The 72089-nt window shown below is 39.5% G+C and overlaps 1 protein-coding gene across 1 annotated transcript; it reads left to right on the forward strand.

Moving 5' to 3' along the window:
* The first annotated feature begins 24701 nt into the window (after positions 1-24701).
* Itm2b (integral membrane protein 2B) lies at positions 24702-53450 on the forward strand. Its single transcript, XM_048341372.1, has 6 exons — positions 24702-24957; positions 44764-44892; positions 47386-47592; positions 49261-49371; positions 50296-50446; positions 52725-53450. Exons 1-6 carry the CDS (start codon positions 24841-24843, stop codon positions 52808-52810), a joined length of 801 nt encoding a protein of 266 aa, XP_048197329.1. The 5' UTR covers positions 24702-24840; the 3' UTR covers positions 52811-53450.
* The last annotated feature ends 18639 nt before the right edge of the window (positions 53451-72089 follow it).

The following is a 72089-nucleotide window of genomic DNA, read 5'->3' on the forward strand; positions in this document are numbered from 1 at the left end:
GGTCTTAGCTAGGATTATGGTATGCACCACAATGCCCAGCATAAGCATTTTTTTCAGTTAAATAATATATGCTGTGCTCATTGACTGTCCAGTCTACTCCCCAAACATCCATTCTCCATCCTTCTCCCGCTGCTCTGAGTCCCAGAAGGTTGACTATATATACATTGTCTCATCTTACCTGGGAATATGGCCTAGTGGTAAAGTGCTTGCCTCGTATACATGATGCCCTGGGTTCGATTCCTCAGCACCACATATATAGAAAACAGCCAGAAGTGGCGCTGTGGCTCAAGTGTCAGAGTGCTAGCCTTGAGCAAAAAAAAAAAAAAAAAAAAGAAGAAGAAGCCAGGGACAGTGCTCAGGCCCTGAGTCCAAGGCCCAGGACTGGCAAACAGACTATATATATATATATATATATATATATATAGTCTCATCTTGCAGCTTGTCCATGGGTTTCTGGTTGATTACTAATAGGAGAGCAAGACTGTTGCTTAAGCAAAAGATGTTCCTCATTCTTCTTCCTTAGAACCACTTTGCCCTAGACTTCCTTATCACCAATTTCCCTCATCCATGCCCCCCTGGCCCTTTGGGCCTTAATGTAGAAGAACTTCCTTCTCTTGTGATCTATGTATGCTTCAGCATTGCCTTTATTGTTCCCTTAATCTTTCCCACACCTCAGTAAGTAGTCTCCTCATCAATGTCTCTTTATTAAACCCCTTTGAGTATGCCATTTGTTCATAAGGCTCCTGCTAAGACTTTGAGTCATACATTCATACAACTAACAAAAAATAAACAAAAATTAGATGGCATAAGGCTAAGAATTGGAAAATAAGAAAATTTATGCCTGCTCCTATAGCCCTTTCTCCATTTCATCCCATTGCATATAGAATTGCTATGTCCTTTGATGAACCTCAATTTCTAAGTACATTCTGATTTGTCTCAATTGTGTCCAGACCTTTTCCCTTGCCAAAAAGTGGCTCAACAGGCCTACGCCATCTGTGCAAGGTATTTTTATGTCCTGAGGACTGGGTTGACAACATGCCTATGAGTCAACCTAGTGGACCTGGTTCAGAGCGATGAGATGCACAGGAAAACGTGCTGGAAGTTTCCACCCAAGCAAACTTAGCCTGTAATTGAGCCTCTACTTCTGGAACAATTGGAGGAGTTTCAGAGGAAACAGGAAAGTCACAGAAACCAAGTTGGGCCACTAGATTAAGCCCCTCACCCAAACTGTTGGATTTCCCAGGCTAGTCTTGAAACCCTAGGTCCAAAGAATCCTCCTGCCTCAGTCTGGACTACAGGCACACATCACCATGTCCGGTGACTAAGCACATTTACCTTTGCTTCATTATTTAAATACTGGATAGATTGGGCACTGGTGATTCATGTATTGCTAGCTACATGAAAAGTTGGCAATAGAAGGTTTACAGTGCCAGGCCAGCCCCAGCAGAAAAGTCCACAAGACACTGTTTCCAAGGAAGCACAACTGCACACAGTGCCATGCACCTTTGATCCCAGCAAGGCAAGGATGGGAAACTTAAGAGTAGGCTAGGACAGGCACCTAAGCAGGAAGCAAGATTCTATTCTAAAAATAATCCGTGTAAAACAAGGCTGGGTAGAAAGTTGGTTAGAGCCTCACAAGGATGAGGCTCTAAGTTCAAATTTCAGTAGTGTCAGAAAAAATATACAAACAAACAAATACTGGATCGTACTCTGTGGAAGGGAAACTTCATAGTTTATCCCTTCTCTTGCTGAAGAATATTTAGGGTGTTTTCCCCTATTCCATTCTAATGGTTTAATTAGCTGATGTGTCTTTATTAGTGTATACATAAAATGAATTCTTAATGTAAATTGCTTGGCCAAAAATCCAGAAAGGGGCTGGGAATGTAGCTTAGTGGTAGAGTGCTTGCCTAGCACACATGAAGCCCTGGGTTCAATTCCTTAGCACCACATAAACAGAAAAAGCCAGAAGTGGCACTGTGGCTCAATTAGTAGAATACTAGCTAGCCTTGAGAAAAAGAAGCCAAGGACAGTGCTCAGGCCCTGAGTTCAAGCCCCAGGATTGGAAAAAAAAATCCAGAGAATTTAATCCTGGTGCTGGTGATTCACACCTATAACTAGCTACTCAGAAGACCGATATCTGTGGATCATGTTTCAAAACCAGCCCAACCAGGAAACTCTGTGAGACTCTTATCTCCAATTAACCAGCAAAAAGCCCTAAATGAAGCTGTATCTCAAATGGTAGCATGCCAGCCCTGAACATAAGAGCTAAGAGACAATACCCAAGCCCTAGTACTGGCACAAAGACACACACACACACTCCTGAGAATTTAAAATGTTCATAAATACTGCTATACTGCCTTCCAAATGGTTCTAGAAATTCATACTTTTGATGAATGAGGATGTGTAAGTACACCTAATGTCTTCACATCCTTACCAACATGGTGTAGTACAAAAACATTACATCTTTCATCATTAAATGAAGATTAATCGCATTACTGTGCTATTTTTGTTTATGAGTGAAAAATATTTTATGTACCCTCTTGTAAATTATTTATTTATGTCCTAACTGGGAGAGAGTAAGAGATGGAAAGACCCTGTACAAAAGGAAATGTATTCATTACCTGACTCATGTAATTGTAATCCCTCTGTACATTACCTTTATAATAACAATAAAGTAAAAATGTATGTATTTTGGCAAATTACTACAAAGTTATAATTTGCTCTTGATTTAAAATTGCTTCATATGGTAACGGAACTATTTATTATAGGTGTTATAGATTTCATCCTTCCATTTTTGTGAATATTTTCTTTTGCCCCCCCCCCCCCCGCCCTTGGACTCCGATTGGCCTGGCCTGCAGGAAAGTTTTACCTCGTCGTGCTTCGTGCCCCACATTGGGCGCCAATTGTGGGACCCTTTCACCCTTGCGCGTGTTTTGCCCCGTCCCACGGGTGGAACAGCTGGGGTGCGGCCCCACGTGAAAGCCTCGGACTGTGTGTAGATGCAAAGACGCCCCTCCCCCCTCTTATGCTTAAATGAGGACACAGGACACGCTGGCATTCTTGGGGAAAGCTTCTAGGAATTCCACCGATTTAATCAGGGGAGGGGTTTATATGACAGTAATGGCGGCAGGAAGGGGAGGGATCTGGAGTGGCTAGCTCGACGCTAGTGACAGGCTGACCTAGGCTGTTCATCACAGTGATATCATGGAACTTCCCCCAGAGGTGGAGATCACAGCCCACAGGACTGCCTCCTGGGTTCTGCCCGGTGCCATTTTGACATATATGTGCTCCGAGACAGGAGGTGGGGCTGGTTAGAGCCGCCTTTCAGGTTCCAGACTGGGTGGAAAAAGTAGGCGTGTCTAACAGCCACGCAGCCCCAGGGTGGGAGAAGAGACGGCCTCTCGGGACCGCCCCCTCAATGCCAAGCCGATGCCCAACAATTTTCCATTTTATAATCCATTTTTATGAAAAAAGTTATGCAACTTAATCTATAGCAATTTTCTTTATCTTTACAGATATTTTATGCCTAAAATCCTTCTCTCAGTCAAGATTATTCTTTAAATTCTTTAAATGTTCTCTTCCAGTAATTTTATGGATTTATATTCTTTAAAAAATTTGATCCAAACAAGACATCATTGATCTACACAAACAGACCTTCTTCTATTTCTGTTACATTAAGCATATACTATTACTATTACTTAGAAAAATGTGGTCATTACCTAGCTTAGTCTTTCTATGAAAGACATCTTGACAAAAGCAAAACCAGTAACAGATGTAATTTGAAAACTATCAAATGGTAAGAGAATGAAACTAGGATTCACATATTTTACTTTGAAATTTCAAAGTTCACCATCTGCCTGCCTCTCCAAGATACCTCTTAGCTCCTTTTCCATGTGTAAACACTGCTCAGCACAAAAGGCCTGCAGGTTGGTATGGGTAAAAGAAGAAAAGAAGTCAAGAGGAAAGGTAACAAAGTCAGGTATAAATGAACCATTGGCAACAGGGTCAGCATTTCCCTGTAGGCAGCAACAACTCTTTGGTTTTTTTTTTTTTTCTTTGTGCCAGGCCTGAGGCTTGAACTTAAGGCCTGGGTGCTATCTATGAGGTTTTTGCCCAAGGCTAGCACTCTACCATTTGAGCCACAGCTCCAATTCCAGCTTTCTTTCCTTCTTTTCTTTTTTTTTTTCTCAAGGCTAGCACTCTACCACTTGAGCCACAGAGCCACTTTTGGCCTTTTCTGTTTATGTAACACTGAGGAATCGAGCCCAGGGCTTCATGCGTGCTAGACAAATACTCTACCACTAAGCCACATTCCCAGCTCTCCTTCTTTTCTTTTCTTTTGGTGTGTGTGTGTGTGTGTGTGTGTGTGTGTGTGTGTGTGTATGTGTGTTTCACTGGCGTTGAGAGAGTCTCATGGACTTTCAAACTACCATCTTCAGATCTTAGCTTCTTGAGTGTATCTGGGATTACAAACTGTGAGCCGCTGGTGCCCAGCAGCAACATTCTTTTTGAACTCCTGTATTGCCCAGTTTATTTCTTGATTCCATTTATGGTAATTCTTCAAAGCCATCAACCAACCAGTCCATAACTTCAAAGCATCTACACTGCAAAGTTCAGACTGTACACTCTGGAGCCACTCTGGTCTACACTGGACTCCGCCATTTATGGGTGTGGGACTTCAGCTCCTTGCTTGATTTTTAAAAAACAAACAAAAAACATCAGGGCCTCTGCTTACAAAGCAGATGTTCTACTGCTGAGCCACTCCTCTAGCCCATCCTTACTTGCCCTTCTCTGGACCTCAGCTTTTTTCCACCTGTCAAATAGGATACTAACAATTACTTCAACGTATGTCCTGTGGATGTCATGTATAGACCTGAGTCAATACACAAAAAGCATGTCACATAATTCCTGGAATAGAATAATGTTCAACATTGCAATGTCCAAAAGTACCTATTATCTTTATCTGAGACTAATCAAGTCTACCTAAGCCAAAAGTTCATAGTACAAGTCCAAGGAAGTATCAGAAAGTTGGGAATTCTGGGGTATTCTAATTTTGCTGGGTTTTTTTTTGTTGTTGTTGTTTTGGCCAGTCCTGGGGACTGAACTCAGGGCTTGAGCACTCTCCCTGGCTTCTTTTTGCTCAAGGCTAGCACTCTGCCACTTGAGCCACAGCGCCACTTCTGGCCTTTTTGTATATATATGGTGCTGAGAAATCAAACCCAGGGCTTCATGTATAAGAGGCAAATACTCTTGCCACTAGGCCATATTCCCAGCCCCTGATTTTGCTGTTTTATGACAGCTTTGGAAAAGCCACACAACTTTTGCATTTTTGTTTTCCTAAACTATGTAGATGATTAGTTTCTATAATAGGTAACTACTAATTGTAAAGTAAATATGTAGTTTAAGGGCCTCTGTTATTAAAGTGGTACTTACTCATCTGACTTAAACATACTGTTTTCTTTTCCCCAACTGATTCCGTGCCCCACACACTGAATTGTGTAATAGGTAAGAGAAAGTTGTTGAATCACTTCAAATCTGCTTATTGATGCTAGGATTCCACTGTGCAATAGCAAAAAAAAAAAATCTGAGTCACACAGTAAAGCCATTGGAAATAATTGTGGTTGAAGGAAAGGATAATGTCTTGCCTCAGCTCTGGAGGTACATTTATTACAATTTGCACTTGATTTTTTTTTTTTTTTTTTTTGCCAGTCCTGGGCCTTGGAATCAGGGCCTGAGCACTGTCCCTGGCTTCTTTTTGCTCAAGGCTAGCACTCTGCCATTTGAGCCACAGTGCCACTTCTGGTCTTTTCTATATATATGGTGCTGGGGAATTGAACCCAGGGCTTCATGTATGCGAGGCAAGCACTCTTGTCACTAGGCCATATTCCCAACCCATAGATTTTTTTTGTTTTGTTCTGGTACTAAGGCTTGAACCCAAAGCCTTAAGATCTCACTTGGCTTTTTTGATTAAAGCTGGCCCTCTACCACTTGAGACACATCTCTTATTTCCCTTTTTGCTGGTCATTTGAAGATATAGTCTCATAGACTTTCCTGATTCTCAGATCTCAGCCTCCTGCATAGCTAGGATTACAGGTGTGAGCCATGGGTACCAGGGTGCATGCATTAGTTTAAACTAGTTTAAACTGAAGTTTCTTCTGTTAATCTTATAATATGTGTCTCTAATATCTCTTTTCTTTTAAAAAATTGTGAATCTGCTGATATCCTACTTAATTTTTTGCAAGCAATAAACTAAATTCTCCTCTTTGTAGCTTAATAGTTCTAAATTCTAAAAAAAAAAAAAAAAAAAAGCTTCTGCTTGGGTTCTTCTCATATTCTTTGAAAACTGACCATCATACTGTGAAGAAGCTGAGGAATCTGTGAAGAGGCCACATGGAGTAAAACTGAAAGTACAGTTCATAGCCCTAGCTAAACCCAGTAGAACAGCACGAACTTGCTAGTTACTGGAGTGAGCAATCTTGAAAGCAGATCTTCCACTACCCAAACTAGCTATGGCTGCCTTGCTGTTAGGGCAGAGATAAGACACTCCTGCTGAGTCCTGCTCAGATTAATAATTCATGGGTAAAATAAATAATTGGTTTTGTTTTTTAAGTCACAAAATTTGGGGACGTTTTGTTACCCAACAATAGACAAATTGTATCTGTTAGCCATGTAGAGTTCATTTTGGAATGCTGACATATATGTGTTTGATTCCTTATTTGGAATAACCAGTTTGTATTAAACATAGAAAACACAGAAAAATGAATTTCAACAATCTAGTATTAATGTATAAACATATTCTGGAATTAGGCTGCCTGGCTATTGGAGTTTTCTGCTCAGGCTGGCCTCAACTGATTTTAGCCTTCTGCCTACCTAGGATTACAGGTGTGAACCAGAAGCACTAGTTCTCTCTTTCTCTCTCCCCTTCCCTGCCTCCCCTCCTTCTCAGTGTCTCCTTAAACTCTTCAGTCCTCTTACCTTGGCCTTAGGAATGCTGGGATTACAGGTATATGCTTCCATCAACCATTTTGTTGTACTTTTTTTTTTTAATTTGATTTTTTTTCCTTTTTTTTCTTATTTATTGTCATAGTGATGTACAGAGAGGTTACAGTTTTATATGTTAGGCATTGGATACATTTCTTGTACTGTTTGTTACCTCCTCCCTCATTCCCCCCTCCCCCTTTCCCTCTACCCCCATGAGTTGTTCAGTTGATTTACACCAAACAGTTTTGCAAGCATTGCTTTTGTAGTCGTTTGTCTTTTTATCCTGATTTATTTATCTCGATTTTGGTATTCCCTTTCACTTTCCTAATTCTAATACCAGTATATACAGTTTCCAATGTACTCAGATAAAATACAGTGATAGTGCAGGTACAACCACAGGAAGGGGATACAAGAGGATTATCAACCATAGAAGCTATGGTTTCACATGGCATGTTGAAAGTAATTACAACAGTGATATATCACTTGTTTCCATAACATGGAGTTCATTTCACTTAGCATTATCTTATGAATTCATAGGGGCATAGCTATTAGGCTCTTGTGATCCTCTGCTGTGACTAGCCTAAACTTGTGCTAATTATTTTCTATGAGGGAGACCATAGAGTCCATGTTTCTTTGGGTCTGGCTCACTTCACTTAGTATAATTTTTTCCAAGTCCTTCCATTTCCTTAGGAATGGGGCAATGTCATTCTTTCTGATAGAGGCATAAAATTCCATTGTGTATATGTACCACATTTTCTTGATCCATTTGTCTACTGAGGAGCATCTGGATTGGTTCCATATTTTAGTTATGACAAATTGTGCTGCAATGAACATTGTTGTGCTGGTGGCTTTAGTGTGTTCTTGTTTGTGGTCTTTTGGGTAGATGCCCAAAAGTGGGGCTGCTGGGTCATAGAGGAACTCTATGTTTAGCCTTCTGAGGAATCTCCATACTGCTTGCCAGAGTGGCTGAACCAGTTTACATTCCCACCAACAATGAAGTAGGGTTCCCTTCTGGCCACATCCCCTCCAACATTTATTATTGTGAGTTTTCTTGATATAGGACATTCTTACTGGGGTGAGATGGAATCTCAATGTTGTTTTGATTTGCATTTCTTTTATGGTCAGTGATGTAGAGCACTTTTTCATATGTCTCTTGGCCATTCTCATTTCCTCATCAGAGAAGTCTCTTTGTAAGTCTTTAGCCCACTTGTTGAGGGTTCTTTTTGGTTTGATTGGTTCTTTTTGGGTTTGTTTTGGAGGAATGTAATTTTTTTAGTTCTGCATATATTTTAGATATGAGGCCTTTGTCTGTTACATGACTGGTAAAGATCTTTTCCCAATCTGTGTGCTTTCTGTTTATCTTGCGAGCTATGTCCTTGGGCCTGCAGAATCTCTACAGTTTGATGTAGTCCCATTTGTCCATCCTTTATTTGATTTGTAGCATTTCTGGGTCTTTGTTAAGGAAGTTCTGTCCTGTGCCAAGGAGCCCAAGTGTTTCTCCTACTCCTTCTTTTAGTGTTTTCAGGGTATCTGTTTTAATTTCAAGGTCTTTAATCCATTTGGAATTGATTTTGGTGCAATATAAGGATCTAATTTTATTTTGCTGCAGGTGTTGAACCAGTTTTGTCAGCACCATTTGTTAAAGAGGCTATCTTTCTTCCATCCTATTTTTTTAGCTCCTTTATCAAAGATTAAGTAGGCATAGTTCTGTGGGTTCATTTCTGGGTCTTCAATTCTGTTCCATTGGTCTTCAGGCCTGTTCCAGTGCCAATACCAAGCTGTTTTTTTTATTACTATAGCTTTATTATACAGCTTGAAGTTTGGTATTGTAATTCCTCCATTTAAAATTTTTTTTTTTTGTTGGTCGTACATAGGTCTTGAGCTCAGGGCCTGAGTGCGTTGCAAGCTTTTGTGCTCAAGGCTAGTGCTCTATCACTTTGAGCCACAACACCAGTTCCAGTTTTCTAGTGGTTAATTAGAGATAAGGGTCTCTTGGACTTTCCTGCCCAGGGTTGGCTTTGAATGGCATCCTCAGATCTCAGCCTCCTGAGTAGCTAGGCCTACAGGTGTGAGCCAACAGTGCCCAGCTAACCAGTTTGTTTCCATTCATATTGTTTTCTAGGTATTATAAGCAACACTTATAGAATTTTCCAATAATGAGAAATAATAGATTGTCTCTACAAGTTTATATATTATGTATATTTTCTGTTTTTTAAGATGTCTTTTCTTTTTTCTTTTTTCTTTTTTTTTTTTTTTTTGCCAGTCCTGGGCCTTGGACTCAGGGCCTGAGCACCGTCCCTGGCTTCTTTTTGCTCAAGGCTAGCACTCTGCCACTTGAGCCACAGCGCCACTTCTGGCAGTTTTCTGTATATGTGGTGCTGGGGAATCGAACCCAGGGCTTCATGTATTAGGGGCAAGCACTCTTGCCACTAGGCCATATCCCCAGCCCCAAGATGTCTTTTCTTATAACATTAAAAAAATATCCTATTAGATTCTGCCATCTTGCAAATTATCTATTTGTGTCACTTGAGTCTTATCTTCCCACTGTATTTGTCTTTTACTTCTAGGTAGAGATTATGTTTTATACTTCTTTTGCTACTGAAGCTAACAGTGCTCAACATAGACAGGATGCTCAGTAAGTACTTATTAGAGTTCTTCTAGTGGCCAGGCAGTAATTCTCAGAATCACAAGATCAGGGGGTGTTACTATGCATGCACAGATAACAGAGTATATGCCTATAGTAGGCTGAATAATAATCCCAGATACCAGTAATCCCTACAACCTATAAAAGTTACCTTAAAGGAAAGAAGAGTCTTTGCAGAAGTGATTAAGGGCCTCAAGATAGGGAGATTATCCTGGATTATCTGATGAGCCCTAAATGACATGGGTGGGGGGGGGTCATACATGGAAGGGGGAGGGAGAAAGGAAGAGAGAGAGATAGAGAGACAGGGACAGAGACAAGACAGACAGAAAAAAGTGATAAAAAGCCAAAGCTAAAGACCCTCAGTGTTGGGACCCCTTTCACCCTCGCACATATCCTGCCCTGTCCCACCGGGCGGAAAGCTGGAGTGCGGCCCAATGTGCAAACCTTGGCGGTGTGTAGTCGCAAGATGCCCCTCCTCCCCTCGCACACTTAAAGAACGCCACGGGAGTCACGTGGGTGTTTTGGGGTAAGCTTCTGGAACTTCCACCGGTTTTACTCAGGGGAGGGGTTTATATAACAGTAATGGCGGCAGGAAGGGGAGGGACTAACTGCATACTAGCGATAGGCTGATTAGCTGCCCATCATAGTGATGTCACAGAACTTCCTCTATGGGCGGTCATCACATCCCTTGGGCCTAGCCCGGCACCATTTGACACATACCGTGGCGGAGGCAGAAGGCGGAAGGCGGAAGGCGGGGCTGGTTTGCTACCTCTTCCGGTTCTGAACCTGGAAGGGGGTAGGAGTGGCTAACAGCCATGCAGCCCCAGGGCGGGAGAAGAGGCAGGCCTCTCTGGACTGCCCCTTAAAGGTATAGCCAGAACCCAACACCCCAGCAGCCATCAAAATTCAGAGTCAAGGAATAGATTCTTCTTCCCTAGAGGGTTCTTTGTCTTTTGTTTGCTTGTTTTGTGGGTTATAGGTCTGGAACTCAGGGCTGTGGTGCTGTCTCTAGCTTTTCCCCACTTAAGGCTAGTGCTCTATCACTTTGAGCGACAGCACTAATTCTGGTTTCCTGGTGGTTAATTGGAGATAATACTCTCACCGATTTTCCAGCTGGGGCAGGATGCAACCTGACCAATATCTTTATTTCACCTTGGGGACACTGTTTTAGGATTTCTGACCCTAGAACTGTGAAGGTTCACATTTCTGTTGTTTTCAGTCCCACAGTTTGTGATCCTTTATCAAAGCAGCCATAGGAAAATAAACCAATCAACAATACACCTTATTCTAGGGGAGATTTAAGAACTTAGTATTTCTGTCCCACTAGAGGTCTTTTGTCTTTCAGTTCTGTGCCTAATGGCACAATTACACGTCATTCTCGTTGTAGACTGTGTAAAGAAGCACTCTTGCAAGTCCTTTCGGTTACCCTGAGTAATTTTTCAAGGAGATTAATTAACATGTAGATCAGATGGCATTTCTCTCAACTCTTCTCCACTTCTCAAATTCTCTGATCTATCAATAAACTGTAGCCTTTATCGGTGTCCTGTGAGGCAAGATATAGTAAAAGCCACCTTTGCTATCTAATGTGAAACCAAAGTTGTCTATGGAAGTCATCCAGTGGGATTGGGATTACCTTCAAACCCACAAGGAAATGCCTAGCTTCCTGCTCTGGTTTACATGCGATTCTCCCAAATTTTATATGTTAGCAATTTAATCCTCAAATTCATATGCTTATAGTATTTTCAGGCAAGGCCTTATGGCAATAATTAGGATTGATGAGGTCATGAGCTTGAAGTAATCCAATATGGTAACAATCCCATTATAAGAAGAGGAATAAACCCAAATTTACACATACATGCTCTATTTCCAGGTGACCCCTCCACTATGATGTAACATGGCACTAAGACCTCACCAATTGCCGCCCCTGAATCTTGGACTGCCCTGTGTCCAGAACCATGAGCCTATATATTTTTTTATTTTGTAAATTACCTGTGATATAACAAGATAAAATTGACTAACACACTTTACAAGTGAATTTTTTATTCATTTCCTAATTAAGAAGTTCATGAAAATAGTCTAATAGAAAAAAAAACCTCAAGATGAACAAAGCTTCCTGTCTATAAAATACCAGTAGAAGAAAACGTCAATGCATAATGTGGCTATGCTTGAGGCATGCCATTTCTCTGTACACAGAGCTTCCTATGACAGTGTCTTTTGTTTATGTCCCTCTGGATAAGCTGGGGCCTGAGGCTATGGGATTTGGATGTAGATGCAGTGACTCCACTGTTCCTCATTCCCTTCTTTTTTGTTTTATTTTTTTCATTTTAAGGTTTCTTTGCTTTTTATTTTGTTTTTAAAATAGGGAAAAGAGCCTGCATTTCCAAGGTCATTAACTTCTGTCTAAAGTCTTTTCTTTTCATGGTCATATTGCTTTGTTTTCTTTAACCTGGAAAAGAGCTCAACCACAAAAGTAATGTTTATCTTTCAGAATAGCAGCTGGGGAAAAAAAGCACAGGATGTATGAGCCTAAAAACACTCTTTGGCGGGGGCTCTCTCTCTCTCTTTCTCTCTTGTTCCTCAAGTTCCTTCCAGAGAGAGCTTGTTATAAGGAACATTGTTCAGTTTGGCTGACAAAGGGAGAGTTCCCTAAAGTATAGCAGCTTCACAAAGAACACAATCTTGTTTGCTTTGACCCCATTGGCATGGTTAACTACAGTTTGGCAACTATTGTTCACTGTCTTGGTTTTACACCTTATTACATGGCTTCTATTAGTATTATCTTTTCAACTGTTTGAAAATACCATTTGACCATGGAAATCAGAGCTTCAAAAAGTTGGTTTTTTGTTTTTTAAAATTTAAGTAGTTGTCAAAGGAATTACCATTTAACATGTCTGTTTTGTAAGTACAGAGCATCTTGATCAACATGTCATTAAAGATTTACAAGAAAATTTTCTCAGAAATCAGTCTTTAACCAACTGAGCTGCTTATATTCTTTTTGGGTACATTCTACTAGACCACAGGATTTACATGTTCAAATGCTTGCCTGGCAGAACTACTTGTTCCTAATGATACGTGTCCTTTCTCCCATTTCATACACCCCATGTCCTCTCTGCTCAGTTTCTTTCTTCCTTTATTTTTGTATCTTTGCATAGTCTTCTGCAACCACCCACTTGTCATTAACAAGGAACCTTTCTGAGCCCATTATAATAAATGGGACTTTTATAAAGTGTACAGACAATGCTAAGAAAAGGTTTTCAAAACATTGGATTGAACTGCTTTGATTAAATGTTATTAGGATCTCTTGCCTGCAGTATACGTATGTGTTTGTTTCTTTTATATGCCCCCTAATTCTTCATGCACCTCTGTCTCAGAAAAATGATCATGTGATTTCTTTTTGACGATGACTGGAATGCAAGATTTTATTATGCTTCCAAAGTAACATCTGTCTCCTTGTAAAATGTAAAAAGCTCATTTTCAAAATGAGTACCAAAACTTAAAATGTGGCTAAGACAATAAAATGAAAAACTAGTTAAGGCATGGCAGAAGGGGTATGCTTGAGCACTTGTTTGACCCATACTGCTGAAAGAGATGGTATTGAAAGAGTCAAGCAGAACAAATAGTCCTCTTCCTAATATCAGTTCAGAGTTACCCTGGACTATTCCCCCTCATTTAGTAACCTTTGTGGCTTTAACTGATACTAGACTAGGTTGGGAAATTTCCTGAGTGAATGGGTGTTTCTTTTTAATTTTTTTTATTTTATTAATTGAACATAAATTTTTTTACAAGGTGTTGTGCAAAGAGGGTGCAGTTACATAGTAGGGCAGTGTGTACATTTCTTGTGATATCTTACGACCTGTTTTTCTATCCCTTGTCTAGGTCAGGTAGACATATATGCAATATACAATGTATCAAGAATATATACAGTATTCACAGACTTGGTCTCTACTGTCTCTCCGTCTCCCTTTGTTAACAGTCATATATCAGGGAGATCATGCCCCTTTGTTTTCTGTGTTCTAGGCTTGTCTCACTCAACATTATTTGTTCGAGTTCTGACCATTTCCCTGTGAATAACAATATTTCACCATTCCTAATCGCTATGTAGTATTCCATTGTGTAATAAGTACCATATTTTTTGGATCCATTCGTCTGTGGAGGGGCATCTGGGTTGTTTCCATATTTTGGCTATTGTGAATTGTGCTGCGATAAACATGGAAGTACAAATGTCTTTTTGATATCTTGGGTTTTGCTGTTTAGGATAGATGCCTAGGAGTGGTATGGCTGGGTCATAGGGTAGGTCTATATTGAGCTTTTTGAGAAACCTCCATACTGTTCTCCAAAGTGGTTGTACTAATTTGCACTCCCACCAACAATGGAGAAGGGTTCCTCTTTCCCCACGAATGGGTGTTTCTTGAATCACTAGTAATTTTTATTTCTTTTCTATTGATGGAGGCTTACTTGCAGTTCTATGCAAGCTTGCATTTTTTTTAGGGAATGTCTGCTCGTCCCATCTTTCCATGCCTTCAAAAATGGCACCTAGCTGACACTTAGAAAGAGAAAGAAGGTGTTAACTCTTTTTTAATTCTTCTGCTCTTTTCATTGGTAAAAAACTAAGGGCAGACCACTTCCTTCATATATCTCTTAGCATCTGCTCAGATCTTTTTATATGTTTTTTTCCCCTCTGTGTGGTCTTAGAGCAAATGGCAGTTAAAACTTGTTGTTTCTGGTTTATAATCATGCACTTCCTTTAAGATGGAATTTATAGGCCTTTTATGTAGTGTGAGCAGCCAAACCATGAATACCCTAAGGAGAATCTACTGCTTAGTAAATTTAACATGTATGAATCTTCCTCATCCTTCAAAAGGTATATTCTGGTTCCTCTTATTTAATCTCTGAAACATCTTTAAGGGAATTCTTTTTTCAATGTAAAAGGTGGTTTACATAATTATTTATATATTGATATCCTAGAATTTTAATATACCAAAATTTTCCATTTTCTTAAAATAAGCCAAAGAAAGACCAGATAAAAGATTATAAAACACAAAAGCATATCAGACACTCTTTTTTTTTTTTTTTTTTTTTTTTGCCAATCCTGGGGCTTGAACTCAGGGCCTGGGCACTGTCCCTGAGCTTCTTTTGCTCAAAGCTACCACTCTAACACTTGAATCACAGTTCCACTTCTGATTTTTTTCTATGTATGTGGTACTGAGGAATCAAACCCAGGGCTTCCTGCGTGCTAGCTACCACTAAGCCACATTCCCAGCCCCTCAGATACTTTCTGATGCAGAGTATAAACAATTTTCTCTTAGGTACAAATCTTCACTGTTATTCCATCTCTGCAACCACCAGGAAGTTCATTATATTGGACTCATAGTTTTAAAAAAAATCCAAGTAGATTGCTCTTGCTTTTGTGAACTTTTGTGCATTTCCCTTTGCATATTTTGGTTAAACTGGCCTAGGCCCCAGGCAGATTGGGGAAATGAAATAAGCCCCCTCTGTCTCTGAGTACTTTGTAGGAAACAATCTATAATAAGAATGGGTCTCAAACATATTGCCTAAAGGCTTTGTTTGATTGATCCTTGCTCTGGGACCCAATGACAAGGTTGTTTCTTATATTTTAATCTCATTTGAGCCTCCTTTGGTTACAACCTCCCATTTTTTCACTAAATTCATTAAAGTAATGCTATAGTTTAAATATAATATTGTCATTGGCATAAAAAGTATGTTTAAAAGATCTTAAAATAGAAAGTATTAGGACAGAATGCAGAAGAAATCAGTTCTTTTCAACAGCCCAAATATCTTATGTTCAAGTATATTCCCTACCCACCCAGAATATTACTTACCCACCCACCCACTGAAGCAATATAAGGAGTGTGATCTCGACAACACAGGTTAACTGCATCAGCAGCAGTGTTAAGAGTAACTAACTTTCTTAACTAACTCATTAGGAATCTTTCCTAGGTCTAGGGATTCATGGAATAGTTTAGACTTGGATGTTAATACTGATCTAGGAAATGATCCTGAGTTAGCAGGAAACGGCTCCTTTGCCAGGTCTGTAGCTGGATGGCACTATCCCTCAGAAGCTGTGAGAACTAAGTGTGGAATAAAAGCCATGCTATTTTTTCCCTCTAATTATGCTGCTTTATTCATGTTTTCTTGGCTTAATAAGTATTACCCGATGTACCATGTCTTAGGGTCCTAAGTTGAAAAAATACTTCTGTCCCTGCCCATGGATGGCTGCCATTGACCACAATTCTGCAGAAAATGAGAATGGTTCCATTTTTTTCTTTAATGTTTTTGGTAGTAAAAGTGATAAGCAAGTTTTTCTTTTTTTTTTTTTTTTTTTTTTTTGGCCAGTCCTGGGCCTTGGACTCAGGGCCTGAGCACTGTCCCTGGCTTCTTCCCGCTCAAGGCTAGCACTCTGCCATGTGAGCCACAGCGCCGCTTCTGGCCGTTTTTTCTGTATATGTGGTGCTGGGGAATCGAACCTAGGGCCTCGTGTATCCGAGGAAGGCACTCTTGCCACTAGGCTATATCCCCAGCCCCAAATTTTTCTTTTTTTAAGGAAAAGCAGACTCTACTAATTGAAAATGGGTCGTTTCTAGAGTGTGAATGACCTTTCCCTTAGATTCTTTGAGGTTATTTTACTGATTATGACAAAAATCATTTTGTTATTGTTTTAAGAAAAATAAGTCTGTCTCCGTAAGCTGACCTTCCCCTTATACTGGATGCAATCCGTTCTTAGACTAGGCAGAAAAAGAACTATCAGAGACTTCTTAAAGTTGTTTTCCAGTACTTTGATTCTATTAGCTAGAACATTGTTTGAACACAATATAAAGTCCTCTGGCTATTAAGTTTGAGAACATGAGAACTCACATTTATGGTTTATAAAAATCTTAGCCATCCAAGTTTGAGGGTTGTTTTTTTTTTTTTTCAGTTTTAGGGCTTGAACTCAGGGCCTAGGTGCTGTCCCTGAGCTCTTTTGCTCAAGGGTAAAGCTCTACCACTTTGAGCCACAGCTCCACTTCCTTTTTTTTTTGGTGGTTAATTGGAGGTAAGTATCACGAGGTTTTTTTCTGTCCTAACTGGCTATGAACTTCCATCCTCATATCTCAGTCTCCTGAGTAGCCAGGATCTACAAAAAAAAAAAAAAATCCAGAAATAGCATACATTATACATAGTACACCATATGTTCTACTTACAAAGGTGCTATTGGGAAGTGATGGGACCTTTTTTAAAAGGTAGAGCCCACTGGGAGGTTTTAGGTCATGGGGTGGGGGAATGCCTTTAAAGGGATTACGAGCCCTCAGTCTCTTCTCTTCATGGTCTGATTCTCAGATGGCTTGAATGAGCAGCTTTTTCCACCACACATTTATCATGTGTGGTCTTATCACAGGTTCAGAGACAATAAATCTAATAAACTTGGACCAAAACCTCCAAAACTTTGTGTCAAAATAGAACTTTCCTGTCTATAAAATGAATCTGCGATGTTTTTGTTAGGTCCTCTCCCTGAGGGCTACATGCAGATGCCCCCACCTCATTAAGTCTCCACCCAGTTACCTGGGTAACCTGCAGACCTGGAGGCAGTTACCTCCCCTTTCCCTGAGGTCACCTCCTAATCCACCTGGCCACACCCCTTGCCCCTGCCCTAAATAAAGCAGGGCTGAGTGGGGGTCGCTCTCTCTCTCTCCCCTCTCTCCGGCCATGGATCATCTTGGCCACAGGCCAGCAGTTCGGTAATAAACTTTCTCTCCTGCCTGAATACCGCGTGGCGTTCTCCTTTACCAGCTACCTACTTTAAAAACCTAACATATATGGTGCCGTGACTCGGATAGGGCTTAAGAGTCAGGACAGGCGGAATTCCCATCTATTTTTCTCCTTTTTCTGGGAGAATCCCCAGTCCTGACGGCCCTTTTTCCACGAACCGAACTGCTGCGAGTAGCCACGCGGCACTTTTCACTAATATCATTGCTCACCTCCACATCCACATCCACCTCCACACCACTTGTCTACCCTGGTGAGTGAAACTGCTGCTGCTCGGGTTCTCTGCCGCTCCGTCCGCTGCTTCTGCCGCAACGTCCGCCGCTTCTGCCTGCCGCTTCTGCCTGGTAAGCTCATCCACTCACCAGGCGCCTCCCTCCCGTGCTTTTGGGGTTTTGCATCACAGTCATACCCGAGCCGGGACACTGCTAGCACGCCTCTTGACAATGAGGCCTGCTCGAAATACTCGCTCAGATACAGTTTTTGCCACTGCAATGAAGACACTGCTAGCACGCCTCTTGACAGTGCAATGAGGCCTGCTCGAAATACTCGCTCAGATAGTTTTTGCCACTGCAATGGTAATTGGTTAGAAGTCACTTATATTCAGGCTCTCTCTCTCTTTCTCTCTTTTCCTCTCTTTCTCTTCCTTTTTCTCCCTCTCTCTCTCATCTTCCTGCTTACTTGCTTACTTTATAAAATTCCCAAGTCGTACCATCGTTGTGTGCCTTGCTCACAAAGCTGCTTCTTTTCACAGACCTCCGAAACTGAGGCTTGACCACCAATGTGCTTTGTCAGCAAAGATATCTTAAAGTTCTTTTCTCTAGCATTTACCACGTGGTGAATATTGGGTTTAACAGGCATCAGCTCAGGCACCTTTATGCCATGCCACGTGTTCTCTATTAGTGTGTTTGTGTCCTGCCACCCCCCTCAACATGGCATCCCACTGGCGTTTATCAAAATATGGTTTCTTCATTTGATAATCTGAAAATTGTTGTTTGCTAGCAAAATTGTTTTTCTAACCGACCACGTGGTTCTAAAATATTGGGCAAAAAAAAAAAAATGTCATTTACTATTGGAATTCCAAAAGACTCTACTGCTGAAATTCATTTTTGCATGCTGTAAAACCTATGTGCACAGTGTGTATGTGTGTTCCATGTGTGTATATATGTGTAAACGTCATTTGTTAGTATGTCCATCTAGCTGTATATCTGCTAAAACTCATCACATCTACTGAGTTTTGTCATTGCAGAATTCTGGCAACTATTTGGTCAGTTCTTGACAAGGTACAGGTAAGCTCTAGTCCCCTTGGTCTCCTTGCTGTTTTGATTGGAAATCAAAAAGGGCTTTTGTGGCAAAGACTCCTTGGATTGCAGTTCGAAGCCAGCCAGGGCTAAAAATCTCTCTCAAACTCCATCTCCCAACTAACCAGCGAAGAGCCAGGCTGGAAGCATGGCTGAAGAGACTTATCTCTTACCAGCCAAATGCCAGAAGTGGAGCTCAAGTGGTAGAGTACTAGCCTCGAGCAGAAGTGCTCAGGGACAGTGCCCAGGCCCTGAGTTCAAATCCTGTGAATGCCATCGGGGACAAGCCATCCCAGCAACAAGCACCTAGATCCCTGGGACTCAGCCAGTTCAGGGAACAAGGATCATGTAGAGGAGTAAGAGGAGAATTATGTCAGATCCTAAATGGAGTCACTTTGTCTCGCCCTTTCAAAATTAATCAGAGCCGGGGGATCAAGAGATAGTAGCTTGTCCATCTAATGTCCATGCCTGAGTATAAGAACTGTCCAAGTAATCCAATTTTTAATTTTGTGCCCTAAACCCTTCCTTTTGCCTTAATATTTTTTTTTTGTCCAGCCCCTGCCTCATGAGACTTCTTCCAGGCTTCATTCAAGGACTGGCATCTACCACCAAGGGACCCTGCTGCTCGCCTTCTCCAGGAGAGGCCACATTTCTGCCTTTTACCCCTAATGCCGACGCCCCTTGCCAGCAGGAAGCAGCCAGAGAGAGTCTACGTCCTTTTTCATAACTATTAAAAGGCTGGAATGTTAGGTCCTCTCCCTGAGGGCTACATGCAGATGCCCCCACCTCATTAAGTCTCCACCCAGTTACCTGGGTAACCTGCAGACCTGGAGGCAGTTACCACCCCTTTCCCTGAGGTCACCTCCTAATCCACCTGGCCACACCCCTTGCCCCTGCCCTAGATAAAGCAGGGCTGGGTGGGGGTCGCTCTCTCTCTCTCTCTCTCTCTCTTCCTTCTCTCCGGCCATGGATCATCTTGGCCACAGGCCAGCAGTTAGGTAATAAACTTTCTTTCCTGCCTGAATACCGCGTGGCATTCTCCTTTACCGGCTACCTACTTTAAAAACCTAACAGTTTTCATTTATTTGTTTGTTTGTTTTACAGTAATAGAAAGCTAACCAAAGCATAGGACATGAAAACTTGGCTCATTCCAATCCCATTCCATTCCAGCTATATGTCCAACAATTTCTCATCAGATGCCCTTTGTTTACTTGAGGCTGATCTCATGATTTAGTGTGTAGCCTTTTCAGGTTGCCATCTTCTACCTAGTGATTTTCATTACATGGCTATGCCTTTTTATAGCTTTGTTCCTTCTTTGCAGTTCCTACTTCGCAGGGATGATAGCAATCCATTATCTGATGTACTGTCAGTTATCTATTCATCTACTGAAGGACAGCTTGATGGCTTTCAAGTTTAGGCAATTCTGAACCAAGTAGCTATAAAGATAAATGTGCAGAGAGCATTTTGGAAACATAAAGTTTCAATTCCTAGGGGGTAAATATCTAGGAGCTCAGTTAATGGTAAGAGTATGTTTATTTGCTTTGTTTTTGTTGCCAGTCCTGGACCATAGACTCAGGGCCTGAGCACTGTCCCTGGCTTCTTTTTGCTCAAGGCTAGCACTCTACCACTTGAGCCACAGCACCACTTCGGGCTTTTATCTGTATATGTGGTGCTGAGGAATCGAACCCAGAGCTTCATGTATACAAGGCCAGCACTCTACCACTAGGCCATATTCCCAGCCCCGATGGTAAGAGAATGTTTAGTTGCATAAGAAATAGCCAAATTTTCTTCTAAGTTACTGAACAATTTTTGCATTACCATCAGTAATAGATGATCCACAACCTCACCAGCATTTGGCATTGTCAGTGTTTTGGAAATTCCAAAACACTGGTTATTTGGATAGGTGTGCAAGGGTTATCTCACTGTTGTTTTAATTTGATGAGAGAAGTATCTTTTCATATGCTTATTTGCCATGGGTACTGATTATCTTTGTCCATGTATTTGTCCAAATTGTTCTTCAATTTTAATGGGGTAGTTTTTGTTTTTTTCTTGTTGTTGAGTAGAAGTAATTCTTGATATATATTGGATACAAGTCTTTTATTACCTTTGGCAAATATTTTCTTCTAGTGTATGACTTGTCTTCTTAGCCTTTTGGTTGTATTGGGAAGGGGGTATCTCATCTTTTGTATCTTTCCTTCTCTTTGAAATGTGAAGAGACATATTCTAAACATGAAATCATTTAAAAAACCCTGATTTGGAGGAGGAAAACCAAGAGATGACAAGGAGGAGACTAAAGTACCCAGGGAGAGCAGTAGTCATTTCAACCCCAAAAAATGAAAAACAAAACTCTCATTCACAAAAGACTATAGTAGCTGAAGATTCTAAGGAAAATGAACTCTTACAGCCAGTTAATAGAGGAAAATAATGATAAATTATTTTTAAACTAAAATGAACAAATATAAGGTAAAAATTTAAAGCAATCCAAAGATGATACCTAAGGTTAAGAAGATGATAAAAAAAAAAATAAAACAAGCAAACATTAACCAGTGCTGAAGTCTCTGAAGAGACAAGGGGAAGCCTCCCTTGCCTAGAAGAAAGATTCCCTTTATGAAAGTCCAGACAAAACCACACGATGCCTAGCTAAAGCCACATGTTGGATTAGGATAGGAGGTTCCAAGAGCACATTTCAAGGGACATATTCAGTGATGTTGTTTTACTAAAGACCCTTTATTTACAAATGATGTTTTCCACTCATTATGCTAAACAAAATATTTCTCAGAAGAAGATGGAATTGTTTTCTTAACAAAGAAAAAAGGGAATGGATAAGTAAAGAATCTGAATGTAAAAACTCCTTGTCCAAACACATAACACAAATCTAAATGATTCTAGACCTTTAGTACCCCAATTACTTTCAGTCCTCCTTCCAAGTTAAGTATGAAAACAAAGTTGGTTTCTGGTGAAATAAAAAGGAGAGTTTCTTTAAAAATAGATTCTTCTTGTTTTTTCAAAATCAACTTGAAAAAGGAAAACACCCTTCTTCTAATATTTAGTAGTTAATGGTAACTTATGATTATGTTTTTAACTTTTTAAAAATTATTCTCCTCCCCTACTCCTTAGTTGCCTGCATCAAAGGGCAACCTTTTATAAGTCATGAGTCTGGATTTGCTGTATTTGGTTCTGATCCAGGTTCTTTACTATCCCTGCTGATGTGCAGTACACATTTCTGTAGACACACCAGACAAAATAGAGAAGGAAAACCAGGAGATTATTTCCAGATTGTTGACCAACTGAGTTTAAACTGTTGCTCAGGGTCAGTATACAAAGTAATGAAAAGTCTTTTGCAACAGAAATCCTAGGGCAGAGGTGGCTATCTGGCTCTGCAATCTCATTTGTTCTTCCTTTGCCAGAGTTTCCTATGCAATAGTGTTGTTTAGGAAGAATCTTCACATTTCTTTAATTCTATCTACTGAAAAATGCCTTGGAGATATATACATTTAACCATTTAATCTTAATATAGGAAGAACCAGGAATAAAAATTATAAGACCCAGGTGCTGGGGTCCTAATCCTAGCTACTCAGGAGGCTGAAATCTAAGGATCACGGTTCAAAGCCAGCACTGGCAGGAAAGTAGATAAGACATTTTATCTCCAATTAACCACCAGAAAATAGGAAGTGGTGCTCTGGCTCAAAGTGGTAGAGTACTAGCCTTGAACAAGAGTTTAGGGATAACACTGAGGCCCTGAATTCAAGCCCCCCCTACACCCCCAATACAAGAGACCGTTATTTTGGACCAAGTGCCTATACTAGGCCCCAACAAATTAGACTAAAAACCAAAATGGAGTCACACACACTAAAGTTCCACCACTACACTGAAACTAATCTATTTTTGCTGACCTTTTCAAAAGCCAGGATAATGGAGATTAGCAAACATCTTAAACAGTATAGTCCAACTGATAAAGTTCCCTAGGTCTGTTTCTTCTTACAAAAAAAGTTAAGCTGGGGCTGGGAATATGGCCTAGTGGCAAAGTGCTTGCCTCGTATACATGAAGCCCTGGGTTCCATTCCTCAGCATCACATATATAGAAAAGAGCCGGAAGTGTCCTGTGGCTCAAGAGGTAGAGTGCTAGCCTTGAGCAAACAGAAGCCAGGGTCAGTGCTCAGGCCCTGAGTCCACACCCCAGGACTTGCAACAAAAACAAAACAAATTTAAAAAAAAAAAAGGTTAAGCTGAAGTAATGGAATGTTAATGAATTGTTTATGTTCTGTTAAGTGCCTTTGAAATGATAAGCTACTTTGGGTTTCTTGTTTCTGCTTTCTTCAGTTTTTTTCTTTTGCTTACTTCTTTTTTCTGTCCATAAGATCAACCTCCTCTGCTGCACTCATCAGAATTTACTCTATTTCATGGAATAAAATGTTGCTCAATTCTAGAATTTAAAACCATGCAATTAAACAAACTTGTAATTTTGCTTTTGGATGATATATATCATATATGACATATCTTATACATCATATATATCATATCACATCATATATATCATATCATATCATTATATATATATATATATATTATCTAGAATCCTCCAGACTTAGCTTCAGAAGTACTTGGTCTTCAGTTTTAACTTCTCAAGGGATCTATGATATAGGGAGCTGGGCAGTAGTTAACTTTCAGGAATTAGATCTATGTTTACTATTAAAAGTCAGTTCCTAGAGTGAACCTACAGTCCTGACCTCATCCCATAGTTGCTCCAAGTCACATGGCTAGCTACTACCTTCTTCTCTTGTTGAACATATTTCATTTAGACTGATATTTCAGAATATCCAAGAAAACTCAAAGTTTTGACTGGGTTTCCTTCTTGGCCCAGGATATTCCTGAAATTGGGACATCTTGAGGCATCAGGGATTTGTGATCTAACACTCCATTCTAGATACCTAACTCTCCCCTTGATCAGACCAAATCCCCCCCAAAGCTCAGATTTGACCCACAGCCACAAAATTGGGTGAACAAGGATGGTAGGGTATGTGAAGGGTACAAAATCTGAACTCAGGTTGCTGTCCCTTAGCTTTTTCTGCTCAAGACTGATGTTCTACCACTTGAGCCACAGATTCACTTTGTTTTTTGGTGGTTAATTGGAGATAAGAGCCTCACAGGCTCTTCTGCCCAAGCTGGCTTTGAACCTCAATCCTCAAGTCTTGTTTCTTGAATAGTTAACTGGATTACAGGCATGAGCTTACATGAGTGTTTTTCATACTGTAGAAAAATAAACGTCATCACGAGTACTTTGCCTTGAATCACAAATCAGCCCAGTATGCAATATATTTTGTCTCCTCCTCCCCTATGCCTCCAAAGTCTTCAGAAGAGTGGAACATTGCAAGCCAATGTAGATGTTTGAAACACAAATCTGCTAGAAGGTTCCTGGAATTGTCTGGTGTGTGACTAGGCAGGGCCGGCTAGATCCTCCCAAGGAGGAAGAGACAAGGCAAGCCTGAGTCAGACAACGCCCTGGGGCGAGGTCTGCGGAAGACAGATCACAAGAAGAGAGCTGTAAGCATTCCTGTACTCTAAGTCGGTTCACTGAGAACCGGGAAAATGGAGATCAAAAAAAAAAAAGAAAACAAAATGTATTTTCCACACAAAAATTCCACAGCCTTTGGATTCACGGTGTACTCCGCACCCAAGCAAAAGGCAGCCTTGGTGCTGCCCAGAGTTTTAATAACTATTGTCTGCGGCGAAACAGAAAAGTTCATTCGATGTGGCTACCGACCTGCAGCCACCTGGGCCCCGGAAGAAAACTAGTTGGAAGCGAATTCAGAACTGGAAAGTCCTGGTGGCCTAGACAGGACGCCCAGCCCGCCACCACTCCGGCAGCGCTCTCCAGCTCAGCAGGCCGGATTCCGCCGGGACGGGGGTGGGGGTGTGTGTGTGTGGAAACGGGGCGGGAGGGGCGTGGCTTGCCACAGGGCCAGGCCCCGCCCCGAGGCCCCGAGGCCCCGCCCTGCGCCCGAGCTGCGAAGCTGGGAAAGCCGAGCTGCAGTAGAACGGTCGGGTCCTCGTCCTCTGCTGCTGTGCCGTCGGCGTCCGAGCTCCGCCGAGGAGGCTTTGCAGCCCGCAGCCCACAACCCTCCCTGCCCGCCCGTTCAGGGCGCTTCAGGCCGCACCATGGTGAAGGTGACGTTCAACTCGGCTCTGGCCCAGAAGGAGACCAAGAAGGACGAGCTCAAGAGCGGCGAGGAGGCGCTCATCATCCCCCCGGATGCCGTGGCGGTGGACTGCAAGGTCCGAGCTGGGAGTCCGGGGGTTGTGGAGGGGGTCGGGTGGGGGGGGGGGGCTGGGCACGTAGCTCTGCGCGCCCGAGTGGCAGGGCGGGTGGTCCCCTACCCCGGCCTGCGCCCGCACCCCTCTCTCCCTACCCCGGTTGTCCTTTGTAAGGAGGTGCGCGTGCAGAAAGCGGTGGCCACCACGGGGGTCGCGGCCCCCCCCCCACTCACCCGGGCTGAGGGGGAGGGGTCCTGAGATCCGGGGTGCTTTGCACACTTGTGCGTGTGTGCAGTCGGGTCCTGGGCGTGCCATCGACACCCGGCTCGTCCCACCTTGGGCCGGCGGCGACCGGCACCCGCACCCCCGCCGACGGACTGACTTTGGCACTTCCTTCCCCGTGTAAATAATGTGCCTAAAATGGCTGACATCATTCCAAGCCCGAACCTCGGTTGTTGTTTCCGACTTTCGTTTCGCCGGCGCTCGGGCTGAGTAGCAGCGCTGGGAACGGCTCGGGTTCCGAAGGCTTTCTTCCCTCTCGACCTTCTTTTCTTCCATCGCCCCTTTGGGCCTGGGCTGGTGAACTTCGACGTCCCGGCCTCTTAAAAGGGAAAGCTAGGGTGCGGGGCGGGGGGAGGGGGGGATCCGTACTTTGAGTAGGTTCTGGCTGTGGACAGATTAATGGAAACACATATTCCAGGCTCTACAACAACAACAAAAAAGTCAGTTGCTATTGTGGATGACAGTGTATATAAGCAACGCTTGACTTCTGTTAACTTGTGTCTTTTATGAAACCAAACCTAAGAAAAGGGGACCTGGTCTTATAAAATCAAAAATAATTTTTTTTGGCAAAAAAATAAATAAATCCCTCCTTATCACTAAGGTGAAGGTTACCCAGAACAGCTACTGTGTTAACTTTTAGTGCCTTACACTAATTATTTACGCATGAATATAATTGTCTGGGAAGTTTTCCTCTTCCTAGAAGATCCTCTTATTTAGGCTGCAAAAAAATCGATCCTGTAAAAATTGACAGCCGAAGTTATGTTGCGTAGCATACTCCCCCCCCCCCCCCCCGGTAGCACTTTTCAGGATGTGTTCTCAGTAGGGCAATGTTAGTTTTAACTTAAAAAAGAATCACTGGTGTGCCAACTACAAGTAATAGGAGTTTTTATATGGGCTGATGAAAATTGCTACTGAAATATAGGCCACTAGTACACTATAAAATTTTTTGAAAATGTAATGCAAATCTGGCTATGGCTATACTTATGTTCTGGAAATATTTTTTTGTTAAAAACAGAAAGGTCAAGAGTGATTTTTTTTTTTTTTTAAGGACTGCTTTGCTCTGAAATAGGAACAGAGAACAGAGCCCCTAAAAGAATTAAGGGTTTTGGTTTTAGTATTGTTTTCCTGAGCACATTGGGAACAGTTTTAGTCTTAAGAGAAATTTTAGCAATATACAGTTAAAAATTGCTTTAGCAAATTATTAGTTCTTTAACATATATTGTATCTCAGATCAGTAGTCACAACTTCAAACATATGTTCTTTATGCTATTATATGTGCGTGTGTATTTTACATCTTAAAAATAAATATAACTCCTCCCATTTTTTAAAAGAGAAAACATAGGATGATGTCATTTCATACAGCTTTTCTCTGTTCCTCTGTAGAGAAGAAAATTAGAAACTAACAAAAAATTCCATTTGCTGAGCAGCTTTTAAATCTGACTTTTGACAGTTTTTGTCAATTATGAAACAGAGGCCCTGTTTTCAGATTCTTAGATTTTCTTACAGGTTCACCATAATTTAAATTCTGTGCTCATAGAAGCTATATAAAAGTAACTATTTATACCTCTTATTTTCTCAGATTCCCATATCCAAAGAAAAAATACTGGATTCAAGCACTGAGGGCCAGTCTTCTTTTGTAACCACAAGCAACCAAGGATGAAATGATAGATGAAACATAATTAATGCTTTTCTATCTGTAAGCCAAAAGACTTTTCCTCAGTGGGTGACTAAATGTTTCTGGACAATAAAAGTGAAATCCTTATAATCAGTCACTTAACGGCCAAAGGAAACCTTTCTTAATGACAGACATTTGCAAGAGACTGCTCATCTCTTTATCTTAGAGCTTGGGCAGTGATTACATAATGTTCCCTGGCTCCTTTGGTGGGGGGTGGGGAGGGTGACTGTGTGGCAACCACCTTGTGTCACCACCTAGACTGGGAATGGAATTAGCCTTAATGTGTTTGCCTGGGGCATTTCCCAGGTAAGTCATTGGGAGGACCCATCTAAGTCATTTAGACTCAGAAATCCTAAATAAAAAATAGGAATACCTTTATCTCTCCTAGACCACAATATCCATAGACTAATTTTTTCAGAATGTTCTCTTGAGGACCCCCTACTTTGGTGGCCACCTGGAATTCTGGTTTAGAAATGCAGATTTTACTACCTTGTGTCACAAACATTCTGATCATTCTAGTCAGCTGTCTTATATAACATGCATTCCAGTACTTTTATGCTACTCCTATCTTTTGCTGTTTTTCTCTCTGCATGGGAAGAACCCTCTAGAAACAGTTCCCTGGCTCCATTATATATTCATTCTATCTTGTCTTTTCAGTAGCTTCTAATCCCAGCAATTTCTCTCGATTGTATTATCTCAGCTAGTTTGCATTGTCCTTTTTAACCTTTTTCTTTTAATTTTACATTTAACTGTTAACTATTTTCACCTTCCTATACCTGTGCTAGTAGGCACAAAGCTTTTAGAAGACTGGAAATAGCAAAGAATCACAGGATCTATGTTTTGTTACAAGCATAACACTTAACGCTCACTTGTTTTTGTATGCATAGCTTTAAATAAATCTTGGAAAACTGCTGTATTTGTGAAAATACTAATGTACTGAATAAGAAGCCCCCATCTTGTTATTACATAACTGCTTGATCCTAGGCTTAAATTTTAGTTTTCCTCTAAGAGAAGAGAATATGACCAGATGGTCCGTACAGACTCCTCCAGTTTTGAAATTCTATAAAGATGCTAGGATTACATATTCTGTCAAAGATTAAAATGTTTTAATTGTGAAAAATAACAACTACCAGACTATTCCCTTTCTTCCTCTTCATATTTAGCATGTTACATTCCTCCCTCACACCAAGTAACAGTGGGCCAAAGAAAAAAGATGAATAGAGATATTATGTAATAAAGGCAGATTTTCATTTTTGGTTATCTCACTGTAGAAAAGATAAATTGTCAACAACTCTTGGAATTGCAGTGCTTGCTTATGAGTCCCTCCTCCCCGTTTTCCAATAGCAGATCTGCAGAAAGCTTAAGTTGGCTTTCTTAAGTATCCCCACAAGCTGTTTTGCTGATAACAAAGTGATCTTATCTTTATGCTATATTGTACATGTTTTTCAAAGAGAGAAATAAAATGCTTGCATAAGAGGGAAAATGGGCTAGCCTGAGAGAAAGTGAAAGACCACTAAGTTCCTGAGTCAGCCGTCATAAAATGGCTCTGTGGACCCTAGTTTTTTATTTTTTTCTGACTTTCCTTATTCTGCTTGATAGACTAAAGAGTTTGATAATTTTAACTTTTTGTTTGTGGTTATGATTTTTGTTTGTTGTGGGGTTTGGGAGGGCTTGGTAGAGAAGAGAACATAAAGTGCATGACTGGACATTTACTAAAATGTGTTGACCTTTAAAGACAGGATTGTGAGCTTGGTTCTCTTAACCCAAAGTGAATCTCATTACCTAGTTACATAATTTCATGCTTGTAAACATTGGCCAGTAAAACATTTACAGTCATGGTCTTCATGGAAGGTAAGAATATCTGAGGTGAGGGTTTAGTTAGGGCACGGAGATGAATAAATTGTCCCTGTGTACCCCAAATACCTTGGCAACAACCTCCTGTGGACACGACCCTAGTACACACCCAGGATAGGTTGTTGCTGCTTTCGAGGGTGTGTGAGGTTGTATATTGTGCAATTGAAGGTCAGGTTACTTGCCAGAATTACTCCCAGGATTGTAGTTGTGTTGTTCTTGGCATAATCATAAGCCAGCCTGTAAGACTTCATGGAATTCAACTCTGCCATGTAAGGTTTTTGTGAATACCAGTACTTCAAACCAGAATCGCTTCAAACACTTTCATGGTACAGACCTTTTAAAGATAATTTAGTATTTAGCTTCTGAAGTGTTTATTATTTATTGCTAAAGCTTGACTAGTATGTAAAGATCTGTAGAACAATGTACTGGCAGAATTCTAGGACATTTCCTTTTCATTTTATCATGACATAAATCAGATATCTAGAGCATCTCTCTCCAAAAGCCACATTCTTTTCCATAGGAAATGCTTCCTGAATTTGTGTTCTAACTGAAGTTTCTTGGCTTTGTCTTGTATAATAATGTATCAATAAAATATCTGAAAAAAAAGTGTGACTTTTCAAAGAGGACAGAGTGAATTCACTTTTAAACTTCTTAGCAAATGTGCCACTTCTCATTAGGGCTTCAAGACTGAAGGAGAAATTAGACTTTGTCACCCAAGGAATTGAGACCATAATTGTTGCATGTTGAATGACTGACATTTCTAAGCATGAAAAAGATGGGTCTAAATGATGTAGAGATTAGTGACACTATCTTTAGTAAGCTTGACTCTTATAAAGATGACCATTTCCAGGCTCTCTTATTTTCTTTGCATGGAGCTTTATACTGAAAGTCTTTACAAATTAAATAGTTGAAATTGAAAGTTAAAAATGCCATATTGCAGGCAGAGTGTGGTGACTTAGGCTGTAATCCTAGCTATACTATCTGAGGATCACAGTTGGAAACCAGCCTGGGCAAGAAAGTCTGTAAGGCTCTTGTCTACAGTTAACCACCAAAAATCTAGGAGGAGAGCTGTGACTCAAGTGTACCAGTCTTAAGCAAAAAAGCCTAGGCCCCAGAACTAGAACAAAACAATTACAGATATGATCCTAGACATCATTTAAGGAAAATACCTTCTTTTAATTGTGATTTTTTAACCATTAGTATTTGTGATAACATTTTTTTAAAGTCATCTTTACTTTATCTTTTACTTCTCTGTTACTTTATCATTTGTTTGTATCAGAGTTTGAACTCATGCTTTCTCTACTTGCTTGCCAAGCTACTACTTCTACCTTTTTTGTTGGTTAATTAGAGATGGACTCAAAAGTTTTTCTGCCCTTAGCTGACTCTGGAACCTCAGTCCTGGATGTTGGCCTCCTGAGTAGTGAATTACAGGCATGAGCCATGAGTGCCCAGTATATGTATATAAAATAAGCTATGGTCTCACTGTACCTGAGACAGATGGCCTTGAACTTGAAATCCTCTAGAGTGTTAAGGTTTATAGAGTGAGCCCCCATAAAGCATTTAATTGATTAGAAAAAAGGAAATTTGAGTATTTTAGTAATTGTACCATTTGGGAAATCTGTAAAGTTCTTATTCCTAGAGTTACCTGAATAATAAGTTATAGAAATGAGACAATCTGATACCCTTCCTTTGAAAATATTAGAATATTCTAATTTTTTACTTGTTATCATGCTGCTAAGTTTCCAGCAGTAACTTTTTTTTAATAGAAATATGAGAGAAGAGAAATTAGTGGTAAAATAACAAACATAAATACTATTACACTTACTTAGGGCTGGGACACAGCTCAAATGTTAGAGTGCCTGACTAAAAACTGCAAGCCAAGTTCAGGCCCCAGTATGACATACATACATATATACATACATATATACATACATGCTGCGACATCTTGGGAATTTATTTGGGAAACTGACACTAGTTTGGGCATTAAGTTTGTTTTTCAGACTAAATCTTTAATCTTGCAGCTTAATTATTTTTCTGTTTACTTGTGTTTATAATGTTAGTATATTTAAAGATATTTAATATAAAAACAAAAAGGTAAGTTTTATTATTAATTAATTAAGATTATTTGAAGACTGTGTGTGTGTATGTGTATACACATGTACTGGTCCTGTGGTTTGAACTTAAGACCTGGGCACTGTCCACAGCTCTACTGGTTTTCTTGATATTTAATCTGAAATAAGAGTCTCATAGGGGACTGGGAATATGGACTAGTGGCAAGAGTGCTTGCTTCGTATATATGAAGCCCTGGGTTAGATTCCCCAGCACCACATATATACAAAAGGCCAGAAGTGGTGCTGTGGCTCAAGTGGCAGAGTGCCTAGCCTTGAGCAAAAAGAAGCCAGGGACAGTGCTCACGCCCTGAGTCCAGGGCTGGCAAAAAAAAAAAAAATCTCATAGGCTTGTCTACCCTGGCTGGCCTCAAACTGCAATCCTTAGATCTCACCCTCCTGGGATTACAGAAATGAACCACTGGGACTGGGCTTTAAGAAGCCCTATTACAGGCCTGGGAATGTGGCTTAGTGCTAGAGTGCTGGCCTAGCATGCATGAAGCCCTGGGTTCTATTCCTCAGTACCACATAAATGGAGAAAGTTGGAAGTGGTGCTATGGCTCAAGTGGTAGAGTGCTATCCTTGAGCACAAAAAGCCAAGGGACAGTACCCAGGCCCCAAGTTCAAGCCCCAGGTCTGATACACACAGACCTGTTATGATTTTGAGAAAAGCATTTTTGAGAATCAGACAATTTAGGTTTGTAATCAGATTTTTTTGTTGTATTTTTATTTGGGTGCCAGTCCTAGGGCTTAAAACTCAGCTTGGATGCTCTCCCTGAGTTTTTTTTGCTCAACATTTACGCTCTACCACTTGAACCAAAGCTCTGCTTCTGGCTCTTGGATGGTCAATTGGACTTTCTTGCTTGGGCTGGCTTTGAGTGGTGATCTTCAGATTTCAGCCTGCTGAGTATCTAGGATTACTCGTGTGAGTGGCTCCTGACTATCTGATGTTCTTTTACAGTTTGTTCTCTTTCCTTAGAAGCATTCTCTGTTCTTAAAGGCAATCATGTTCACTCATTCATTTCTGATCTCTTATTACCAGGGTAACCAGTAGACCATATTCTACTTCCATAAAAATGAAAAAAGGTATCCTCTCTGGGGTTTTGGTGAGAAAAATATAGCCTGGATTCTAGTTCACTAATTCCCTTGATTTGGCATTGTATTGAAACAGCCTGTCCAACCATGTTGCTTTTGGTTTCAGAACTCTTTGTATAAAAATTTTCAGAATCCAAACAATTCAACATTAGAGGTTTATGTATACATTACATATAAGATGAAATTATAATTTATATATTTTATAATATATATAAATATGACATGTTATAAATGTTATAAATTATTTGTTATATATGTGTTATTTGTTTTAATAAATATATGTGGTATGTATGATATATGATGTGTATTACTATTATAATACACAATATATTATTGCATGTAATAATATATATGTTATTTTTTCAGAATCCTCCAAAATCTTACAGATTTATTTATAGAAAGATATTTATACTATACTAGGAAATAAAATATTTACAGTAGTAATTAACCTATAGTAGGTCAGCCTGATTACCATTTTATGAATAAAAATTTCCAAATAGCCTAAAAGATCTAAGAAGTGTAGCATTGTTTTACATTTTTTTCAGAATTCTTTTTTTTCTCTCTGTCCCTTGTGGGGCTTGACCTCAGGGCCTGGGTGCTGTCCCTGAGAACTTTTGCTCAAAGCTAGTGCTCGACTACTTTGAGCCCCAGCTCTACTTCCAGTTTTTGAGTGGTTAATTGGAAATAGGAATGTCAGGGGTACTTTTCTGCACTAGTTGGCTTTGAACCAGGATTCCTCAGGTCTCAGCCTTCTGAATAGCTAGGATTACAGGCATAAGCCATCAGTGCCTGGGTTTTTCAGAATTCTTTCAGCTTCTGGGAAATTTCATTATACCAAGACTGAAACTGAAGCAGTGTCAGTTGATTATGAAAATGTTTGGCCTTATGGGTCCCTAGGAAGAGTGTTCCTGGACCACATTTAGAGAAGACTATTCTAAATACTTGCTTGTAGTGTTCATTGTTTTTTATTGTTTGTTTTATGTTTTGCAGTTCAATATAAATTTACACAGTTGCTATACAAAGTTTGTTTAAATTGATATTCAGTGCTTTTATTTGACATAACCATTATTTACATTTGAGTAATGTAGTATACTTTTATTACGTTTGTTTGTTTAAAATCTATTTGTTTTCCAGGACTTGACTGTTGTTTTGGAAGCTAAGGGGAAGGTTGCTTAATTTTTTCTATGTAATTTATCCTTAGGTTATCTGACAGTATGATTGCCTTTCTGTATCTTCAGGCTCACCAAGCACCTTCCAGGTTTCATATTTTTCTTGTGACTTCCTGCTTGTTATTCTTCAGTTTTCCAGCCCAGCTGGTTGCACTCTAGGTGTGTTGCTCTACAGATGCCCCCAAAGTCACTGTGCCAAATTGCCTTTTCCTTCATCTCATGTTGGATCTCCGGTTGTATAAATCTGAAGAGAAAACATTTCATAAAAATTTTGAAAGCGCTTTCTGAGAATCTTTGCCCTCACACTTAATTGATCACTTCATTGGTTATAAAATTCTATGTTAGTGGTAATTTTCTCAGCATTTTCATAGTAGGGTTCCATTATTTTCTAGTCTGATTCAAGGTTCTCTGTATATGATGTCTTTCTCTTACTCCCCACCTCCTGAAGCTGAAGCTTTTCTCTTTAGGTTTTAGCCCCTCCCCCCCTTATGCTCATAGTTTTCAAACCCTATTGATATAACTTATTCTTGCCATTCCTTTTCTTTGTGACTAAATGGCTCATTTGTTTATCCATTTACTCCCACTTTATTGAGCTTTCCGGAGGAAGTTAAGATAAACATATAACTGAAAATCAACTCAGCTATTAAAAGTTTAAAAAGATTAAATAGAATATTTCCTTTTATGCTAAAAATGGGCTTAATGATAATAATAGGAAATAAATGGAAACCATCCAAATTATTATTTTTTTGTTTTTGTTGCCAGTCCTGGGGTGTGGGCTCAGGACCTGAGCACTATCCCTGGCTTCTTTTTGCTCAAGGCTAGCACTTTACCACTTGAGCCACAGCACCACTTCTGGCTTTTTTCTGTATATGTGGTGCTGAGAAATCGAACCCAGGGCTTCATGTATATGAGGTGAGCACTTTACCACTAGACCATATTCCCAGCCCAAATATATATATTTTTTTGGGGGGGTGGGGGCAGTCCTGGGGCTTGAACTCAGGGCCTTGGCACTGTCCCTGGCTTCTTTTTCCTCAAGGCTACTTGAAAAAAAATGGCTACTCTGCCACTTGAGCCACAGTGCCACTTCTGGCCATTTTCTGTTTATGTGGTGCTGGGGAATTGAACCCAGGGCCTCATGTATACCAGGCAAGCACTCTTGCCACTAGACCATATCCCCAGCCCATCAGAACTATTATTAGCAGTAGTTTAAGAAGAGAGTAACATAGAAAGATAGGTGAGGTATCTTCTGGTCTTGCTCTTCAAAGTCTCCTTTATGAGTAATTTTAGAGACATCTCACTGCCAACTATGAGTTTGCTTTGTGACTTTATTGCTGTAACTTTGTAGTTGAATTTCATTTTTTTACTTACCTTTCTAATTTTGAAATATCTGTATGTTGGTGTATCTTGGGGTAGTTTCCTTTGGTTTAGCTTCATGTATATATGCTTTCAATACTTTTTGTGATGAACATAGAAAAAAATTTTATTAATTTTGTCAGTAATTAAAAGTAATGACACCACTGTTGTAATAGTAACACATATGATCCTTATTATGCATGTGGAAAGACTCTTATAATAGAATTCTGTGGAAATTCAAGCTATATAGTTTTTGTTGGCTATGACTATTATCTAAGTGTGACAATGGATCATTTATTTATTTCCAGAGTTCATTTGAGAAAGTTGTTTAGCCAGTTGTTGACTGTTAGTTCCATATTTTTTTCACTTTTCTCTTTCCTATGGTACTGCGCAGAACTTTACAGATGCTAGCCATGTGCTCTGCCACTGAGCTTCATCCCCAGCCTTACTCTTGAGTTTTTCTTGAAGTTGTATGTAGAGTCAGATGCTATTCAGATATGTGCAGTATATAAATAATTGCTCAAATTTCAATTCTATGGGCCTGGTATTCATCTTGTGATGTATTGGACTAACTAACCTTTCATAGGGGATCTTTTCTTTATGAGAACTGTACAATGATGTACTCAGAAGCATCTACTACATGGCCAGACACAATACTAGAAATCTCAAAATTACTAAGCACTCCAACCTTTACGAAGCGTAACAAAGAAGATAACAAAGACCAACTACTTATGTAAACCAGATTAACCACAACCTACTTAAGTAAGTCTATGTTTTCTTTCACAAGAAAATCATATTCCTGGGTCCAAGAGCCTACAGAATGGTGGCGTTAAGAAGCAAGGTCAAATATCATTTTGTCAGGTATATAGAGCTATTTCACTAATTTGGATCATTTTAGAATATGTTCTTTCCATTCAGGTCAAATGTGACTCCGTTGTAGAAAATAATCAGTTTTCATGACTTTATCTATTCCTGGTAAAGGCTAAATAAGAGCTGAAAATAGGGGGCTGGGAATATGGCCTAGTGGTAAAGTGCTCTGCCTTGAATACATGAATCCCTGGGTTCGATTCCTCAGCACCACATAAAAAAAAAAAAAGAGCTGAAAATATAGCTCAGTGATACAACCCTTGCCTCAGATGTACTAGGTCCTGGGTTTGATCCCCAGCACCACATAAAAAAATAGAAAAAAAATTTTAAAAGATGTTGGGCTGGGAATATGGCCTAGTGACAAGAGTGCTTGCCTCATATACAGGAAGCCCTGGGTGATAGAGTGCTAGCCTTGAGCAAAAAGAAGCCAGGGACAGTGCTCAGGTCCTGAGTCCAAGCCCCAGGACTGGCAAAAAAAAAAGATGTTGCACATAATGCTATTCCTTACAAACATCTAATCTAGGCTTCCTTAATACCTGAAAACAATAGTCATTTTAAGCTATATAGAGAAAAGAATAAGTGATATTAAACTTTTTAGGAAAAAATAAAATTTTAAGTTGTTCATATGTTAATATTTTACTTTGCACTAGAAACCCTGCTGTCCTAATGATACAAGAGATTAAATTATGATCCAGCCCTAAATGCATGTCCAACCTGCCTGATTTTTTTTCCCTTTTAGTTCTGACCTAATTTTCTTTAACCTAAGCCTATGCTAATCTTATATGATGCTAATAGTTTTTTTCAGATTTTTTTCAGATTTCATAGAGTTCTCATAGGAGTTGTTGGACAGTAGCATTAATGTTTTATTTTGCTTCTTATATGTTGGATTTGTTAGCAAAAAAATACGTTAATATGTTACACTATGCAAGACATTGTGTAATTTGAGATTACATTCTTTTTATAATCTGTTCCCAATGTAAAATACATGAATAACATGAAGTACTTTCTAATTTTGACTCAATACTAATTAAATGTCTGAGTAAAAGCCAATACTGCAAGAGGTCAGAAGCCTTTGTGAAGTGTGGCAGCTACAAATATAAAGAGCAGCTTTCTGTTCCTCTCTGTATAATAAGGCCAAACACTTGAAAAACTTCCTGTTTATATGTTAAGCATATTTCTTACATAAACTTGTCTCTATAGTAGATAGCAATTGTGATTGAAAATGCAAATTTGGAAGCACGATTTGAGTTTTGTAATCAAATGTTTGGTGTCTTTATAGATTATCCACTAGGAGATATCTTTTACCTACAGTAGATATATTTGGTAATCAGTGCTATTAGTGTGGACTAAAAATCATGTCTTTTTTATGCCTGCATACTGAGGAAAAATAATCTAATGTAGAAAGAAGCCAGGTGAATGGAAAAACATTCTCTAAAACCCAGAACTCAAATTCTTATAAGAAGTAGTTTTGATTGCTGGCTTTATTATGTGATTAAATTCTTCCAGAGGGAGATGTTTCCAGTCATAGTTGCTAGGTTCAGAATCCATCAACATCATATACTTAGTCTTCAAGCTAGGAGAAATTGCTGATGGAGGAATTGAGAATGCTATAGAACATTGAGTAAACCATTTTATTTTAAAAAATGCAAGTCACCAAATATTTGAAAATATTGGCAGCTAACTCTCTGTTTTTGAAAGCATTATTCATTCCCAACAACACATCGTAGTCAGCTAGCCTGTAAACACCAGTTTTTTCCTGTATTATTCCAACATGCTTTATTATTTTTTAAAAAATAGTGCTTGGCCTTTCACATGCTAGACAGTCACTCACATGAGCCATGTTCCCATCCTCTAAAGTGCTTTAAAATGTCTGTTTCTAAGTAACCAAATTTGCTTCTAAGGTTTAGTAACTTATAATAATCTGAGTAAATTATATTGTTTCTTTGCCACATTCCTTTTTTTCTTTTTAAATGGTACTCAGGGCGTTGCACTTACTAAGCTAGTGCTCTGCATCTTTGAGCCATGTCCTCAGTCTTCCACTTACCTGTTCTATTTTTGTATTTGTTTTTCTGTCTTTTTTTTTTCCTCTTTGTGTGTTTGTTACTAGCTTTTTTTGGTTGAAGGAGGAAATTCAAACTGGGTCTCACTATGTAGTGCAGGCTGGTCTGGAACTTGAGAGATCTTCCTGCCTTTGTCTCCTGAGTGCTGAGATTATAAGCATGCACTACCAAAGTTGGCTTGTACTATATTTTTTAATGCCAGGAGATATTTTTCTCTTTAGTATTCTGGCTTCTAAAGCATTGTTATTTCATTTACTGTAATAATAAAATAGTACCTTTGAGAGCTTTGTAAAATGGCTCTTAAAACCTTCATTCATCATATAAAGAAGGCTCAAATAGAATGCCTAAGGCTGTAAAGTGATTTGTTAGTTTGCGAACAGAATAAAAATTGTATGGAAAAAAAACCTTAGATTTTATTTGAACTAAGTTTATAACTGAAGCACATTTTCCTAAGCCTCTTAGGGAAATGATTGAGGTGACCTAATTCTTAACTAATTGAAGTAACGACCATTTATCCTTCATTTTGCTTAAAATATAATTGGTTAATTTGTCATTGGATAAGCTTTTGTTTGAAGCAGAAATTGGTGTGGTGTGGTGCAATAGCAAGGTTTTTTTGTGTTTTTTTTTTTCTTTTTGGTGCTGCTACTGGTACTTGAACTCAGGGTCTTATACTCTTGTGTTGCTTTTTAACTCAAAGCTAGCACTCTACCACTGAGCCACACTTTGCAACTTCCAACTTTTTGCTGATTAATTGGAGATGTCTCTCAGATTTGGCTTCTGTGGCTGGCTTCAAACCTTGAATCTCAGGTCGCAGCCTCCTAAGTAGCTAGGATTACAGGTGTGAGCCACCAGTGCCTGGCATGAGAATACTTTTCCCCCCCAGTACTGGGTTGGGTCTTAAACTCAGGGCCTGGGCACTGTCCCTAAGCATCTCTGTGCTCAAGGCTAGTGCCTTACCACTTGAGCCACAGATACACTTGAATAATTTATTGGAGATAAGAGTCTCACAGACTTTCCTGCCCTTGGCTGGCTTCGAACCACAATACTCAGTTATCAGCCTCCTGAGTAGCTAGGATTAGACAGGAGCCACTGGCACCCAGCTATGAGAATACTTTTGAAAGCCACTTCTTTCTCTGTCTACTGTTGAGGGATGATTAGAGGCCAATCTGTGCTTCAGTGCCTTCATTTATAAACTGGGCTAATATCTTATGTCTTCAGGAAGATTAATGAGATGATAATTGTACATCACCTGTGGGAGTTTTGTTGCTTCATAAGCACAGTTGAAGGTGCACCAGTTTTATTGCAGAACAGGGGAGGGACTGTCTCATTGACTTCTTTTAAATTAGGCCAGGTAAAATTATATATCCTAGTGAAAAAACTCCTAGCTCTTAGTGACTTTTATGTTTTTTAGCATACAAAAACATAATCTATTGTATATTTTGTTTAAGATCTTAAATATCAAACATAGTTGTATATATAGTATAACTTGTCTTATTGAAACTTGCCATTTGATTTTAGGTTTAAAAAATAGTATAAGTTGATTCTTTTTAGCAGTATTAATTAGGTAAGTCTATAATCTATTGTCATGATGGATGTTTGGATTGTTTACAATATTTTGTTATTTGAACATTATTGGAAACTGTGTGTGTGTGTGTGTGTGTGTGTGTGTGTGTGTGTGTGTGTGTGTGTGTACTGGGACTTTAACTTAGCTCCTGGGTACTGTTCCTTAGCTTTTGTCCTTGAGGCTGACACTCTACCACTTAAGCCACACTTGCTGCTTTTGCTGGTTAGTTTGAGATAAGTCTCTTAGATTTTCCTACCCAAGTGTGGCTTCAAACCAGTCTGAAGATCATAGATCCTCAAATCTCAGCCTCCTGAGTAGGCAGGATTAAAGGCGTAAGCCACTGGCACCTGGCATATTGGACATGTCTTTATAGACATGTACAAAAGCTTTTAGAGTTATATATCTATGATTAGAGTTATTAGTAGTTACAGCCAAATTACTCTCTAAAGTAATTATGCCACCTCTTTTCAACTGTAGAACTTGGCATTGTCATACTTTCTTTTATTGCTAGGAGTATATTGGATTTCTTTTGTTTAGTGTATTTTTGAGATTCAGCAATGCTAAAGTATATTATTTTTGGTCCTTTATACTTCTATCCATTACAAATTTGATGGTATTATCAATAAGTACTATGAATATTCCTATATAAATTTTTGGCTCCAATGACTTTCCTTTTTTTGCCGGTCCTAGGGCTTGCGTTCAGGACCTGGGCGCTGTCCCTGAGCATCTCTGTGCTCAAGGGACATTCTGATCCACAGTGCCACTTCTGGCTTTTTCTGAGTAGTTTTTTGGAGATAAGAGTCTCATGGGGACTTTTCTGCCTGGGCTGGCTTCAAACTATAATCCTCAGATCACAGACACCTAAGTAGCTAGTGTTGTAGCCATGAGCCACCGCTGTCCGGCTTCAGTTGATTTTTTTTTTTGCCAGTCGTGGAGCTTGAACTCAGGGCCTGAGCACTGTCCCTGGCTTCTTTTTTGCTCAAGGCTAGCACTCTACCACTTGCGCCACAGTGCCACTTCTGGCCTTTTCCAATATGTGGTGCTGAGAATTCAAACCCAGGGTTTCATGTGTACGAGTCAAGCGCTCTACCACTAAGCCATATTCCCAGCCCCAGGTAATTTTTTGATAACTGATATTTAGTAATCTTACTGAACTCTTGAGTTTGAAATATTCGACTTTGTTAGATTTTCTACTGTAGATCATTTACAAATAATGACATTTAAAAAATCCTTGTTCTTGTTATTTGTTGGATCTCTATTACAATATAAACAGAAACAGAACCGCTTTTAATGCACATCTCTGTTCTTCATTTAAAAGGGTTTGGTCGAGTGTTAAAAGAATTTACTTCTACCTAGTTTGCTAAGAGCCAAATGGAAGTTGATTTTTCTATATATTGAGATGGTCATAGGGCTTCAAATAAAGCGTATTCTTCCATAGTTAAAATGTAATCATTCAGAAAGACTTTTAGAAGAAAAGGTGTGGCTCAAGTGGTAAAACACCAGTCTTGAGAAAAAGAGCAAGAGTGTGAGACCCTGAGTTCAAGCCTCAGTACTGGCATACGAGAGAGAGAGAGAGAGAGAGAGAGCAACTTTCAATTAAAAACTTTTAAATCTTGAATGCACTTTAATAAACATTTTAGCATGATTCACATTGTGTAGTGGGGTATTGTCTATCTGTCATGTAGTGTTAGTTCTGTCCACAAATAGTTCATTCCCTGAATCATGGCTTGATTATATTTGAATTTTCTGCAGGGTCTAGCACAGTACCATGTACATGAGAGGCTCTTGATAGGTGTTAGACTAAGGAAAGCAGGACTGTTGCTTTTGCTGAATAACGAATAAGTTTGTTGTGCTTGATACATTATTATGTTGGCATCTTACTGGCTGTTGATTCACTTTTGTGAATCATAAAAATTGAATAGTCAAGCTTAACAAATATTTGCATGCCAGCTACATGTCAAAGCTTAGCTTAGAGTTAGCAGTAAAGCAAAATAAACACGAGTAGATACTCACAAGGATCTGAGAATCTAGTGGCCCGATATGTGATCTCAAGACAAGGTAGAAAGTGATCATTAGAAATTTGGAGGGACTTTTGGGGACATATGGAGCAAGTTATTCTTTTTCTGTATCTTTTTTTTTCCTTTTGTAAACTCTCTTGTTTTATTTAAAAAAGGCTTTATAAAAGGGCTTTTATAACCCCCCCCCCAAAAAAAAAGAAATTTGGAGAGAAATGAAAGAGATTAGATAGATGTTGTAGATTTGACAGCTCTTACAACTTCCTGACTGGTGTTTGGATTTTCAGTTCATAATTTGACTGTTCAAAGGCTCGTTCCCCTCCCCCCATTCTCAAACTATGTTTCACATTATTAGGGTGGTTAAGTGCTTTATAAGTTAAATTCTTGAATAATTTGATTTTTTTCCTTTTATTTTAGTAGTTTTACATGATTTTAAAATAACATGGAGATTCTACCCCACACCATGGGTCTACACAAGCCCTTTGTGATCTACCATAATTATATCTTCATCTCTTAGAACCCTCCCCACCATGTTGGGACCTCTAACTGTACCATTGCCCTTTGCAATGTCATGTATTCTGGGTCTGATTTTTATTCTTTGCCTCACCTGATGTTTCTCTTAACCCTGTTCTACCAAGGTGAGTATAATCCTTTTAACATCCCACTCACATATTTTCTCCTCTGGGAAGTCTTCCCCAGACTCATCCCCTCTCTCATAGCTCCTTGTGCATTTTCCTGTTAGGGCCTATATCTTATCTTTATTCTCTATTTATATCTACCTGTTATCCAGATTGATCCAGCCCAGCTTTTCACCATCAAAGGCTGTTTTCCCAATTCTCAGAATTATGTATTGTTTCTGTACTGAATACCTTAATGATAAAAAGCCTTTAAAAATGCCACCAGTATTACTGCTGAGGCAGTGTGTGCTTCAGTAGGTATCTTTCTGTGGCTGGCTATTCATTTATTTACAGACTGTTAGGAGAGAGCTTGCCAGATTGGGTGGGCGGGTGTCCACATGTGGTTGTCTCAACAGCTGGGAATGGCTGTTGCCATCTCTTATTTCCAACACACACACACATACACACACACACACACACCACCCCCACCCTAGCCTCCACCTTGAAATTAATTAGGTTAAGAACAGTTTCTTATCTCTGTAGATATTTGTGTCAGGTATGGCTCAAGCAAAACAAGTACATTTTATCATTTAGGTTTCATAATACTGTATGGCGCCATAGGATTCTTACACCTTTTCACAAATAGGATATTTTACATGGTGAGACAAATTCTTCTAGATTGTTCTCATTACATTCTGCTGCTTTGAGGTGTACTCCTTGCCTTTAGTATACTCACAGCATATTGACAAGTACTTTAGGAAAGTGTAACATGGGGCTGGGAATATGGCCTAGTGGTAAAGTCCTTGCTTTGTATACATGAAGCCCTGGGTTTGATTCCTCAGCACCACATGTATAGAAAAAGCCAGAAGTGGCGCTGTGGCTCAAGAGGCAGAGTGCAGGCCTTGAGCAAAAAGAAGCCAGGCACAGTGCTCAGGCCCTGACTTCAAGCCCTAGGACTAGCAACAAAAACAAAGTGTAACATGGTGTTTGATCAGATCCTCAGATTAAATAGTATTTGTTGTTCAGTTTGAAGTTCTGTTTAAAGACAGAGCCTCAAAAAGCACACTATCTAGCCTTACATTGTTCTTGGCTTCTACATCTGAAATTGGACTTTTCCCAGTGGCATCAAAAACAAATTTCTTAGGATTGAAAACCGGGTCAAGTTGGTGGCGCATGCTTTTAAAAAGCACAGTTACTTGAAAGGTAGAGAGAGTTACTTGAAAAAGGTAGAGGATTGTGGTTTGAAACAAGCTGTACATGATGGCACACACCTGTGGCCCCAGCCACTCTGGAGGCAGAAATAGGACTGTAGCTCAAGGTTGGCCTGGACAAAAGCATGAAACCCTACCTGAAAAACAAGTAAAAAACAAGGGTGTGGATCAAGTAGTAGAGAGCACTTGCCTAGCAAGGACAAAGCCCAGAGTGCAATCTACTTGCTTCAGCCACATTTGTTTTCTTGGTCTGATAAACCCATGCTGTTTTTGTGCATTGTTCATGTAGTTTTTCTATGAGATCTTATTTGTACAATATTATACAGAAAGGCTAAATATACTTTCTCCCTTAATGTTCTCCATCTTGTGTCTTGTTTTTATTAAATTCACTTCTAATTAATAACTCATTTTTCCCACACTGCTTGTATCTTAAAAATAAAATGAAGAGGGCTGGGGATATGGCCTAGTGGCAAGAGTGCCTGCCTCATATACATGAGGCCCTGGGTTCGATTCTCCAGCACCATATATACAGAAAATGGCCAGAAGTGGCGCTGTGGCTCAAGTGGCAGAGTGCTAGCCTTGAGCAAAAAGAAGCCAGGGACAGTGCTCAGGCCCTGAGTCCAAGCCCCAGGACTGGCCAAAATAAATAAATAAAATGAAGAAATATATTAGCCTGTCTCTTAGGGTAGAGCAGTATTGTTGTGGGCTATTTCTTGGTCAGTAGTCCTTTTGTTTTTGTTGTTGTTGGCTTTGGGGCTTGAACTCAGGGCTTGGGCACTGTCCCTGAACTCTTTTGCTCATGGCTAGCACTCTACCACTTTGAGCCACAACATCACTTCTAGTTCTCAAATGGTTAATTGGAGATAAGAGTCTCACAAAGACTTTTTCTGATCAGACTGGCATGAAACTGTGATCCTCAGATCTCAGCTTCCTGAGGAGCTCAGATTATAGGCATGAGGCACCCAGCACTCTGTCCTTTTTTATTTTTGTATTTTTAAGATTGTAATAGTGAAATGAACTCTGCTTTCCTATTTTCTGTTAGCTTCTTCTTGTAGATTATTAGAAATGGTTTTTGTTTTGTTTTGTTTTTGCCAGTCCTGGGCTTTGGACTCAGGGCCTGAGCACTGTCCCTGGCTTCTTTTTTTGCTCAAGGCTAGCACTGTGCCACTTGAGTCACAGCGCCACTTCTGGCCATTTTCTATATATGTGGTGCTGGGGAATTGAACCCAGGGCCTCATGTATACGGGGCAAGCACTCTTGCCACTAGGCCATATCCCCAGCCCCTAGAAATGGTTTTATACCTTGTATTACCTATTATCTACCTACATGTAGCAAGCTAAAATTTTTATAAATAACCTGACAGAGATACCCTGAATCTCTAATACACATGGCTTAACATCATGATACTGAAGGGGAAGTTGTGTTGTAACCTTTTCTGAGTTTTACTACTAGAAGATTTGTCAAAAGTTGTGTATAGAAAACAGAAGTGTGATTGCTTAAGGCACAGTAGGTAGAGTATTAAGAGTTGGCATAACTGAATACTTCATAAGGACGAGTATGCTCCAGTCAGTGGGGTGAGTCCTGGCACTGATCCTTAATTGTTCCTAGGTTGATTTTGATAAGAGTCTTAATTCCTTTGGTCTTTTTTTTTTTGGCCAGTCCTGGGCCTTGGACTCAGGGCCTGAGCACTGTCCCTGGCTTCTTTTTTGCTCAAGGCTAGCACTCTGCCACTTGAGCCACAGCGCCACTTCTGGCCGTTTTCTGTATATGTGGTGCTGGGGAATCGAACCCAGGGCCTCATGCATACGAGACAAGCTCTCTCGCCACTAGGCCATATCCCCAGCCCCTCCTTTGGTCTTTTATATCTACATTTATTAAAATGGTAATGCTTAAGTTTTTCCATCCTCAGATTCTGCTTGAAGATCCATGTTGACTGGCTGTCATTTTCATCCTTTAGGATCCAGATGACATTGTGCCTGTGGGACAGAGAAGAGCCTGGTGCTGGTGCATGTGCTTTGGGCTTGCATTCATGCTTGCAGGTGTCATTCTGGGAGGTGCATACCTGTACAAATACTTTGCACTTCAAGTAAGTAGGGAAAACTTTTTTTTTTTGCTTTTCCCATTGTGTGTATTAGAAAATTGTCCCTGACTTGTTCCAAGCTTGCATTTTCTGTGAGTAGCCTTTAGCCAGAGTGGTTCTGATTGAAGCGGTGCTTAACCTGATCATGTGTTTGCCACACCTGTTGGACACATAGCTAGTAAAATCAGAGTAACAGTACTTTCAGATGTTTCTGATTGCAATAATGATTTGGATTGTAGGATGATTTATTTCAAAATTAACATCCATTTTTCTTTCATAATTAGTAAATAGGAAGGTGTAGAGTTACTAATCACCAATTGAATAAATACATTAGCCATAAATGCTGTCATGTTGACCATTGAGAGCCAGTTTGCTCCACCCACACAGTAACCTTTTGCTCTTGGGACCAGAACACATTGTCAGCATGTTTCTGCATCTTCCAAGTCTCTGGTTTGTCTAAAGAACCATGTGATCACAACAATGATACTGAAGTAACTTAGGGTAAAAGTCGCTGGTAACAGTGTTTAGTAGTAATCCGTAGATTTTTCTCCCACTTAATTATGGTTTATCTGTTGTGTTATGTTTTTCCCAGTAATAATTCAGAAGGTTTATTTTTGTTTTTTTGTTTTTTTTTCTTTTTTGACAGTACTGGCATTTAATCTCAGGGCTCAAACCTACTGGGTAGATGCTTAAGTCATACCCCTTGGTTTTCAAGTGGAACTTACGGTTTTGCCTGTGGCCAGCTTCAGGCCACAGTCCTAACTATGTTGACTGCATAATGAAGATACCAAATATGGAATTTCATGCCTGGCTTGTTTGTTGAAGTGGGGTCTCATCAACCTCTTTTTTTTTTGCCCAGGTTGGCTTCAAACAACAGTTCTGTGGTTGCCTAGAATTACAGGCATGCATTTCCTAGCCCCATTTAAGAAATCTTGCAGGGGGCTGGGAATATGGCCTAGTGGCAAGAGTGTTTGCCTCCTACACATGAAGCTCTCGGTTCGATTCCCCAGCACCACATATATGGAAAACGGCCAGAAGGGGCGCTGTGGCTCAGGTGGCAGAGTGCTAGCCTTGAGCTGGAAGAAGCCAGGGATGGTGCTCAGACCCTGAGTCCAAGGCCCAGGACTGGCCAAAAAAAAAAAAAAAAAGAAAAATCTTGCAGGATAAATTTATTTTAAATCTTTTATAAATACTTAAAATGTTTTTTTTTTTTTTTTGGCCAGTTGTGGGCCTTGGACTCAGGGCCTGAGCACTGTCCCTGGCTTCTTCCCGCTCAAGGCTAGCACTCTGCCACTTGAGCCACAGCGCCGCTTCTGGCCGTTTTCTGTATATGTGGTGCTGGGGAATCGAACCTAGGGCCTCGTGTATCCGAGGCAGGCACTCTTGCCACTAGGCTATATCCCCAGCCCCCTTAAAATGTTTTAACATTTTAAACTTCAAAGAAACAGTTGACAACTACATTTATTTTAAAATTTAATTTTGATATATTCTTCCAGATTATGCTCATTTGTTATATCATTTATGATAGTGACAAACTGGTAGATATTACCAAAATACTAGGAAAAATGTCTTAAAATATTTTTTAGCAAGAAAAACTATTTGCTTTCCACTGTCCTCAAATAACATTTGGTGCCAAATTGTTATTAAAACTTCTCCTAGTTTTTATTGCATATATGTATATACTTTAAACCTGGAAAAATAAGACAGTGTTATAAAGATTAGCTATGATATCATCCACTTAATTGTGCTATAGTTTAAAGAAAAGTCAGATTTCAGAAAAAGTACCTGTCTTTGGAATTAAAAGGAAAAATCATCGAATAAGTGAATGGCATCAATTTTAAATGTGCTCCCTACTCGCTGGGTTCCCATGTCTCATGCCTGTAATCTTCACTATTCAGGAGGCTGAGATCTGAGGATAGAAGCCAAAGCCAGCTTGGGCAGGAAAAGCTGTGAGACTCTTATCTTCAGTTAATCACCAAAGAGGTAGAAGTAGAGCTGTGGCTCTAGTGGTCAAGTGCTAACCTTCAGCAGAAAAGCTCAGGGATGATGTCCAGGTCCTGTGTTCTAGCCCTAGGACCTGGCACAAAAAAAAGAAGAAAGAAAAAAAAAGTACATGTTTTTCCTAAAAAAAAAAAAAAAAAATACTATTTGATTCTGAATATGTTCTTTTGTGAACACAACGATGCCTACAGGTAGAAGTAGGCCCAGGTGTTTCTTTAGATTTGTCACCTGATGGATGATTGTCTTTGTCTACAACAGAAGTAAAGGGGAAATCAGCTGCTGTTCTCCTTCTTTTGAAGCCTTTTTTTTTTTTAAATAATACTTCAAAAACCTGGTCTTAAGGAGTGTGTTAAATCTATAATTAAGCTGTCTGACTTGTCATCTGAAAGTAAGAGTTTGCAATCTGAATGGTATTTAAGAGAAGTGGCAGCTTAAGTAATGCTTACATTTAAAAACCTGTCTCATGCTGAATTGCTGAGGTGTTTAAATTCTCTGTAGCCAGATGACGTGTACTACTGTGGAATAAAGTACATCAAGGATGATGTCAACTTAAATGAGCCTTCTGCTGCTGCCCCCGCTGCACGCTACCAGACCATTGAAGAAAACATTAAGATCTTTGAAGAAGACGAGGTTGAATTCATCAGTGTGCCTGTGCCAGAGTTTGCAGATAGTGATCCTGCCAACATCGTTCATGACTTTAACAAGGTAAGCCAAATATCCACAATTGTAAAAAGAATGCAGGTTCTTTAAGTATGTCTTTCGCAGTTTTGGAGTTCACTGTTTGCTAAATTATTCTATCTAGAGTTTAGATTTTACTTTAAGAAATTAAAAAAAAAAAAAGCAGACCCCTTACTGGCCTGGCCTTCCCGTGTCTTTCTTTCCCTTGCCTAGTTTGCTGGCAAATGATTGTATTTCTTACTTGTTCCCACATTTTCTTAGGTGGGAGGTCATTTTTGTGTCCATTCCTTTGTAGCATTTTCAGAAATAAATTTGTATGTTCAGAAGTTAATTTGTATCTTACTTGGCCTACATTTTCCCCCACATTATCAATGTTTTTTATGTAATGCAAAAGAGCAGATGCCTGGAGTTACTTGGCTCCAACATTTTGCCATGTTTATCTTTCTTCCTCATTTGACACTTTACCCTTAAATACTTAAGCTCTTATGTCTTAAGAGTAAAATATCCCCCTCCATAATCATAGCATCATCATCAGATTGATGATATATTAACCTGAAAATGAACCTGATACTGGCAGACACAATCTATTAGATTCTTATCTCCCATTTACCCACAAAAAGCCAGAAATGGAGCTGTGGCTCTAGAAATACAATAGCAGCCTCAGGCAAAAAAGCTAAGCAAAGAATACCAGGTCCTAAGTTCAAGCCCTAGTACCAGCATGCACATAAAAAAAGAACATGATAAAATAGTAATGCATATTTCAATTTCCTCAGTACTTTTATCTCGAAAGAGAATTCATTTCTTCATATCAGGGTTCTGAGATGCAGAAATTCACTGATTGCCTGTGGCTTTTATGTCATGATGAACACTCATATCAGTGAAGTTAGCTTTGCAAACTTTGTGCCTTTTAAATTCATCTATATTGAAATGTATACATTTATAAACCATTTATGAAAAAATAGATTCAAGATAATAAACCTTATTCCAAGTAAATGATAATAGCTAGCACTGAGAAATCCAAGTATTTGCTGACTTGGTCTAACTTAGGAAACATCAAAACAATCTTATAAGATGGTCTTTGTTTACTGAGCTTTCTTACCTGAAGTACAAGGGAGAAAAATTATGTCAGAGACTTTTTTTCTACCTCTCTAAAGATTGTCCTAACATTTCAGGTACATAGGAAAGAAGGTAATAATTACATAACAATGGTCAGACCTTGTAAGTGGGGGTTAATCAGCTAGCTCATCAGTATTTGAAGTTAATTTTAGCAGCTATAGTCATTCTTTTTTTTTTTTTTTTTTTTCCAGTCCTGGGCCTTGGATTTAGGGCCTTGGACTTAGGGCCTGAGCATCCCTGGCTTCTTTTTGTCACCTGAGCCACAGCACCACTTCTGGCCATTTTCTATATATGTGGTGCCGGGAAATTGAACCCAGGGCTTCATGTATATGAGGCAAGCATTCTTGCTACTAGGCCATATTCCCAGCCCTAGTCATTCTTTATTATAGAAAACTTGTTAAGAGTTTCACTTACTAGCAATAACTTTTACTCCTTCTACTTTTATGTGTATCCCACCAAATTCTTGATTTCTTAAAATGCAAGTGATTCCTGTATCCTAAAGCCAGCCTACTTTAATGTAGCAGTTATTCTTAAAAATCAAGGATATTAATTTAACTAAAATTGTCTTTTTCTTCTCAGAGACTCACTGCCTATCTAGATCTTAACCTGGATAAGTGCTATGTGATTCCTCTGAACACTTCCATTGTTATGCCACCCAGAAACCTGCTGGAGTTACTTATTAACATCAAGGTATAAAGTATTTCATATTTTCTTAGCTAGTGATACAGTTACAGACTCTTGGAATTCCCTGTTGAGAAGTTAGCCTTATTGGATGCCATCTTATGAGCATGTAATCAATCAAGAGTTTTGCAAAGAAGAACTAAGACAAGTAATTTTATTTCATTGATGCCTTATATTTTGAAATGAAAGTAGTTTATTGTGGGCAAGGAGGCACATATTTGTACTCCCAGCACTTGGAAGTGGAGGCAGAAAGATTGTGTATTTAAATCCACCTTGGGCTACATATGAAACCCTGTCTTTTAAAAAAAAAATGTGTATATATATATATATATATATATAATACCTGTATATGTATATATATACACACATATATATATATAAAATACCTGTAAGTAAACTTTGTAAAATTAAGTTTAATGGTTTCTAAAGGACCAGAGAGTATTATGATCCATGGCTTAATTCTAATGCCTTATCTAGGTCTGCAGAACCTTTTTTCTGCCAAGGGCCATTTGGATAACATCATTCATGAGCCATACAAAATTTACAAAATTATCATTACAGGAAGACAGCCTGAGGCAGCTGTTGATAAGCATACATATCTGTCCCATCCTTCACCAAAGGATTTTTGAGGACCTTTTATGACCAGCAGGCAGGCCAACTATTCCTCATCCCCGCATTCACTGTGTAAGCTAAAGGGAATGGTTCTGTTCCCCAAAAAGGCACATGCCTGTAGTATTAGCTACTTTGGAGGCTGAGACATGAGAATTATGAGAGCTCTGGAGTCTGAGCTCAGCTTATGAGAAGCTACCTCAAAAAAATCTAAACCAATATTTATAAAAACATGTCAATACCTATTATCTCTAAGAATTGTTTTTCCTGAGTGTTGAGTGTGTCTTTGCGATAGTCATGTAACATAAGACTTTCTAAATGTAGGCTGGAACCTATCTGCCTCAGTCCTATCTGATTCATGAGCACATGGTTATTACTGACCGCATTGAAAACATCGATCACCTGGGCTTCTTTATTTATCGACTGTGCCATGACAAGGAAACTTACAAACTGCAACGCAGAGAAACTATTAAAGGTAATGCTTGCTTGTTCAGTTTTAACTATGCTCCTTTTAAATTTTAAAATATATTTCCAAAACTACTATCACTGTTGCCTTAATTGAAATGGAAAAAAGAATACTCAGAACAGAAAGATATCAAGCTCAAACATCTATTGACTCTACCACCAAAGGGTTATAAATTTTTAAATTGGCAAATTATGGTGAGTTAAAACAGGAAGAAAATATCGCTTTAATGGCCATAGAAAGGCAGTCGTTTGGTTTTGTTTTTTCTATACATCTGATCTGGCAGCAAGTAGTATTGTGTATTTAAAGCAATATGTGTCCTGAAAGCTTGTATTTTCTATTTGTGCATATAGCCTGAAGCAGAGACCAGACAAATGGGAAAAAGGATTGTTCTTATACCTTCAATTCCCCTTTGGAAGGTCAGGTGTTAGTGAACCCAATACACTTATTGGTGATAGAGTTTCACAATTACTTTTCTCCAGTAACACTGGATGCTTTAAGTTCTCTCTAAAAGAGGACCAGTGAAAATGCCATACTAACAGGAAAGTTTATTTTGTCACTTTATTGTGTGGAACAATTGAGATGAAGCCTAGTCATTAATACTATTATGCTTGCTGTGAATGAGAAAATAAAATCACATCATGTCGCTGTGTATTTCAGACTTCATTTAAGCATCTTAATTTTAAATTCATTCTTTATATTGAGAAAGGCATTGAGATGCTGGTCTCTCACTTTCCTCTAGCCACCCTGGTTTGACTTTGTGTCCCTTCTGTGGCTCAGTCACTAAAAGTCTTTACTCTCCACTGCTTTCTTGAGACCAGATGTTCAGTTGTGCTCTCAGAGATCTGGATGTAAAGCAGGCAGCTTGCCTTTTGAGTCACTTTGAGGGTAATCACAGTCACCTTAGGAATTTGGGGTGAGGAATTCAGAGCATTGACACAACTGATGTAGCTTTTCCAAACCATTTGACCTAAGTCCTGTTACCTGAAAATCAGGATAACATAGTATGTTCCTACTTTTTGTAAAAAGAAAAAGAAAATATGTGACAGAACTGTGGAGAGTAAGGAATTATCATTCATATTCGCGGCAGTGTGATTTCTTTGGCCTGTCAGCCAAAGTGCTTCCCTAAGCTTTTTATTAGTGCTTTCAGTAATACTGTTCTCTTACATTAGGAGTCAATGGAAACTTGTTCCTTGATTTCTTACATTTAAAAGTTAGCTTGCGGGGCTGGGGATATGGCCTAGTGGCAAGAGCGCTTGCCTTGTGTACGTGAGGCCCTGGGTTCGATTCCTCAGCACCACATATACAGAAAATGGCCAGAAGTGGCGCTGTGGCTCAAGTGGCAGAGTACTAGCCTTGAGCAAAAAGAAGCCAGGGACAGTGCTCAGGCCCTGAGTCCAAGGCCCAGGACTGGCCAAAAAAAAAAAAAAAAAAAAAAAAAAAAAAAAAAAAAGTTAGCTTGCTTTTTTGTCTGTTTGTTTTTGTTTTTGCCAGTTCTTGGGCTTGAACTCAGGGCCTGGGCATTGACCCTGAGCTTCTTTTGCTCAAGGCTAGCACTCTACCACTTGAGCCACAGTGCCACTTCTGGCTTTTTCTATTTATGTGGTACTAAGGAATGGAACGCAGGGCTTCATGCATGCTAGGCAAGCACTCTACCACTAAGCCACATTCCCAGCCTTGGTTCATAGTTTTTAAAAAATTAAACTGAGAGGATGAAGGTTGCTCTTTTTAGTGTGCAGTTCTGAATACCCGGAGCTATACCCACAGTTCTTGTCATGATGGAGAGTGTTTCCAGTACTTTTCAATCTGGTAAATTTGTAAGCAGTCTGTAAGGTATTATTTTTATTGCTATAATCAGTGAAAATACCTAATACAGAAAATGAATTAAAAAATTATTTTTCCTAAAGGAGGGGCCAGTTACTCATGCCTGTAATTCTAGCTACTCAAGAGACTGAGATCTGAGGATTGCAGTTCAAAGCCATACTGGGTAGAAAAGTCCCTATCTCCAATTAACCCCCAAAAACCAGAAGTGGAGTTGTGGCTCTAGTTGAAGAGACCTAGGCTTGAGCAAAAAAAACTCAAGGACAGTGTTCAGGCCCTGAGTTCAAGTGCCAGGACCAGCATAAATACTTAGAGTCAATTTTTGTAGTATAAGCTAGACTAAGCTATAGAAATTCATAGAACATAAGAGTGAAATGCTTCCATTTAGGTAAATAATACCTGAGAGGATTTAATATGACTATTCATTACTAAAGAACCCCAAATTTAAAAACTTTTCTTTCCCAAACAGGTATTCAGAAACGAGAAGTCAGTGACTGTGTCACAATTCGGCACTTTGAAAACAAATTTGCTGTGGAAACTTTAATTTGCTCTTGAACAGTCAAGAAAGACACAGAGAGAAGTTTAATATCACAGCCTAACCCCACCCTTTGTATTTCGTGCAGTGATTTTTTTTTAAAAATCTTCTTTCATGTAAGTAGTAAACAGGGCTTCACCGTCTTTTCATCTCAATAAGTGAATTAAAACCATTACCTTAAAAAATTATTTCTTCTTTCTAAGTGTGGTGTCTTTTATATATGAATTAGTAAATGTATGAGGTCATAGATAAAGTATACTTTACCATAGAGCTTAGGTATTAGTAAGAATTATAATTACTTTAACTCAGTTATCTGGATTTTTATGTTTTCATTACACATTTCCAAGAGAGGAATTAGCAAGAATACTCATATGCATATATTAAAGTGGACCACAGTGACTTAACTTGTTGTTAGTTGCCCTGCTGTCTAGTTTTAGAGCATTTGAGCACACAGTTTAATTTTTCTTTAATTGAATCAGCAGTATTTTCAGTGTTGCATTTAACTATTTAGAGTATGATTTTTACCTTGATGTTTTAATACATAGGCATCTGCTGTAATGATATTTTAGAAAATGTTTGCAACTTAAGAAATAACTTGTGTTACTAATTTGTATAACCCATACCTGTGCAATAGAATATAAATATCACAAAGTTGTTTGACCACTGTGTGTTGTTTTTCCCATATAATAAAACCAAAGAATAATTTGGTTCTTCCTATCTTAAGAAATCCACGTGACAAAAGAAAGTATTTTTTAAAAATCATATTCTCTATACACAATGGGTAAAATCATAGATTATTTTAAATAAAAATCATAGATTATTTTAAATAAAAATAAGCCATTACTAACTAAACCAGATTTCTTTGTGGATACTATTAAAAGTTAAACATTTAAGACTCAACCTTGAATGCTGCTGCTTAATGTATAATAATGGTGGGATTATTTTTTTGTTTTGTTGTTGTTCAATGGAAAGGCTGTTATTGAAGCATAAAATACTGTGCTTTTCTAAGACTGTTCCCCTCACAAATGGAGTATTTTGAATTAAAGGAGTTTTTTTTTTTTTAAATGGAGTCTTATTAACTGGTTCAATCTCCTAAGTAACTGATACTGCAGGTACGTACCTTGATGCCTGGCAAGCTGTGGTGGTGATTTTTATATAAAGGTTGCCTTCTGTCTGAAATAATTCAGAAGTTACCACCATTAGCTAATCACCAGTAGGTGATTTTAGTACAAATTCCTGAGGAAACCATTTCAGTTCTGGCTTTAGGAGGTCATAGTGTTTTGTTGTGAGGCTTTTTTGTTGTTTTTTGTTTTTGCCAGTCCTGGGTCTTGAACTCAGGGCCTGGGCACTGTCCCTGAGCTTCTTTTTGCCCAAGGCTAGCGTTCTACCACTTGAGCCACAGCACCACTTCCGGTCTGTTCTGTTTATGTGGTGCTGAGGAGTCAAACCCAGGGCTTCATGCATGCTAGGCAAGCTCTCTACCACTAAGCCACATTCCCAGCCAGAGGTCATAGTTTACCTTCAAAACACATGAAGGACTTGGTCTAGATACCAGTTTTAGGTCAAAAGGATATTACATGACTTCTGGCTGTTGGTAAAAGAAGAATTTCTTTTTCCTATCTTCCAAGATCTAATTTTTTTTCAGGGGATTATGAACATTTGGGAGCACATGATTTATGTAGCAAATAGTGGATATGCTTTATGTGCTTCACAAATGACATTATATGCTGAAGGTACATCATCTGTGAAGGACAACCACTGCCTTCATGGAGATTCATAGCCAAATGAAGAGACTAATGAGCAATCAACCAGTTAAAATACATTATGATCAGAAGTGTGAATGGAAAGAAGAGGGAGATCTTTGGGAGTACGCACATGGGGTAGTGAGATTTATTTATTTTTTTTAGAATACAGTGTTTGAAACAATGTCATAGAGGAATGATATATGCCATCTTTCTTTTCAGTTTTTTTCCCCCCTCTCTTTGAAGTGCTGGGGATGAAACACAAGCCCTGTATCACAGAACTATATTCCCCACCTTGTTATATGCCATCTTGAGGGTGTTCAAATTCATGGACCACTTAAAGATGTGTATTTTATGAGACTGGCACACTGTCACCTGTACTAAGGAGACACCTAATGGTATTTATTTTAGAAGAAACTTGCTAGTTTTCATTTTGCCTACTGATTATAACATGCTATTAAAGTAGAAAATTGCAGAAACAATCCCAACTTCTCACTGACTTCCTTCAGTAGGAGTTTTACCTGCTTTCACCAAAGACCAGTATGATAGGCATTGTCCAAGTTTCTAGGCACCCACGTTTTTATGCTTTATAAGATTTTTGTGTAATCATCTTCGGAAAGTACTTGATACTGCCTCAGATCATTCATAATTAGTGGTTTGGTCAGATTGGTCTCAAATGGTGCCATGACTTTATTTCCATTACAAATGGAGTTATTCCCTTAGAATCAGTTGAGAGTGCCCCTGTCAACCAAGCTCAGTCAATTAGATAGCTCTTCCTAGCAATTTTGGAACTCCCAAATGAGATTCTAAGCTTATACCCTTTGAACTTAGGTGCCATGCAGGAGTCTTTTCTTGATATAGCTTGGAAAAAAGGAGAAAGTGAATGGTGTAAGTGACAAGATTGAAAGACAATCAGAGCCAGGCACTGGTGGCTCACCTCTGTAATCCTAACTACTAAGAAGGCTGATATCTGAGTATCGTGGTTCTAAGCCAGCCTAGACAGGAAAGGCCTTGGGACTCTTTATCTCCAATTAACCACAAAAACAAAACAAAACAAAACACAACAGAAATGGAACTGTGGCTTTGAGCACAAAAAATTAGGGACAGCTCCAGGGCCTGAGTTCAAGCTCAGAACTGGCACCAAAAATAAAAAGAATATAAAAAGAGAGAGACACCAGTTTACTAGTGGTTCCAAAGAGAATCAGCTGCCCTTTGATTCAGAGTTGTTACTCCATTTGGGCTTATATATCAGCCAAAACAAACAAAACGTGGGTAGAATGGCTAATAAACAGCAGTTAATTTGTTTCTCATAGTTCTGTAGGCTGAAAAATCCAAGATGAAAGGGCCTTGACCGTCCATATCTGATGAGAGTGTCCTTCATAGACAACCATACTCTCTGTGGCCTCACATGGAGCATCTGTGGGGAGCTCTTTTGTAAGGGCATTAGCTCCATTCATGAGCATCCCACCAGACTCCATCTCCTTGCAGGCTAGCATCTCAGCATGATTTGGAGGGAAGAGCACACACATTCAGCTAAGGTATGCAGGTGTTTACCTATCATAGTCCTGCTTCCCTTGCAGCAACACTGTATTGTCACTAGCTAAATAAGGAGCACAGATATCACAAAACAAGGTTATATAAATCTTGGCAATTGGTTTGGTCTCCGTGATTGCTCATCTGTGACCTAGGAATAGATCTCTTTGGCCCAAAGGTAGTTAATAAATAATGGACAAAAGTGGTTTGTGGTTTGTACAACTCTTCAGTTGGCAGCTCACTTTTTGTGAGCCTCCATTGCTGTTGTTAGCAAGTCAACATCGATCTTATTTTTTTATGTGAAATTTCTCATTTCTGCATTTCCTGGATCCATTTTTTTATGTTTTTTTCTACACTCATTTTAATAAGTGGGATGAGAAGTTCACAATGTTCTAAGTGGGGTTTATCTCAAATGCCAGAAGTAGAAGCGTAGACCGTAAAGAAACTCAAAAGGGAGATTGATAATTCAAAAGCAAAGGGATTATTGGAAGGAAAAGATATCGATCCTACTTATGATTGTGGTTATGATAATGCTGACTGGATCTGAAAGGTTTTGCTAAATGCACATGTAATAATTTACCAGACACACTTCTGCCAAACAGGTTTTATTGCCCAGAATTACAAATTCTGTCTGGATTGGATGCCAACTCTTATATGTTTTAACTCTTTCTAGCTAGGGACTTTATTATATCTCCTTAGAAAAAAAGAAGCTTTCATCCTGTAAGAACTATCTGTATAGAATGTCTTGCCCAAGGTTATTTTTTTATAATTTATTTATTAATTAAACAAAAATTTTTGACAAGGTGTTGTGCACAAGGAATACAGTTACATAGTAGGGCAGTGTGTACATTTCTTGTGATATCTTACACCCTGTTTTTCTTTCCCTTCCCTAGGTCAGGTAAACATATATACAATACACAGTGTACCAAGAACATATACAGTAGCCACGTGGCCTACGCCAAAGAAAATTCGCCTAGGGCTTTAGATGTAATGTCAACAGTAGACAATATGTCAACAATAGTCTCATACGAACGTACATACATAGCTTTTGAGCTATTATGATCCACTGAGAGGTCTATTTTTGACCTTTATATGTTTGACCTTTATATGTTTGGTTTTAGTTACATAGGATATACCATTTGACAAGAAGTTTTTGGTTTCGCAGGCCTGGTCTCTACTGTCTCCCCCTCCCCCCTCCTTAACAGTTATATGTCAAGGAGATCATGCCCCTTTGTTTTCTGTGTTCTAGGCTTGTCTCACTCAACATTATTTGTTCAAGTTCTGACCATTTCCCTGCGAATACCAATATTTCGCCATTTCTAATTGCTATGTCGTATTCCATTGTGTATAGGTACCATATTTTTTGGATCCATTCATCTGTGGAGGGGCATCTGGGTTGCTTCCATATTTTGGCTACTGTGAATTGTGCAGCGATAAACATGGAAGTGCAAATGCCTTTTTGATATCTTGGGACCTGTTGTTCAGGATAGATGCCTAGGAGTGGTATGGCTGGGTCATAGGGTAGGTCTATGTTGAGCTTTTTGAGAAACCTCCATACTGTTCTCCAAAGTGGTTGTACTAATTGCCCAAGGTTATTGCTAGTGTTTTCTCTCTGTGTGTCTGTCTCTCTGTCTCTCTCAGTCTCTGTGTGTCTCTCTCTTTGTCAAGACTTCTTTGAAGAAGTATAGTTTAGGCTGAGCTTTTTCTACTATTCATCTTAACCTTTTATGTTATTGAGAAAATTACTCAAAACAATTTAGCTTTTTAAACAATTTACTGATTTTTTTTTCTTTGACCCAGGCTCTCACTAGGTAGCCAAGGCTGGCCTATAACTTGAACTTAGAATTCTCCTGCCTCTGCTTCCAAGTGATGGAGTTATAGGCCTATGCCTCCAGTCCCAGGTATTTATTGAATTTTGAAGCTGTAAATTTTTTTTTTTTTTTTTTTTGCCAGTCCTGGGCCTTGGACTCAGGGCTTGAGTACTGTCCCTGGCTTCTTTTTGCTCAAGGCTAGCACTCTGCCACTTGAGCCACAGTGCCACTCCTGGCTGTTTTCTGTATATGTGGTGCAGGGGAATTGAACCCAGGGCTTCAGGTATATAAGGCAAGCACTCTTGCCACTAGGCCATATCCCCAGCCACTGTTAATTATTTCTTGATAGCACTCATGTGACCATTGATGGGATATTGGGCCCCACACTTTAATCCCTCCAGCTTCTACTGCAGGTTAACTTTAAGAAGCAGAAGAGTTGGGAATGGGCTCTTCAGAGTTCAAAATCCAGTCCTCAATGGCATGAAACAAGACAATCCCCACTTTTTCCACTCTACTTACATCTATTAATAATTTGATAGGATTGCAATTTATTTATTTTGTGCCAGTACTGGGGCTTAAACTCAAGGCCTGGCACTGTCCTGAACTCCTTTTACTCAAGGCTAGCACTCTACCACTTGAGCCACAGCTCCACTTCCAGCTTTTTCTGGTTTATTGGAGGTATGGGCTGGTTTTGAATCACAATTCTCAGATCCCAGCCTCTTGAGTAGCTAGGATTACAGCGCCACCAGCTGTAGGATTACAGCCCCCAGTGCCTAGCACAATATTTTTTTTCCTAAGTATATGTTTGTATTTACAGTTTCATTGTTAATACATCAAATATAGAAATGCTGAAGGTAAAAAGTGAATCTTGTATCCCTTCCCCCACAATCCCATTCCTCTAGAGATGTTGTCAACAGTTTAATGTTACAACAGAATTTTTAGATGACTTGGTTCTTTTTGTTTTTTGGGTTTTTTTTGCCAGTCCTGGGGCTTGAACTCAGGGCCTGAGCACTGTCCCTGGCTTCTTTTTGCTCAAGGCTAGAACTCTACCACTTGAGCCACAGCGCCACTTTGGGCCGTTTTCTGTATATGTGGTGCTGAGGAATTGAACCCAGGGCTTCATGTATACCAGGCAAGCACTCTTGCCACTAGGCCATATCCCCAGCCCCATGACTTGGTTCTTGACCTACTAAGAAGAAAAAAATGGGGCTGGGAATGTGGCTTAGTGGTAGAGTGCCTGCCTAGCATTCATGAAGCCCTGGGTTTGATTCCTCAGCACCACATAAGCAGAAGTGGTGCTGTGGCTCAAGTAGTAGAGTGCTAGTCGAGTAAAAGAAGCTCAGGGATAGAGCCCAGGGCCTAAGTTCAAGCCCCAGGACTGGCAAAAAAAAAAAAAAATCAAAGAAGAAAAAAAGAATGTTTTCTCAGGTTAGATGATGTCGTCTTACCATCAAACTGGGAATATGATTATGAAGGGTAAACCTGAAAATTCTAAAATCCGGAGGATCAGTGAATTCCCCCACCTGCTGGTCTGCAATCAGAGCTTGACTTTCTTTACCATGCCCTCCACCCCTCTGCCCTTGTAATGCATTCTTCACACTGCAACCATAACCTTATTTGTGTGTGTGTGTGTGCATGCGCGTGCACGTGTGCACACATGAGCGCATGCACACCAGTACTGAGTCTTGAACTTGAAGCTTGGGTCTTGTCACTTAGCTTTTCCTCTCAGGGCTGCTCTACCACTTGAATAACAGCTCCACTTTTGACTTTTGGGTGGTTAATTGGAGATACAAACCTCACAGACTTTACTGACCAGGCTAGTTTTGAACTGTGATCCTCAGATCTCAGCCCCCCTGAGTAGCTATGTCCTCAGCCACAACAATCTTTAAAATATGAACTTGATGTTTTCATTGTCGTACCCCCTGCTTAAAATTGCCATGACTCCCTCTGGTTCTTATGGTAAAGACTATAACCTTGTTGTTAGATAGTTCAGTTTTAACCCACACTCCAGATATATCTTGATCAAAAATCTCTCCTAGGGGCTGGGGATATAGCCTAGTGGCAAGAGTGCCTGCCTCGGATACACGAGGCCCTAGGTTCGATTCCCCAGCACCACATATACAGAAAACGGCCAGAAGCGGCGCTGTGGCTCAAGTGGCAGAGTGCTAGCCTTGAGCGAGAAGAAGCCAGGGACAGTGCTCAGGCCCTGAGTCCAAGGCCCAGGACTGGCCAAAAAAAAAAAAAAAAAAATCTCTCCTACCACACTAGCTGCTTAGGGTTCCTTGGTAAATGCCGTTTTCGTTCCCTTGGAAATTCTGCCCATTGGTTCCATGCCATGTGCTTTAGTTGGTTTCTATTCAGCCTTTAAGATTTGTTCTTGTGGTTTTTCTTAGTGAAAACCATTTCTGAGTGAATAGTAATAGTTTTTGTTTCTCGGGCTTATAACATCACATTTCCCCTTTGTGGAATTGAATATAATTAAAATTTTATTTTGTCATTGCTGCTTATTTATATATTTCCCACATGAATAGTATTTTGACTTTTGGGATGGTATTAGAGGTTGTGAATCTAGATCTCGGCCTCCTAAGTAGCGATGATTGCAGTGTGAGACACTGGTGCCCAACAGATTCCAGTATCTTAATCACATAGTTGAAGCTCTTAATGAATTATTCTTTCCTGTACTTTATAGTCTTCTCCTGTCACCTTTTCATCAGTGATACATTTCATTAAAAAAATCGTCTCAAAATCTAGGATGTTGTCAAATCTTTATCTCAGATGTAGTTGCCTTATAAATATAAATTGGATCACTTGTATAAGATTCAATGGCTTTATTTTTCCTCCTATCCTACCCTTAATTGGAATGCTACTGTCTTTTAAAAACCAAAAATCAAAACTGTATCCTAACTTTTTTTTCTTATGGCCACCATATAAGCTGGCAGTCTTGCATGAGACAGTTTTTTCTCTCTTCCCACCTATCTCTTGCCCTCCACAAGCAAAATACTCAGTTAACTCCCCATCCTTCAGATACCAGACTAAATTCTTAAGGGAGGCCAGCACAGCTCTCTTACAACTTGCATGTTCTTTTATCTGTTTCATTCCATTAGACTAGCAAAATGTACTCACCCGTGTCCTTAATACTCGCCACATAGTACATCTTAACATGAAGGAAGAAGTAACATCTTGGTCAGTTATAGTTTTTCCCCTAAAACCCAAGTATTCATTGGCAAACAATCTACAACACTCAATTTCAACTAATATTTGTTTGTTGAATAAAAACTGCATTTTCTGGATAAACTCAGCTGGGCATTATTTCAGTCTGGCAGGCCACTTGTGCAAAGACAAAGTATTGGTCTAAAAATGGTCTATGGAGTAGTGTGTGTACAGACACACACACACACACACACACACACACACACACGCCTTGCAGCTGTTTCAAAACAAGATTGTCTTCATTTATGCCTCACAGTGTGGCATTTGGGGTTAGGTACTCTTTCATATTTGAAAGAATATTGACATCCTTTTAAAGCCTAATGGCTATTAAAGGACATCTATCAAGTTTTAAAATGTAGAGGGGATTGTTTTTTGTCACTGGACTGGAGGATGTCATTTGTATTTAGTAGATGGGGCCAGCATGTTAAAAGTCTAAAAGTAGGGGGCTGGGAATATGGCCGAGTGGTAAAGTGCTCGCCTTGCATGCATGAAGCCCTGAGTTTGATTCCTCAGCACCACATAAACAGAAAAGGCCGGAAGTGGTGCTGTCTGTGGCTCAAGTGGCAGAGTGCTAGCCTTGAGCAAAAAGAAGCCAGGGACAGTGTTCAGACCCTGAGTTCAAGCCCCAGGACTGGCAACAAAAAACCTAACAAAAAGTCTAAAAGTAGGCAATCCTGAACACCAATTTGCCAATTATGTCCTTGCTGAGAAGTGTGAAAGGTGTGTTTGAAGAGTTTTCACATGGGGCTGGGAATATGACTTAGTGGTAGAGTGCTCACTTTGCATGCATGAAGCGCTGGGTTCGATTCCTCAGCACCACATAAACAGAAAAAGCCAGAAGTGGTGCTGTGGCTCAAGTGGTAGAGTGCTAGCCTTGAGCAAAAAGAAGCCAGGGATAGTGCTCAGGCCCTGAGTCCAAGCCCCAGGACTGCCCCCCCCCCCCCCCCCCCGCAAAAAAAGTTTTCACATTGTAGAATAGAAGTACCCATTAAGCCCCCACTAAACCAGGCAGGAATGGTTTTCCATTTGAGTATGAAGATGGCAAGTTTTTAGAACATTTTTTAGCACGTATAATTAGCTCAAGTACAAATTTAGCAGCTAAAACTCATATCTAGGTTTTCCTTCCCCTTCCTTCTTAGTGGTTAAACTCAGAGCTGTACACCTTTTTTTCTTTTTGTCCTTGTACTGGGGCTTGAACTCAGGGCCTGGGTACTACCCCTTAGCTTTTCACCCAAAGTTAGCATAGCACTGCCACTTGAAGCACAGCTCCATTTCTGTCTTTTTGTTGGTTAATTGAAATTAAGAATCTCGTACTTTCCTACCTGGGCTGGCTTCAAACCTTGATCCTCAGATCTCAGCCTCCTGAGTAGCTATGATTCCAGGCATGAGCTCCCAAACCCCAACTTGGCCATACACTTTCTAGGCAAGTGCTCTACTATTTGAGTCAGGTTCATATTCTTTTTTGGCCTTAGTTTGTTTTTCCAGTAAAGTGTTAGATTTTTTCCTTGGGCTGGCTTTACCAATTACAATAACAGGTATGTACCAATAAGACTGGCTTATTATTGGAGATCGAAGGTCTTGCTAACCTCTGCCTACTCCTCGAGAACTACGATTCTCACATTTTTCTCCTGTGCATACTTGGGTCTTGTCTAGTTTTAAACAACTCCAGAGAATATTACTTATATTTTTACCTTCAGTTAGCTGACTAAATTCTCATCACAAACTCCACTGAGAGGTAGGAAGGTGAATGAGCTTGTGACATTTGATAATCTAATTCTGAGTCTCAGAAGTTTTCTCCCTGAAGGTAGATATACTGTAGAAAACCATCCTACCTTGAATACCTTCCTTTAACCCCCGCCCCCATAGAAAGGCTTGCAAGAACCTTGGCTTAAAACTATTTTTCTGTTGCTCTGAGGATTGATAAAATAAAAAGGACTCCAAAGTATTTAAAATTTGCAAAACTAAAAAATATTGCATAATACCTACTGTTTATTATCTGAATATTTTTAAATTTAGGGTTAGGAAATTTTGTTGATACATGTTGATATTAGATCGTAAAGCTACATAATTTATTTTCCTCCCTTTTGCCTTTGTTGCTGGGAAATACAAAGTGAACTTTGTGCTTAATTAGATTAAATTCTTTAACCTAGGGTGGTTGTTGTTTTCTAGTATATAACCTTTTTAGGGTTTGAAATACCCTTAGGTTAGCTCATAATTTGTTGTGTAATTTATGTATACTTTGCATACTTACTTTGAAGCTTTTCTGTAGTAAACATACACGAATATTTTGTGTGTATGGGCTAGTACTGGGGCTTGTGCTCAGAGCCTTACTCTCTCACCTGGCTTTTTCCACTCAAGCCTGGTACTCCACCACTCAAGCCACAACTCCACTTGCAGCTTTTTGCTGGCTAATTGGAGATAAGAGTCTCGGAATTTGTCTGTTCGGCTCAAACCACGATCCTCAGATCTGTCTTCTAAGCAGTTGGGACTACAGATGTGATCCACTGACATTGGCAAAATATACATGTCTAAGTGTTCAATGAATTTTTTACATCCTTGTTAACGATTATCAGAACATTTTCAACTGGGCAGGACATTTCTTCTTATAGCTTCCCAGTGGAAAAGTAGCTACTTTCTATGACCATTATTGAATTTCTTGTCTATATGAGCATTTGGGTTGTAAAGTAAAATTGCTGTGAACATTTATGGGCAAATCTTTGTGGACAGCTCGTTTTTGGTTTTGGGGTGTTTTTTTTTTTTTTTTAGAATCTAATTTCATTGTGAAACTATTGTAAACATCATGTCTTCAGGAGTAAATTAGTAAAGTCTAAATAATAAATACATGAAAATATACCAACTCATATATTATCCTTACAGTCACAAGCACTGAGAACAACTTATTAATTTCAGTTTCCCATTATTTTAGAATCTGAGGCCTACCTAACCAAAATAAATAAATATTATCATGGAACCTCTGTGATCAATCTCCAGCATTTTTATGTGGAATGAAGACCAGCTTTCTTTTCTTTCTTTTGCCAGTCCTGGGCCTTGGACTCAGGGCCTGAGCACTGTCCCTGGCTTCTTTTTGCTCAAGGCTAGCACTCTGCCACTTGAGCCACAGCGCCACTTCTGGCCATTTTCTGTATATGTGGTGCTGGGGAATCGAACCCAGGGTTTCATGTATAAGAGGCAAGCACTCTTGCCACTAGGCCATATTCCCAGCCCGAGACCAGCTTTCTTAATAATGTCTGACATAACAATAGATAATCTGACCTCCTACAACCTCTCCTTTCCTTGAACCATCTACCACTCTCTTCCTTTCTCGGGCTTCTGCAAGTATATGGTTGACTCACTGTCCTTTGAATATACCAAGAACAATCCTGCCTTAGGGCCTTGCACTTGGGCCAGGAATTCCACACCTTGCTTCCTCCTCCCACATTCATCCCTAGGCTCACTACCATGCTTCTTTCAAGTATCTACACACATGTTGCATCATTACATCTTTCTAGAGTAAGTCCCACTCCCAACACCATCTGTATTACTGTATATTCTTTCTTAGCTTGACCTAGCCAGTCCATGAAGACTACTTTAAATTCAAGAATAAATAAAGATCACTTGGACTTGGTTAGGATTCCTAAAACAATGCAGGAGTTGTGTGTGAAGTCCTGGGTTCAATCTCCAATACAACATAAAAACAACAATGACATTAAATAATAGCGTGAGCAGGGCACTGGTGGCTCACACCTGTAATTCTAGCTACTCAGGAGGCTGAGATCTGAGGATCGCAGTTCAAAGCCAGCCTGGGCAGGAAAGCCGGTGAGACTCTTAGCTCCAGTTTACCACCAGAAAACAGGAAGTGGTGCTGAGACTTGAAGTGGATGGGCACCTGCCTTGAGCAAAGAGTTCAGGGACAGCTCCCAGGCCCTGAATTCAAGCCCTACAATGGAATACACACACACACACACACACACACACACACACACTCACTCTTTTTATACAATATGCAGTGCAAAATGCAAACAAGTGGAGAGTATTTGGGGGACACATTTTTCTCTCAGCTCTTCTGTTTTTCAGGCAGTCTCCTTGAATTTGGTGGGTTCTATAGACCACATAGAATGAGATGTCCAACAGGCAGAGGAAGTGTATCCTTGGCTCTGCTACCTTGCCCCTCCCTCACTCATCTGCAGTCATTCAATAACCAGAAATTGTCTATGCTACCTTGCCATCCTGCACAGCGATGCTGATAAGATGCACACTGGAGTCCTTGTGGCTATGACCACCTGTGGCTAAGACGTCTACAATGCAAGGGGCTTTCCTTGCCATGACCTACCTTACTGCCTTCTTTTCCTCAGTGGTACCAATTACAGTCTGAAGTACACACCTTTTCCTTGCTTTTGCTGGCTCTGTAGTTTGAACTAAGAGCCTCAAGCTTGTTTGGGCTGGTGTTTTACCACTCAAGCCATACCTCCAGCCTACTTTTTTGCTGGTTATTTTTGGACTTTTCTGTTTGAGCTGCATTTCTCCACATCTCAACCTCCCCAGTAGCTAGAACCATAGGTATGAGCTACCAACCAGTGCTCAACTTATGCACTTATTTTTGTACTTTTTATTGTCTATTTTTCCAAGTAATACGTAAATTCCCTAACAGCAGAGACTTTTGTTGTTCATGCTGTGTCCCAGCCCTGAGAATAGCACCTGGCATGTATTAAGTACTCAGTAAATATTAACTGAGTGAATTTTGCTCAATATTTTAAACATGGTTCTATATAATCTCCCTTGTGTTGACTTCAGTGGCTGCTAATATAAAACCAAGCCTTCCTTTTTTTTCTTTTGCTTGTTTAATTTTTTTTTATGCTGGTACTGGGATTTGAACTCAGGACCTAGGTGCTGTCCCTTAGTTTTTCACTGAAAGTGCTTTACGGCATGAGCCACAGCTCTGTGTGTGTGTGTGTGTGTGTGTGTGTGTGTGTGTGTGTGTGTGATTTGTTGGAGATAAGAGTCTCATGGACTTTCTTGCCTGGGCTGGCTTCAAATCACAAACCTCAGATCTCAGCCTCCTGGGTAGCTAGGAGATTACAGGCATGAGCCGCTGGTGCCTGCCTTTTGCTTTTTTTAGTTTTAGGATTTGATTTTGGGGTTGGAATGGTCATAGGAATGCAAGTTGCATACACTGAAATGTGATACTAGTTATGTTGACCTGTTAAGAAAGCAAGCTGGGCACTATGTCTTCAGTAGACAGAGTAGAAAATAAAATCTGTTACCTTATTTTAATGCTGAAATTCAAATAACTTCTAATGGAATTCCTTGGATGTGATAGTGCTGAGTCACCTTGGAGGAAAATAGTGGCAAAGCATGTATTGATCTTTAGATTGACTCATAAGTAAAAATCCTTTTCAAGGCAGCATTCTGAGGAAGTCCTGCTTATTAAAAATCTGCAGATTTAGGGGTCTTTGCTATCCTGCATATAGTCTAAAGATTCAATAGGAATTTATAGTTTCTTCTCATTAACTCATTCCAACAAATACAGTATCTAGTACATCAGATACTGACTTCAAATATGTAATCCTAGCTCTATTTTGGGTGTGTATGTTTGTGTGTGCTGGTCTTGGGGCTTGAACACAGGGCCTGGGTGCTGTCCCTAACCTTTTGTGCTCAAGTCATGCACTCTGTCACTTGAGCCACAGCTCCACTTCAGGCTCTTTGGTGGTTAATTGGAGTTAAGAGTCTCATGGCCTTTCCTTCTTGGGCTAGTTTTGAAGCACAATCCTCAGATTTCCACCTCCTGAGTAGGTAGGATGACACACATGAGCTACTGGTGTCCAGCTCTAGTTCTGTTTGTTTCTTTGTTTGCTTTTAAAGAAGTCATTATAGTAGAGTATTTTCTACTAGTTGACTCCAAAAATGCAATATCCTGGTTGTGAATAAGTAATTTGTAGTGTGTATATGGCCACTTTAAGTGCTTCCCCAGAGGAGTTTGCATGGGGGTTCAGACCTGGAAGGATTGTGAATTTTCCTTCTTTGAAGAACTCAAGGCTGGGCCTTAACTTGCTAGTTACCCAGGCTGACCTCAGACTTAAGATTCTTCTGCCTCATTTTCCAAAGTGCTGGGTTCACAGGCATATGTCACCATATCGATCCTAAAAAAGTTCTGGCTCAGAGCCAGAGATCAAACTAAGGACTTTGTGCATGCCAAGTCCACACTTGACCACTGAGCTACATCTCCTACTGAATCTTATATATCTGGGTCATCCTTCCTGAATACTTAAAGGGCATGATTCAATAAATGGTTATTATAGCTCTCAGCAAGTCCAAGGGCATTCCACTTACCAAATTCTAACAGAGAAAACAGAGGAATCAGCTTTTTTTTTAGTAGCCAACTATATACAAAAACAGTCTCTAAAAAGTCAAAAATTGGTATGGATCCTGTAAAAAACTTGGCTAAATTTGGCTAAGGATTGGGGGTGGGGGGGGAGGGATCATCTGTGTTTGGCTCCAAACCACACTCACAAAGTACTGCAGACAAGGCGAATTTAAGCCAGACTGGAAAAGTCACAGGTTGAGGGCAGACTGACAGCAACCACCCTCTTCACAGGAAGCCACAAGGTATCAGTGGAAACTTGCTCTGATGACTGTCAATAACAGCCCACTTAAAACAAGGAGCATTAGACAGAATGTGTGTGACCTGTTGACCTCTTATCTCTCAAAGAATCAACCCTTAGGCAGAAAACAGAAGGTCTTGTCTTCAGAGAGTCTGACTTACTTGGAGGCCTTGAGTCTTGAAGAGGGGGTGGGGGGTGGGGTTGTTGCAAATCTCCTGGCAATGACTTTGAAGTACAGTATTTAATATACTGAACCTCCTAGTTTCAAAACCGAAGATTTTGGGGGCACGCCAGGGAGAGAGACCACAAAGATAAAGGCTCTTCAGTCCATTGAGCACTGTCTTTTTGTTTTTAAAGATGACAATTTTTTACTTTTCTTTTCCATTGGTTTGTTGTTGTTTTGAGAGAGGGCTTCTAGTCTCCAATTCATGATCCTTCTGCTTCAGTCTTCCAAGTGCTAGGATTATAAATGTGAACTTTACTTTTTATTTAGTAATTTTTTTATCATGCACACAAAAGTAGAAATATTATATAATAAATTCTCATAAATCCATCACTTACTTTTACCAATTAACATTTTATGTTTCTCGCTTTATATATGTCTTTTTTAGTTTTATTTCTGCAAGAGTATTTTAAAGCACATTCTAAACAGCGTATCATTTCACTAAGAGATACTATAATACATACTTTTTTTTTTTTTTTTTTTTGTCAGTCATGGGCCTTGAACTCTGGGCCTAGGCACTATCCCTGAGCTCTTTGTGCTCAAGGCTAGCACTGCCACTTTGAGCCACAGTCCAACTTCTAGTTTTCTGGTGTTTAATTGGAGATAAAATTCTCACAGACTTTCCTGCTTAGACTGGCTTTGAACCATATGATCCTCAGATCCCAGCCTCCTGAATAGCTAGGATTATAGGCATGAGCCACTGGCACCCAGCCCATTTTCCCTTTGAGTTTCTATTTTAACACAATTATCCTTATGGAAAAACTTTTTAAAGTATGCCTTTCAAGAATCATTTAGCCTTTTGGTTTCAAAAGAATAGCAGACACATAATAAGCTTGTTTGCAATGCTACTGACTATAGTCTTTTTTATTTGTAGACATATTTGAATATAAAAAGGTACAAACACAAAATGCTTTCATCATGCAATACTTTTAAATGCAAACACAGAGCTTAGAAATAAATGGCAGGAAACAGCTAATTGTTTGTTCCACAAGAAGCTCTTGGGACAATGGTTTGGAGCAGCTAGCTGATGTGCTTAGTATTCAATTTCCTACCATTTCATATAAACATTGCCTCTCTGTTTCCTTCATGGATAAATTTAACCTGAAAATCAGTCTCATGTCTCCACTGTTGTCCTGTTTGTAAGACAAGAATCGGTCTACAGGTTTTTTGACACTTTGTGGCTTACAGGATATGTTTCAGCAGACAGACATGCATTAGTCACCCACTTTCTAATGTTATTCCTGGACTGTGTACAGGGCCTAATGGTGCCATGTGGCACAAAGCTATTTATTCTGGCTTCTGAGCCATTGAAATGCAGTGAACTACTTAGTTCCATGTATGTGACAGAAGGGAACAGATTTGGTAGACAAAGTTGAAAACAAGCATCTCATTGTGGTCTGAGAGCAAATTGACATAAATGTGGTATCTGCTATATACAGAGTAAAATATCAGATACTATCAACATTCAAGAACAAGAGTATGTATTTGTTGGGGACAGAGATAGAGGGGAATCAGAATATTCTCAACCAACTTGAACAATTGCTAACTCATCACCAGTCTAGTTTTATCTATGCCCTGTGTACTCCCAATCTGACTATTAAAGCAAATTCCAGGCATTAATCTATTTCATCCATAAATCTGTATTTATTTCCAAAAGCCAGCATTTAAAAAAAATCAACAAAACAAACAAACAAACAAAAATCAACAAAACCATATCACACCTCAAAAGAGACAATGATTTAATGTCAATAAATAGTTACTCTTGAAATTTCCCAGTCTTACAAGTTCTATTTCCCTTTTAAGTTTGTGTAATTGAATCAGTATCCAAATAAGATCTATACTTTATAATTCACTGTATTTTTAAAAAAAAATTTAATTGTAAAATTACAAAATTTAAATATTTCCATTTTAAGCATTTCTTAGTATACAGTTGAGTAGTGTTTAGTATATTCGCATTGTTGTGTGACAAATCTCCTATGTTCTTTTTATCTTGCAAAAACAAAATTTTGTATTCATTAAATGACAGATTTCTATTCTCCCCTTCCCCTAGTACCTGGTAACCATCATTTTGATTTCTACGAATTTGATTATTCTAAGTATCTCACATAAGAACAATCATAAAGGGGCTGGGGATATGGCCTAGTGGCAAGAGTGCTTGCCCCGTATACATGAGGCCCTGGGTTGGATTCCCCAGCACCACATATATAAAAAATGGCCAGAAGTGGCGCTGTGACTCAAGTGGCACAGTGCTAGCCTTCAGCAAAAAGAAGCCAGGGACAGTGCTCAAGCCCTGAGTCCAAGCCCCAGGACTGGCCAAAAAAAAAAAAAAAAAAAAAACAATCATAAATAGTTGTCTTTATGTGAATGGCTTATTGCAGCTAGCATAATGTTTTCAAGGCTCAGCCAGTATAGTATATGTCAGAAATTTCCTTCCTTTTTTAAGACTGAATAATATTCCATATGTATATTGCATATATATGCAATATGATATATGTACATATAGTATATACACATAATATATACATATATTATATGTGCATGTGTATCCATATATCATATTTTGCTTTCTCATCAGTGTTCTCCATAAACCCTGCATGATTTATAATTTAAGCCAGTGAACAAGAATTTCCAGTGAACAAGAATTACCTATAAGATTTGTTAAAGCACAGACTACTCTTAGAGTTTCTGATTTTTGCATGTATATCTGTGTGGTGTCTGAGAATTTACATCTCTAACAAACTTCTAGGTGATGCTGTTATTCATGGCCAGAGCTAGGCACCAGTGGCTTATGCTTATAATCCTAGAAACACATGATCTGAGATCTTTAGAACCAAAGTTCAAGGCCAGCCTAAGCAGAAAAATCCTTGAGAATGCAGTTTCAAAATAATCTGGGCTGGAGACTTGGCTCAAGTGGTAGAGCATGACCCATAAGCAAGCTGAGCAAAATTGAAGTCTAGAGTTGAAGCCCCGGTATCAAGAAGCCACCACCTGCAACAAAACAAAACAAAACTAGAACCATTGACTACTTGGTGTGACTATATACACGTGTAAACCCAACATTCAAGAGTATGGCAGGAGAATGTAGAATTTGAGACCAGCTTGGGCTACATATAATAAGGCTTTGTCACAAGAAAAGAAACTATTTCATATAGCTTTGAAGATTTAGGAAATGTGGGACAGAAGCATTCTGTAGGACCTATTCTTTCTGCTTCTTGTCAAATGATTCTCTCTGTATACCTTTTGTGCTACCAGTTCTTGCAAAAATTTTTTTTTTTCTGATACAGGGTCTCACTATGTAACTATGTAGTCTGGTGTCTTCTTGCCTCCACTTCTCAAGTACTACAATCATAGATAGATGGCACCACATCTAGCCAGCTCCTGCTTCTTTTTTTTTTTTTTTTTTGCCAGTCCTGGGCCTTGGACTCAGGGCCTGAGCACTGTCCTGGCTTCTTCTTTTTTTTTTTTGGATTTTTTTCACTTATTATTTTTTTTAGCTTCTTTTTTATTTTTTATTTTTATTTTCAAACTGACGTACAGAGAGGTTACAGTTTCATATGTTAGGCATTAGATACATTTCTTTTACTGTTTGTAACCTCCTCTCTCATTCCCTCCTACCCCCTATCCCTGGCTTCTTTTTGCGCAAGGGTAGCACTCTACCACTTGAGCCACAGTGCCACTTCTGGCTTTTTCTATATATGTGGTGCTGGGGAATCAAACCCAGGACTTCATGTATACAAGGAAAGCACTCTTGCCACTAGGCCATATTCCCAACCCCTCTTTTATGCTTTTCTAATATTTTCATTAGCCTCAATTAGATGTACAATGAAGTTATATGCATGTCCATATACAGATACAACAATGGATCTTGATCAGACCCAAACCCTCCATCCCTCTCCCTCATCCCCTTTCCCTCCCCTCCCTTTTCACCAATCTCAACACATGTCATTGTAGGCTATTTTTACATATGTACTGCTATTGCAAGAATATATTCTGAGTAAAACTATGAAAAACCTACTAACATACTTAGATACTTTATACACAGAAAAAAGAAGTCTACATCATCACACACACATGAAAAAAACTGTCCATCAGCCCTGGAGTTCAGACACAAGCTTACTGCCTGAATTGGAAGCAGCCATTCCCTATATTGAGCCTAGAGCAGTTTGAAACTCCAAGATTAG

Source organism: Perognathus longimembris, chromosome 3, assembly GCF_023159225.1.
Source record: "Perognathus longimembris pacificus isolate PPM17 chromosome 3, ASM2315922v1, whole genome shotgun sequence".
Classification (NCBI taxonomy): Eukaryota; Metazoa; Chordata; class Mammalia; order Rodentia; family Heteromyidae; genus Perognathus; species Perognathus longimembris.

Coding starts and splice junctions, on each gene's coding strand:
- Itm2b (XM_048341372.1), top strand. CDS start 24,841: ATGGTGAAGGTGACGTTCAACTCGGCTCTGGCCCAGAAGGAGACCAAG. Junction 24,958..44,763: donor CCGTGGCGGTGGACTGCAAG/GTCCGAGCTGGG, acceptor TTCATCCTTTAG/GATCCAGATGACATTGTGCC. Junction 47,593..49,260: donor TCGTTCATGACTTTAACAAG/GTAAGCCAAATA, acceptor TTTTCTTCTCAG/AGACTCACTGCCTATCTAGA.